The sequence below is a fragment of the Telopea speciosissima genome, unplaced genomic scaffold (assembly GCF_018873765.1).
Source record: "Telopea speciosissima isolate NSW1024214 ecotype Mountain lineage unplaced genomic scaffold, Tspe_v1 Tspe_v1.0033, whole genome shotgun sequence".
Taxonomy (NCBI): domain Eukaryota; kingdom Viridiplantae; phylum Streptophyta; class Magnoliopsida; order Proteales; family Proteaceae; genus Telopea; species Telopea speciosissima.
The window spans coordinates 1-72,089 of NW_025317369.1; the positions used below are offsets into that span (position 1 = coordinate 1).

At 40.4% G+C, this 72,089-nt stretch overlaps 3 protein-coding genes and 1 long non-coding RNA gene across 4 annotated transcripts; 3 read left to right on the forward strand and 1 right to left on the reverse strand.

Annotated features, from left to right (window-relative positions):
- Positions 1–2,557: 2,557 nt before the first annotated feature.
- Positions 2,558–4,797, forward strand: LOC122647360 (protein DMR6-LIKE OXYGENASE 2-like). The gene is made up of 4 exons (XM_043840783.1): positions 2,558–2,776; positions 2,903–3,150; positions 4,076–4,397; positions 4,486–4,797. Exons 1-4 carry the CDS (start codon positions 2,558–2,560, stop codon positions 4,735–4,737), a joined length of 1,041 nt encoding a protein of 346 aa, XP_043696718.1. The 3' UTR covers positions 4,738–4,797.
- Positions 4,798–8,230: 3,433 nt separating this feature from the next.
- Positions 8,231–8,839, forward strand: LOC122647356. Its single transcript, XM_043840781.1, has one exon. The coding sequence runs from the start codon at positions 8,246–8,248 to the stop codon at positions 8,837–8,839; it is 594 nt and encodes a 197-aa protein (XP_043696716.1). The 5' UTR covers positions 8,231–8,245.
- A 13,146-nt stretch (positions 8,840–21,985) lies between these two features.
- On the reverse strand, positions 21,986–39,215 carry LOC122647357. Its single transcript, XM_043840782.1, has 2 exons — positions 39,211–39,215; positions 21,986–22,516 (listed from the first exon to the last, which is right to left on the reverse strand). The coding sequence occupies exon 2, from the start codon at positions 22,489–22,491 to the stop codon at positions 22,216–22,218; it is 276 nt and encodes a 91-aa protein (XP_043696717.1). The 5' UTR covers positions 22,492–22,516; positions 39,211–39,215; the 3' UTR covers positions 21,986–22,215.
- Positions 26,630–34,428, forward strand: LOC122647359. The gene is made up of 3 exons (XR_006330857.1): positions 26,630–26,640; positions 33,709–33,718; positions 34,293–34,428. It is a non-coding gene; the product is annotated as an uncharacterized LOC122647359 (long non-coding RNA).
- Positions 39,216–72,089: the final 32,874 nt, after the last annotated feature.

A 72,089-nucleotide genomic window follows, 5' to 3' on the forward strand; every position in this document is an offset into this window, starting at 1 on the left:
GATATCATCCCTTGTAACGTCATTCTAAAGATAAGATTTTTTTTTTTTTTTAATTTGATCCAGTTGTCCTACACCCACGGGGAAATTCTTTTCTGCTAGGATTTGACAAATTATACAATATTGCCATTAACTATGATGTGAAAAGAACCCCACAATGGAGACATTACATAATCCAATTTACCTAGACTGCTTCACCGTATATTTTTTATGGGAAGCAGTTTTTTGTCTTAGGTTGTGGCGGCGTATGGCAACACTCTCATATGTCTATCTCTCTCCTCCTCAAAACAAAGGGATAGAGGTGTCTTTTCATATAGTGGGGAGAGAAATAGACTAATGGGAATGTTGGTGTAGGCCACACTCCCGGACACAGTTTTTTTTCCCCAGGTTTTTATACAAAGCTATGGTAATTAATCACTATAGGAACTCTTTTCTACACCACCTTCAACACACTTGTCTAAACTTTCCATTTTCAGTCAAACTATTAATATCCATTACCAATTATCATAGTTTATTATATTTCAAGGTTAAGATTGTTGTTCGGACATGGAAATGTAAAACAAGTGATGTTCGTCACACAACAACACGTATGTGATTATGTTCATGTTTTATCATCTGGTCAATGGGTAATTGTCAAATTCAAAACTCATTCCTTGAATATTAATTATTGGCCCTGTCCCATTATACTCCTAAAAATCTGGTACTAAGGTCAAATATCATCATCTCTAGCCTACTTTGCACTTGGCTAAGTTGCACCAATTGCCTAAGACCCTAACGTTGGGCCCTAAATTCTAAAACCCTAAACCTCTAAACTCCCAGGCCCCTTACTTGTAAAGGCACAAGGAGGATCTCAAAAACATCTAAAAGTTAGGTGAAGTTGGACTTTGGAGAAAAAAATGGCATTTTGAAAGGTCTTAAAAGCTAACAAAGAGGTAGAAAGAGATTTTGGGGTAAAAAAAAAAGTCAATTAAATGGTCTTCATGACATTATATTGGTGGGAAAACAAATGAAAGAAGTAACAAGCAAAGGTACTGTTTGAAATTGTAATGAGAATTCAAGCAATTAAGGAATCTTAAATATCAAATGAATGACCTGACATTATAAGAATAAACTTTTTTTAATGCAGTGAAACACTTATTTTTCTTTGAGATTTTGTGTGATTTGCAAATTAGAACGATTCATTTAACAACCTGAAAAAATGAAATTACTTATTTAAAGAAAATTTAATAGTTTGTTAAGTCACTATCACCACTAACTTAGCGTTAGGGTTCAAACTTCCAATTTAATAGGGAGGGGATAATTAAGTATAAGGAGAAAGATCCACATGTCATTTGGGTGCGGGTTCTTTCACACGCCCTCTCAAAAACAATGAGGGCCCCATATACTCTTTCTTTCTCCTTCAAAACCCCTTATTTACAATTTGTTATGGGGTTTCCCATATGCCTGAATTAGTACTTGGACGTCGTGGGAAACTCTCTCACTTAAGCATATGCATAAATTTAAAGGTGGAGTTTTTTTTTTTTTAACCCGAATAATTTAAAGTTGGCGTTTACAGTTACTATTTATCATGAAGGATATATACAAACTTAAGGTTGATGGTCAAAATTCAAGTCTACCAAGAACGGAATAATTAGAGGGTGCAACTTGTCAACAAAGTGGTGAACTAAGAAAATGTAACATTCCTTTAATTGCCCCTTATTTTATTCCCAAAATATATATAATGCAAAGTTTAAAAAAAAAGGTTTTCCAAAAATTGAAAGTTATTTAATTCAATATTTAATTATGTGAAATAACCGAATTTACCCTCATTAAAAAAAAAATAGTATTATCTTAAAAGACAAAAAGGTAAGATTACAATTTCTTTAGTCCATCATTTTCTGTTATAATAAGATTTTCACATAAATAAATATGAACCACAATTAAAGGTGAAGCTTTCAAGTTTGAATCAGTCGTTTCATATTTTATTCCCCTAATAATGAAGGTTGCATTGGTGAGATAATTCAAGCATTAATGGTTCATCCAAAAACCATTCTAACCAACTCCAAATGCTTTTCTTTGATTTTAAAGTTCAGACTTAGTCAAAGATATATCCCTCAAATTAATGGACTGAGATACCTAGTGATGGTCCAACCATCTAAACCGGTCAAAGTTTCAAACCAAATTTTGTTGACCCTAGTCGTTAGAGAAAGCAAAACTTAAGCAGCAATAACAGTAACACATCATGCTTCATTTTGGAAGTCAACATGGAAATATGGCATGCAAGGACATAGCTACCTACCTGCCTACCAACCTACTTATAAGCCTGATCACTCTTAGTGACAATGTGATATCATCCCTTGTTATGTCATTTTAAAGATAATAAGGCATGTTACACGAGCAGAGATGCTAAATATAAGAATGAATTCACACATTAGTCAGAAGCAATATAAAGACACTATATAGCTAAGAGTACTTCAATTCATTCTATCTTCATCATTGTGATCTCCTTCATTTCATACACACGAAGCAAACACAATAGTTTGAGATCCAATTTAGACTCTTCTTCAAACCCATACCCTAAATGGTTACCACAAAGGTATTATTAACTGATCTTTCGTCGGGCATAAGCCATGTCCCCTTGAATTATGTCCGACCCATTTCTGATCGTCCGAATCTTCTCAATGTTCAATCATCAGAACAATCGATTCCTGTCATTGATCTCCACGGCCTTAATGGTCCTAACCACTCTAACATTGTTAAAGAGATTGGTCAAGCATGTCAACATGATGGTTTCTTTCAGGTATATATACATCATTTTAAGTTTATTGGGTCATTACAAGCTAGTTTTTTATATTAGTGGGTGCGGGTCTATGGGTCGAACCATATGTATCCATCCAATATGACCCGATGCATAAAATGTTTGTAGGTGAAGAACCATGGGATACCGGAGAGGATGATTGATAACATGTTAAGGGTATCAAAGGAGTTCTTCCAATTGCCAGAAAGAGAGAGGATGAAAATCTACTCCACAGATCCTTCCAAGACTGTGAGGCTCTCAACAAGTTTCAATGTGAAGACAGAAAAAGTTGCAAATTGGAGAGATTTTTTGAGACTTCATTGTTACCCTCTTGAAGATTATGTGCATGAATGGCCATCTAATCCTCCTTCTTTTAGGTAAAATTCCATTTTTGTCCTTACACCTAAATTTACCTTTAATATTCCTCTGTCACTGTTTTTTGTCACATTTTGTTGCTATGTTTTTTGTCACATAGCATGCATTATCAGTTAACCTTCTATATTTTTTTATTTTTTATTTTTTAAAAATAGAAAACTTTGACCAAAAAAAATCAAAGAATCTCATACAAAATGGGATATATGATTGAGATAGACTCCCAAATTTGACATGTGACATATTTAAGCACTAACGGAGCTAAGGGACAAAAAGTATACGGGGCAGACTGGTGATTGGAGTTGTCTCACTGGAATTACCCTTGTTAACCTAATATTGTGTAAATATTACTTTTCTTATATTGAGTTTCCACGTTTGTACATTTCCAAACATAATATTACGCTAAAAACCCTTAATTATTTCCCTATAATTTTCTTTATTAAGGAATACATACAAAGGTCAATGAAAGGGATCAATAGGTTTCACTATCTACAGTCTACCATGTGAAAGGTAGTAAATGAGTAGGTGTTTTACGTATATTTTTCTTTTATAAGTTGATTTTTTTTTAAATTATTCATTATTATTTGATATTATTATAATAAAAATAATTTAAGAGTATATAGCTAATTTAAAATTTTAAGTGGGTATTGTTGTCCATGTAATAGATTCTTTCTAAAAGCATTTGCATTGTCTATCTCTTTCAAATTAAAATTAAAAACAAAAAAAAAGCAATAAAACTGTTTTTATTTTTAGGTACTTTCTATTTTTTATTTAGTTTTTAAAAGTTATTTTTCACTGGAATTGTGAATTAAACTATAAGATATAATTTTAATTTCAAAAACATAAAAAAATAAAAAAACATGAATAAAAACACTTTCTTAATAAATAAAATCCTTATTTTGTCAATCTAATCATTTTTTCATTCAACAGGGAAGATGTGGCTCAATACTGCACAAATGTGAGAGGCCTTGCATTAAGATTGCTGGAAGCAATTTCAGAGAGCTTAGGCTTACAAAGTGATTACATAGACAAGGCATTACATAAACATTCACAACACATGGCCATCAATTATTATCCACCATGTCCTCAACCGGAGCTTACTTACGGATTACCCATCCATACCGACCCGAATGTAATTACCATTCTTTTGCAAGACGATATTCCCGGTTTGCAAGTCCTTAGAAACAGCAAGTGGGTACCCATCAAGCCAACTCCGAATACCTTCATTATCAACATTGGTGATCAAATTGAGGTGACAAACAAAATATATTCTAATTTCCATTAGCTTCAATTCCTTTTACCGTAGAAGAATTCTAAATTTATTTATTTTTCATGTTTAGGTGCTCAGTAATGGAAGGTATAAAAGTGTGCTCCATAGAGCTGTGGTGAACTGCAACAATGATAGAATCTCTATCCCAACTTTCTATTGCCCATCACCTGATGCTGTGATCAAACCTGCAGAGGAGCTAGTGGACAAAGAGCACCCTTCCCTCTATAGAAGCTTTACTTATGGAGAGTATTACAACAAGTTTTGGAATCGAGGACTTGCCACAGGGAAGTGCTTAGATATGTTTAGAGCTTCTACAACTTAGATGTTTGATAATCCTTACAGGATTTTGTGTGAATTACAATACTACTTAGCATACTTATTTTAAAAATATGTAAGGGGAAAAAGTTTCCCATAAATCTAATGTATTGTACACCCAATGATATGGGTTTTCTTTATCATTATTTTTCTTTCTAGCCATGTGGGCCCTATGTGAATGATACCATTTTTCGCACCGTCGCCATTGCTGTGGTGTCGGAGATACCCTTAGTGGTAGCACAGGGTGTTGAATAATGTGTATCCACCAAATCCAATTTAAAGTATGTTTAGCAAAATTAATTTGCATTATCATTTTATGTGCGATGTCTTCTTTTAAAATTATATCTGAAGTGTTCACAACTAGGGATAGTATTGGGGGGATATTGTTCATATGATTATGGAAATTTATCATCGCAGTGCACTGCACTTAAGTATCCAATCATCCACCCAACACTTGAAAGGATAAAAGATACCCCTGCCCATGTTTTTACGATAAGATTCTTAAGTGTTGTGCACTGGTAATGCACTGCACTTGAGAGGATGAAAATCCTATGATTATCATAATGCATATTTTCAGAATACGACTCCAAAATATTGTTAGGATCAAGACAACCCAAGAGGGGTGAATTGGAATATAAAAATCTCTTTCAAATTAATCACTGAAATACCCAAAATAAAATGTGACCCAAGAAGATGAGTTGTGCAAAGATGCAATCCAAAAGAAATAGTAAGGAGAGGAGAGACAATTTACATACAAAAGATTTTTATTGGTTCAATAACCTGCCTATGTCCACTCCCAATATAACACTTGGCTTTTCACTAAACTCAAATTCTCTTAAAATTTATTCAGGGATCAACATTAACCCAAGTGATTAAGATACACTCACACCTAGTAGTTTTATTAAGGATCACCACTAGGAATAGAACACAACATTCAAGAGTAGTATCCAAAGATAATTGATCAATAGCATCAGATTGAAAAATTTTATTGAAATGAGATAATACTTTATTATAGATAACAAAATCTGATTCGGTCCAACCACCAGTTGGTAATTTAAGACGAAGGATCCAATTATAACTTCGGCGCTGCAATGTAGATGCATGGAAGAAACGATTATTTTTATCTCCTTCAGTTAGCCATGTAATATGTGACTTTTGTCTCCATAATTCCTCCTCACTAGATAATTCGTCATCGAGAGCACTCTTTAGAGTAAGATTTTGAGAATTAATATCATCTGTTAGAGGTAATTGCTGCAATTGGTTAATAGATTGAACGAGGGACTTAATTTTATTCTGAACATTCCCAAATACCTCTTTATTCCACCTTATATAATAATCTTTGCAGAATTGCAACTTCTGATGAAGAATAGACGGAGGATCACCCAAACATATAGAAGATCGACCATGCTAAAGAAGCAATAGTTTGACATCTTTGGTGTTTAAACCAAATTGATTCAAACCAGAAAGGTCTACGCCCTCTAAATCGTCCACCATCCATATCAATTATCAATGGTGAATGATCAGAGCCAATACCAGGTTTGCAAAAAAATTGAAGCATCTAGAAAAGTAGTATGCCACATGTTATTACGTAGGGTTCTATCAAGGCGGATTTTAATATTTGCATCACCCGAACACCTATTGGTCCAAGTATATGTAGGTCCATGACACCTTAGATCCATAAGAGTACATGCATCCATCATATTTTTAAAGTCTTGCATAGCTTTACTGTTTGATCTTGATGAAGGCGATTAACATAGATCCACAGAAGCGTGGTAGGATTGATTCTATCAATGGAGAATGCTATTAAATTATCTAAAATAATAGGGGGATCGCTGGTTACCTAGAGTCTCACAGATGCAAGATCTACAACCGATGATAGCCCTTTCTTTGTCATTCTACGTACTACGCAAAGCATGGCATTCCCACACAATCAAGCCAATTCCTCCACACACAAGGGTTTTCAAAAAAACCCAAGCTTTCTCCAAGATCAAACACCAAGAGAGGGAGAGGAAGAGAGAACGGTTCTAGGAAGGGAAGTGCTCCACCGATTTTCCAAGGATGAGAGAGTGCTTCTTGAATTTTGACAATCTCATAAATATATGTGATTTTCCCTCTCACTCCCAAATTGGTAGCACACATGGGCAAGGAATATTGAGTTTCTTATTGAAACTCAATCACCAACCCATCCAATCTTTTCCACCAAAGAAAGATCCCTATTGCTAGAGGAATCCAATATTTAGACCCACCTTGTTTTTCCTGCCAAGTAAGATGGGAATTAAAATCATCAAATAAAAGCCAAGTAGAATTCCTAGAAGTGCCCATAGAGACCAATCAATCCAGACTTTATACCGAAGAAATTTGTTTGGATCCCCATAGACACAACTAGGGCTGCAACAGGGTCGGGTTAGGCCGGGCTTTGCAGAACCCTAGCCCAACCCTAAGTCCCCTTAGCTAGGCCCAGACCCGACCCTACCCTAACTCAGGGCCAAAAAAATCCAACCCTGACCCGCCCTCAGGGTCGGGCCGGGCTGACCCTGATTGGCCCTGATCATGGGGTAGGGGAAAGAAATGCATGGGTTGGAATGGTCCGGAGAGAACCTTATCAATTTTACATAAAATAACACTATAATAAAAAGAATTATATCAGTTATTGTCTTCATATATAATATATTATATAAAAAAAATGTAGGTGACATTTAAAGTTTATAATGTATATATTATATCAATATATATTTTATAATATAACTTAAATCAGGGTCGGGCCGGGTCGGGCCAAGCTTAGCTTGAGGCCTCAACCCTAATCCGACCTGACCTTGACTCAGGGTCAGAAATTTTCAGCTCTGACCCGCCCTCAGGGCCAGATATCTCAACCCAGGCCCTGTTCGGGCTCAGGACGGGTCAGGGCGGATTTGGGCCGACAGGGCCAAACTTGCACCCCTAGACACAACTTAAGAAAAAGGAATTTGCCAGACCATCAGGATCAAAAAATCCAAGATGCAATCAAAGGAAGATAATATTTGAAAATTAATAGAATCCCGCCAAAGCAGTAATAAACCACCAGAAAAACCAATTGGATCAACATTAAATAAATGATCCAAATAAAGACGTCTTCTTATAGTATCCAAGCAACTCCGGCTGCATTTCGTTTCTACTAAGAAAACAACATCAGGCCTATCCATTCGGGAGAGCTGATATTGAAAACAATTTATCAAGGGCCTCCCTAAACCTTGACAATTCCAACTTATAAATCTCATTGATGCTTTTGTTGCTGAGAAAAATCAGCAACCTCTCTCTACCCAAAACTTGTGTTCTTTCTTCTTATTCGTCTTCGTTTGGCTACCCCAAGTTCAGGCCAGAGGTCAACGAAACCCCCTTGCGCACGTACGATTTTGGAATTCGAACTTCGAATCGTTAAAACGATTCCTTCTCCAACTAACTTCTCCACCTCCGTAGCCTTCCTAGTAAGCTTCTCTTCCTGTGTCCTAATCTCAAGCCCAAAGCTTTGCTTCTTGGAGATGACCGGACACCTTGAAGTTAAGGTACAGGGCATCAAAGTTAAGCCCAGAGTGGAAGACACAGAAATCGCTTTAAGGGCTGGCATTGAAGAGCTCTGGTCATACGTTGGCAAAGGCACAGATTCAAAGTACGTGGTGGGTTTAGACGTCGAATGCAAACCAATTGAATCTGTAAACAAGGTTTCAGTTTTGAAATTGGCTTATGGGTCTTTCTGTCTCATAATAAGGCTTTTAAAATTTGGTACAATCCCTGATTTCCTTTTCAATTTCCTTCATTTACCTGATGTTTCCCTAGTGGGTGTTGGAATCAAAGAGAATGTTGCTTTGCTTGAGAGGGATTATGGGCTTCAATGTCGAAACATAGTTGATCTGCCAACATTAGCTACTTCGGTTCTTGATGATCGACGGCTTGTGAGTTATGGTTTGGTCGATTTGGCTAATCATGGTATCCTACTTCAGGTTATGAAGAAACTTGCATGTGTGTTTTTGAGGGATTGGAGCGGAGAGAATCTTTCTACGGTGGAGATTGAGTTTGCAACAGTTGATGCTTACGTTTCGAATAAGATTGGCAACAAATTGCTTGGAGGGATGTGAATTTTGGTCTATCATCTTTTATGGATTTAAATCTATATTTTTTATAGGTTTGTTGTTGTTTTATTCCCTCACGGTTATCTCTGTAATCTGTGTATGGGAATGGTCTATTTGTTATTTGAGTTCTCAGTATATTAGAATTCCATACTCTTTCATTCGATACATTCAGAAACAATTTGTATGTTTTTAGAAATGGAAATCTATTTCTTAATGGTACAAAAAAATAAAAAATAAAAAAAAAAATTCCCCTAAGGAAAGCAGAAATTAAACCTTGTCATTTTAAAGGTATCCTGTTCAAGCGGCTTTGATTTCTTAGGACTTCTTTATCGACTCTGTTTTTTGGAAGCTGCTATCTCAGGGGAAAAATTCAGCAGCAAACAGCTTAGAAGAAAGCTCTTATTGAAAAGAGAAGCTCGTGAGGGGGGGGGGGAATGGGGCGATGTTTTTCCGACCTGAACACCTTATGAAATTGTATATGAAACATAAAAATGAATGCACACGATCAACGGGCACAGGAAAGTAAATCAAGCATACATACAAGAGACGAGACTTATCTGGTTCAAATATCGTCTACGTCCGAAAATTGATTCAATCTTCTACTAAGAATAAGAGAAGATATACCGTAACAACCTTGGTGCAACCGTTAGGTTGCTCCATTGTGACCAAGTGGTCACGAGTTTGAGTCTCTAAAAACAACCTCTCTGCTAAGTAGTCGTAAGATTGCATACATTATGACCCTCTCCATACCCCATAGTGGCCGGAGCTTCGTGCACTGGGTGCGCCCTTTTTATACAGTACAAACCTTGCAATTTGATTCCCAATCCAAGTCCTTTAATTCCACGGCGCCATGGATGACGTCACCATGCTGACGTTTACTTTTTCACGATGCCATGTTTATTTTTCTGCCTCATTTTGGTGACTCCCATTTTCCCTCTTTGAAGCCAAGTTGGAGTGATTTTGAGGGAGGACTCTCCTAAGCCTCGGGTAGATCTTTCGATTACCCAAAAGCAAGGAAGAAATGGTCATTTTCCCTAATTTGTCTTTTGTGAGAGTAGGGAATCATTCTGGCGATAGCAATGGGTAGATCCATCGATTACCCTGCCTAAGAAGTGATCCTACTAACTATTTTTCCCTGCCGTTATTCTGTTTGCATACAGATAACGAAGAAGCCTTTATTTCAACCGTTATTCTGTCTGTATACAGATAACGAGAATCCCATGTACAACCGTTATTCTGCCAAAAGTCTGAGTAACGAAATCTATCTCATATAGCCCTTACTTTTTCTGACAAGAGAGAGGTAAGCCGATCATCCGTGTCCACCTGAGCCGTTAGACATCGCATATTTCGCATTTGGTACATTTTCATTCATTTCTTTTATTGCTTGACAGTTATTTGTCTCTTTCCTTATTACCATTTTTGACACAATGTAGATCATTAAAGTAGTTCACTTTAGTGTACATAATAAATGACTTTTTCCTTTCTTTGTCATGTTTGATGCATCATAATCTAGCCTTACATATTGGTATAGAACACATTATTAAGCGAGAATTTTTGAAATATTGTATCTAGTAGAAAGATCGGTTTAACCGGGGGAGTGGGGTGCTAATACTTTCCCACACTCGTAACCCGACAACTTACCCATAATCTCTGACCAGACCATACAGAATCACGGAGCCCATTTTCACTCACCCCGGATAAGGCTACACCCATTGGGTCCTAGGCCCTAATCCTAGGTGGTGACTCCATTTTTATGAAGCATGATCCCAATCTCTCATGATGTTGTATCAAAATGATACTCCATAATCCATCAAAGACAATTTTGTCGCCATAAGACCGAGGAAACCCCTCCGAGGACTGCAGTAGTTACAGTAGGGTGATATTCTACTTCAACCAAAACGAAAGAGTTACTTGATTCTCAAACTATTGAATCCAAATTACTTTTCTTAACTATATGCATTTTCTTGATGAGTGTCGTCAATCCTCGAGAAATAGCAATTGAGGAATTCAAAGTTCTGTAATCAACCTCTTAGATAGGAATTCATATGCCGATGTAATAAGTAGCTCATGTCACTACAATGTCACCTGTAATAATATTCAAATTCATACAAAAGGAGTACATGTAATACCATGATTTTGGACTAAGGGTAATTTGATCTTTTTATCTGATGCAAGATTAGGGCAAGCTGAAGTGTAGGAACTTGGACTAGTTGGAAGTTCACACATGCATGTATGGTAAGTAGTGTGCCCTAGTGTAACACCCTCATTTTGAGTTTATTCCTTGCCCAAGTGTGGAATTAGGGTTTTATTTATAACATATATAATTTGATTTGGAAAATAATTCATAGTTAGTGATCTAGCCTGGTGCTTAGACATTTAATTCAATTTGTTAGAGGTCTAAGGTTCTATTTTTTATAGGTGCAATTAAATATATTTTTTTTTATAATTTTATAGGACTTAGAAGGGCTTCCATGATTCTAACTTGGGAGGCTTAGATTTTAGCTAGGGAAGTATTATGGATTGATAAGGAAAGGTGAGGTGGCAATCTCCAACTGGTTGGAAACTCAAACTTGAAAAAAGAAAGTCTTCATAAAATAAAATCTCAACAAAAAAAGAAATTCTAGCTAAAATTAAATTACCTAATCTAAAATTTTAATTTAAAAATCTTAAGTCAAGATTCCTTTTAAAATATTTTCATTGGAGGGCAAATAAATAGATGCAGTTAGAAACAAAATTAGATTCTTCCCACCTTCTTTCTTGTTAGGATTAAATTCCCATAACTAAATCCCAATTCTCATTCCTTTTATCATAAATTTGAGAGAGAGAGAGAGAGAGAGAGAGGAAAATTCGTGGACTATAGAGAGGAAGAGAAGAAGGAGAAGAGAGAAGAAATAGAAGGAAGGAGAAGAAGGAGATTCGGACTGTGTAGAATCAGCAAGTTGACATTCAATTTTGACCAATTTCAGAGTTGAATTGGAAAAATCTTATTTCCCAATAAAATGTATCCCCATCTCTTATCTTTGCAACCTAACTTGAATCAACCCAAACGAAGATCGGAGCAAAGAGATATCGCTGATTTATTGAAGGTAGATCATTCTGTCAAAAATTTGTGTTTCCTAAATCCGAGTTTATGCAATATAATGATGTTGATTTCATCATTACCTTAATCATAGGACTCCATTAAAGTGGTTCTGAATTAGGAAGACTATATCAACATTATTAAAACATTGATTTGAGGTCAATTATAGAAACCCTAATTGCTTCACATAAGGTGAGTAGAACTTCAACCATTATACTTGATATTTTCTTACATATAAAATTTGTTTTGAAACATTGTTTTGAATCTGAAATTTAGTTTTAGATTGAGATTTATCATGCCAAAAACATATTTCATTCGTGCTTTTACTCAATTAAATTGTTCACACATGATTGCTTGCAAGGAATGGTGATTTCTTTATAATTTAATTCACATATGTGTGTGTAGAATTTTTAATAATGTCATGTTTATAGACTAATGAATCCAATGCTTATTTGTTGATAGTATGATGAAGGTCTATGAATGATTCTTCATGATTATAACCTAATGCATGATGTTTTTGGATGAGGCAAAAGAATCTGATTTTGTTTAGGGTTTACCTTTTACTTTTCATTGATATTATTGTTGGATAAGTGATTGCGAAGATTTTACCCAATCTTCTCTATTATTGTTCTTCACTTTATGCATTGATATGTTGATGAAAGTTACTATTTTCAAACTTTATTTTCATTCTTTTCAATAGCCCGCGTTAGAGTGGAATTGGGAAGTCATGACCCCTAAGTTCCAAACTTGGATGTATAGCTTTAAATTATAAGTAAACCCTTGATTGTTATTTTGTTGTTTACCTTACCGACATTGGTGAATATGTTGGGGTAAGGATAAGTTGGCGAGCTTTTGAGCTACAGGCTTACCCTTATTGGAGTTATATGGACTACTAGAAAGAGAGAGATGATAAAAAACTCTCTAGGAGGGCATTGTTGGTAAAACCTTGGGGGACTTTGACTCGATCTGGGGCAAGTTTGGTCACTAGTTTCTCCATTAGTTTCTTGATGTTGAGAGGGGGCAGTGGTGTTGTAGTTGATCATAGCTGGAGTTCATACACCGCTATCATGAGGGCTTTGACCAGTATATGGTAACTAGTTCACACTAGTCCATTAGGGAATGATGTGTTTGTTTCTTTACGTTCTTTCGATATATCTTTCGTTGATTGTTGTCATATAAACTTTTCATTACAGTAATGGTGATAAGCAAATATGGTTATGATCATTTTGTTTTGTTTTTTTTTTTTGGATTTATATATACATATTATTGTATGTCTTTACATTTTGTATTACTTGTGCATGTTTTCACACCTGTATAGTTGTTGTGGATTTACTTGCTAAGCTTTTTCCGAAGCTTACACTCACCACTTTTTAGATGAACAACTTTATGAATGCGAACCGGGATGTGAGGATGTACTAGAGGAGGAGGTCCAAGAGGTCGAAGCATTTGGAGTAGAAGATGACAACTACTATTAAAAACTTTACACTTTCTTTCAATTTTAGAAGAACTTATAATTTGTTTGAGTTTAATTTAATTTTGGAGATTGTAACCTTTATCTCAGAATTTTAAGTTTAACTTGGAGGTTGTAATAACTTAGTTTAACTACCCTACTTTATTTGAAGTCTTAATCTATACATTTTAGACATGTGTTTGTGTTTTGATTCTACTATGGTCCGTATCTCCTTGACATAAATGATCTTGTGGACCGTCAATGTCCTTAAACCGCTAGAGTGGTTTTAGGGGCGTTAAGAAGACATTCTTAAGGGGATTTTTAGATATGTTTTAAAACTCTAAGTTAGGTTTCTTAGAAATTTGGTTTCATCAGATCTGAAATCTCAGAAGTATTATTTTCCTAATTTCTACTATGAAATGACAGAATTGGAGGAAATAAATTTTTTTTTAATGAGTTACAATTTTGGAGTATGAGTTGTTGATCTTTTGTACTTGGCCAAAACAGGACCAAACCATGCAACCACCAAATGATGGAAATCCTCCATCATGATCAGCTGCGAATGAACATTGATTATGAAACCACATGAGAATTATTGGAGATGACATTTACTTAATCTTGAACTTAGAAACTGGTGGCATAGGATTTTGAGCATAGAGACATTAAACATAGGTTGAGACTCTCTAGTATTTTGCAGTGGACTTGAACTGTGGAGTGGGAGTGATATATTTTCTTTACCATTTGAAGAGACTTTTTTGGAAGACACTGTATATTTGGCTTATCAAGTATAGATAGAATGTAATACCCTGATTTTAGACTAGGGATAATTTGGTCTTTTTACATAATGCAGGATTAGGGTAAGCTGAAGTGTAGGAACTTGGACTAGCTGTAGGTGCACACATGCATGCATGGTAATTAGTGTGCCCTAGTGTAACACCCTTAATTTGAATTATTCCTTGCTTAAGTGTAGAATTAGGGTTTTGTTTATAACATATATAATTTGATTTGGAAAGTAATTTATAGTTAGTAACTTAGCCTAGTGCTTAGACATTTAATTCAATTTGTTAGAGGTCTAAGGTTCTATTTTTTAGAGGAGCAATTAAATATTTTATTTTTATAATTTTATAGGGCTTAGAATGGACTTCCATGATTCTAACTTAGGAGGTCTTATATTTTAGCTAGGAAAGTATTATGGATTGATAAGGAAAGGCGAGGTGGAAATCTCCAATTGGCACGAAACCCAAACTTGGAGAAAGAAAGTCTTCATAAAATAAAATCCCAACAAAAAAGGAATTTTAACTAAAATTAAATTACCTAATCTAAAATTTTAATTTAAAAATCTTAAGTCAAGATTCCTTTTAAAATATTTTCATTGGAGGGCAAGTAAATAAATGTAGTTAGAGACAAAATTGGCTTCTTCCCTCCTTCTTTTTTGTTAGGATTAAATCCCCATAACTAAATCTCAACCCTCATTCCCTTTATCATAAATTTTAGAAAGAGATACAGAGGAAGAGAGGAAAATTCATGTACTATAGAGAGCAAGAGAAGAAAAAGAAGAGAGAAGAAGAAAAAGAAGGAAGGAGAAGAAGGAGATTTGAACTATACAGAACCAGCAACTTGGCATCCAATTTTGACCCTTTTTTAAGTCGAATTGAAAAAATCTTATTTCACGATAAAAAGTACCCTCATCTCTTATCTTTGCATCCCAAATTGAATCAGCCCAAACGAAGACCGGAACAGAGAGAGATCACTGATTTACTGAAGGTAGGTCATTCTGTCAAAAATCTGTGTTTCCTAAATTCGAGTTTATGCAATATATTAATGTTGATTTCATCATTACCTTAATCATAGGACTCCATTAAAGTGGTTCTGAATTAGGAAGACATATATCAACATTATTGAAGTATTGATTTGAGGTAGCTAATGAAAACCCTAGTTGCTTCGCACAAGGTGAGTAGATCTTCAACCATTATACTTGATATTTTCTTACATATAAAATTTGTTTTGAAACATTGTTTTAAATCTAGAATTTAGTTTTAGATTGAGATTTATCATGCCAAAACATATTTCATTCATGCTTTTACTCAATTAAATTGTTCACACATGTTTGTTTGCAAGGAATTGTGATTTTGTTATGATTTAATTCACATATGTGTGTGCAGAATTTTTAATAATGTCATGTTTATAGACTGATGAATCCAATGTTTATTTGTTGATAGTATGATGAAGGTCTATGAATGATTCTTCATGATTATAACCTAATGCATGATGTTTTTGGATGATGCATAAAAATCTGATTTTGTTTAGGGTTTACTTTTTACTTTTCTTTGATGTTATTGTTGGATAATTGATTGCAAAGATTTTGCCCAATCTTCTGTATTATTGTTTTTCACTTTATGCATTGCTATGTTGATGAAAGTTATTAATTTTAAACTTTATTTTCATTCTTTTCGATAGCATGTGTTAGGGTGGAATTGGAGAGTCATGACCCCCAAGTTCTGAACTTGGATGTATAGTTTTAAATTATAAACAAACCCTTGATTGTTATTTTGTTGTTTATCCTACCAACATTGGTGAATATGTTGGGGTAAGGATAAGTTGGCAAGTTTTTGAGCTACGGGCTTACCCTTATTGGAGCTATATAGACTACTAGAAAGAGTGGTGCTGATAAAAAACTCTCTAGGAGGGCATTGCTGGTAAAACCTTCGAGGGCTTTGACTCGGTCTGGGGCAAGTTTGGTCACTAATTTCTCCATTAGTTTCTTGATGTTGAGAGGGGATAATGGTATTGTAGTTGATCATAACTGGAGTTCATACGCCGCTAGCATGAGGGCCTTGACCATAGGGAGTGATGTGTTTGTTATTTTACGTTATTTCGATATATCTTTTGTTGATTGTTCCCATATATACTTTTTATTACGGTAGTGGTGATAAGAAAATATGGTTATGATCATTTTATTTTTTTTTTTATTTTTTTTTTATCTATATATACATATTATTGTATGTCTTTGCATTTTGTATTACTTATGCATGTTTTCACACCTATATATTGTTGTGGATTTACTTGCTAAGCTTTTCCCGAAGCTTACCCTCACCACTTTTCAGATGAACAACTTTATGAATGCAAACCTGGATGTGAGGATGTACTAGAGGAGGAGGTCCAAGAGGATGAAGTATTTGGAGTAGAAGATGACAACTACTATTAGAAACTTTACACTTTCTTTGAATTTTAGAAGAACTTATTATTTGTTTGAGTTTAATTTTATTTTGGAGATTGTAACATTTATTTCAGAATTTTAAGTTTAATTTGAAAGTTGTAATAGCTTAGTTTAACTATCCTACTTTATTTGAAGTCTTAATCTATACATTTTAGACATGTGTTTGTGTTTTGGTTCTACCCCGGTTCATATCTCCTTGACATAAACGATCTTGTGGACCGTCAATGTCCCTAAACCGCTAAGGTGATTTTGGTGGCGTGACAAAGTGGTATCAGAGCATACTAGGTTTGACTTAGGATAGGATATGAACTAGAAACATGAACCTAGGATACTAAACTCAAACGCATAAGAACTTAGAAACACTGAAACTTTGGATTTGAACACTAGCAGAAAAATTCCAAAATTCACTATATAGGAATCCAAAATTGCACAATATTTTAGACACACTTAGAAATTAAAATTACACATGAAATGTTTACTGTAAGTACCTAGATATGCCTAGGGAAACTCCATAAAATCTTAGCTAATTTGTGGTTGTTTTTCTTGGTCAAATAAATTTTGTATTTCAGATCGTACAGTTGCTGTCAAAACCTGGAAGCTGAAAAAGATGGTGATAGCAGAGAAACTTAGAAGTGAAATTTTAATTTAAAAATATTATAGTAGTTTTCTTAATAAATATAGTTTCTACTATAAAAAGGTTGGAATCTATTGGATTCAGGGAGAGTACTTTACACATTGTTTATCAGGGTTTGGTCAGAATCTGCCAGATTTGGAAACCTGATTTTGGACAGGCTAGAAACCTAGGTTAGGAAAACATTTTTAAGGAGATTTTTAGATATGTTTTAAAACTCTAAGTTAAGTTTCGTAGAAATTTAGTTTCATCAGATTTGAAATCTCAAAAGTATTATTTTTCTAATTTCTACTATGAACGGATAAAATTGGAGGAGACAGAAATTTTAATGAGTTAAAATTTTGGGTGTGAGTTGTTAATCTTTTATATTTAGCCATAATGCTTTCGTAAAGAGCAAGACAGAGCGATGAAAATCCCCCATCACTACCAACTGAGGATGAACATTGATTATGAAACCACATGAGAATTATTGGAGATGACTTTTAGTGAATCCTGAACTTAGAAACTGGTGGCATAGGATTTTGAGCATCGAGACATTAAACATAGGCTGAAACTCTCTGGTATTTTGCAGCGGACTTGAACTGTGTGGGAGTGATATATTTTCTTTACCATTTGAGAAAACTTTTGTGGAAGACACTGTATATTTGTCTTGTCAAGTATAGATAGAAGGTGGAGTTATGCCGGCAGATTTGAATTTTTTTTTTAAGTGACTAATTTTGATGTCTTACTTGACATGAATTGATTATCCTCCTACTATGCTAGTGTTTATTATTTTTTAGGGAACAATTTTATCTGGTACGGAGGACAAGTTAAGACCTAGACTTTTGGGATCCTCCAAGATTGAGGAACACATAATTTTGAGGACGAAATATTTTTAAAGGAGGAGAGGATGTGATACCCTGAAAATTTTTGAAAACTTATTAGTGCAACGTGCTAAGGTAAAAACAATTTAACTTATATTGTGAGGTGCATGTATGCGAGATTAGGTGATTTATGATTTTGGTTGGTTCACACAAAAGAACTTGAATGGTTTGAGCTTGAGTGATTCTATATGGATAAATTTTGAATGGTTGAAGACCAACTCAATTATGGGTCAATTTATTGGTTAGTCCAACTCAAGTGTGAGTGGTTCAGTTATAACGAAGTTTACTTTGGACCTCTGATATAGTCTATGATTGAATAAATAAAGATATAGAGATAATGTCCAGAAACGTAATGATTTATTTACTCAAGTTTGCATATTACATTAGTGGTTCAAGACTAGTAGGATTGATTTTGGTTCAGCTCAGTAACTCAACGTTTTAACCAAGAACCAAGTTATCATGTTGGATATTATTGGTCAATCGATTTAGTCTGATCAAAATCGAATTTTGGGAGTCTGATTTAGTAAATTAGTTAAATTTCTAAATATAATGTCTTGACCAATAATTAATGGGCAGTCAGAGAGAATGACTCAAATTTCAAGAAAACACCTATTTGTGTTGGATCACAAAAGGTAAGTCCTATATAACCATACTATTTTAATTATGATGATTCTCTAGAGGAATCATGATATTCAAAGAGGCTTCGTGGGAGAAAGAAGATGAAATTCGACGCAAGTATCCGTAACTGTTTAGAGATGTATATATTTAAATTTTGAGGGTGAAATTTCTTTAAGGAGGGTGGATTGTAATATCCCGACATAATGGGGAGATCCAAATATGTAAATTTTGAGGACGAAATTTTGTTAAGGGGTGGAGAATTGTAATACCCTGATTTTGGACTAGGGGTAAGTTAGTCTTTTTACATAACACAGGATTAGGACAAACTGAAGTGTAGGAACTTGGACTAGCTGGAGGTGCACACATGCATGCATGGTAAGTAGTGTGCCCTAGTGTAACACCCTTAATTTGAATTATTCCTTGCCTAAGTGTAGAATTAAGGTTTTGTTTATAACATATAAAATTTGATTTGGAAAGTAATTTATAGTTAGTAACCTGGCCTAATGCTTAGCCATTTAATTCAATTTGTTAGAGGTCTAAGGTTCTACTTTTTAGAGGAGCAATTAAATATTTTATTTTTATAATTTTATAGGGCTTAGAATGGGCTTCCACGATTCTAACTTGAGAGGTATTATATTTTAGCTAGGAAAGTATTATGGATTGATAAGGAAAGGGGAGGTGGCAATCTCCAATTGACCAGAAACCCAAACTTGGAGAAAGAAAGTCTTTATAAAATAAAAGGAAGGAGAAAGGAAAATTCGTGGACTACAGAGAGGAAGAGAAGAAAAAGGAAGGAAAAGAACGAGATTCAGACTGTGTAGAACTAGCAACTTAACGTCTAATTTTGACCCTTTTTGAGCCAAATTGAAAAAATCTTATTTCACGATAAAACGTAGCCTCATCTCTTATATTCACAACCCAACTTGAATCAGACCAAACGAAGATTGAAGCAGAGAGATATTACTGATTTACTAAAAGTAGGTCATTCTATCAAAAATCTGTGTTTCCCAAATCTGAGTTTATGCAATATATTAATGTTGATTTCATCATTACCTTAATCATAGGACTCCATTAAAGTGGTTCGGAACTAGAAAGACATATATCAACATTATTGAAGTAGTGATTTGAGGTCACTTATAGAAACCCTAGTCGCTTCGCATAAGGTGAGTAGATCTTAAACCATTATACTTGATATTTTCTTACATATAAAATTTGTTTTGAAACATTATTTTAAATCTGAAATTTAGTTTTAGATTGATATTTATCATGCCAAAAATATATTTCATTCATGCTTTTACTCAATTAAATTATTCACACATGATTGTTTGCTAGGAATTGTGATTTCCTTACGATTTAATTCACATGTGTGCAAAATTTTTAATAATGTCATGTTTATAGACTGATGAATCCAATGCTTATTTGTTGATAGTATGATGAAGGTCTATAAATGATTCTTCATGATTATAATCTAATGCATGATGTTTTTGGATGATGCATAAAAATCTGATTTTGTTTAGGGTTTACCTTTTACTTTTCGTTGATGTTATTGTTGGATAAGTGATTGCGAAGATTTTGTCCAATCTTTCCTATTATTGTTCTTCACTTTATGCATTGATATGTTGATGAAAGTTATTGTTTTCAAACTTTATTTTCATTCTTTTCGATAGCATGTGTTAGGGTGGAATTGGGGAGTCATGACCCCTAAGTTTCGAACTTGGATGTATAACTTTAAATTATAAGCAAATCCTTGATTGTTATTTTATTGTTTATCTTACCGACATTGGTGAATATGTTGGGGTAAGGATAAGTTGGTGAGTTTTGAGCTACGGGCTTACCTTTATTGGAGCTATATGAACTACTAGAAAGAGAGGTGATGATAAAAAAACTCTCTAGGAGGGCATTGCTGGTAAAACCTTCGGAGGCTTTGACTCGGTCTGGGGCATGTTTGGTCACTAGTTTCTCTATTAGTTTCTTGATGTTGAGAGGGGACAATGGTGTTGTAGTTGATCATAGCTAGAGTACATACGCTGCTAGCATGAGGGCCTTAATCAGTGTATGGTAACTAGCTCAAACTAGTCCATTAGAGAATGATGTGTTTGTTATTTTACGTTCTTTCGATATATCTTTTGTTAATTGTTGTCATATATGCTTTTCATTACGGTAGTGGTGATAAACAAATATGGTTATGATCATTTGGTTTTGTTTTTTTTTTTTATACATATTATTGTATGTCTTTATATTTTGCATTACTTGTGTATGTTTTCACACTTGTATAGTTGTTGTGGATTTACTTGCTAAGTTTTTCCCGAAGCTTAGCCTCACCACTTTTCAGATAAACAACTTTATGAATGCGAGCCTGGATGTGAGGATGTACTAGAGGAGGAGGTCCAAGAGGACGAAGTATTTGGAGTAGAAGATGACAACTACTATTAGAAACTTTACACTTTTTTTCAATTTTAGAAGAACTTATTATTTGTTTGAGTTTAATTTAATTTTGGAGAGTATAACCTTTATTTCAGAATTTTAAGCTTAATTTGGAGGTTGTAATAGCTTAGTTTAATTATCCTACTTTATTTGAAGTCTTAATCTATACATTTTAAACATGTGTTTGTGTTTTGGTTCTACTTCGGTTCATATCTTCTTGACATAAACGATCTTGTTGACCGTCAATGTCCCTAAACCGCTAGGGTGGTTTTGGGGGCATTACATAGAAGGTGGGGTTATGTCGACAGATTTGATCTTTTTTTTTTTAAGTGACTAATTTTGATGTCTTACTTGACATGAACTGATTATCCTCTTACTATGCTGGTGTTTATTATTTTTTAGGGAACAATTATGTTTGGTACGAAGGATAAATTAAGTCCTAGACTTTTGGGACCCTCCAAGATTGAGGAACACATAATTTCGAGGACGAAATATTTTTAAAGGAGGGAAGGATGTGATACCCTATAAATTTTTGAAAACTTATTAGTGGAACATGCTAAGGTTAAAAAAATTAAAAAATAAAAAATTAACTTATATTGTGGGGTGCATGTATGCAAGATCAGGTGATTTATGATTTTGGTTGGTTCACACAAAAGAATTTGAATGGTTTGAGCTTGAATGATTCTATATGGATAAACATCGAATGATTGAGGACCAAGTCAATTATGGGTCAATTTATTGGTTAATCCAACTCAAGTGTGAGTGGATCAGTTATAGCAAAGTTTATTTTGGACCTTTTTTTTTTTTTTTGGGTGACTAAAGCCTATTATGCTTTTATTTGCTGCAGCATCCCATACACTGGTACAGTAATGACATTACCAAACACAGGCAAATATAGTGGTCTCACATTCTCTCAACATTTCATGCTGCCTTTATAGTATCTCAAGTCCTGTGAGCTTGAACCTCAGTCCAAAATCTCAACAACACTTAAACAAAATGAAAACAAAAGAAATCAAACCAGATTGTTAGTTTTCTCCCCTCTCTTCCATGGAGTCAGAAGTTACCAAATGAAGCATGGACGGAAGATAAATGAGTCATTTTCAAGAGTTATCGCTGAATCTGCTACCACTAATCTTCTCTGACTCATAAAGAATATGATTTATAAGTCCTCTTGCAGCATCATCCTTAAATTTCTGAATCTTTTCTGGATCTGTCTCTTGCATGTGCTTTTTGAACTGCTGCCTTACCATATCAACAACAAGCTCTATGTTATTTGACCGATGACCAATGAACCGAGCTCTTCTGAGGCATTCACAGTAGAGTCTTATCACGTTGTTAGCAAGCTCAGGAGGCAAAGCCGTTTGCAGGGAAGGCATGTTTTCTTTTCCTCTCAGATGTTCTCTGAATTCGTCTGTCGTCGGCTTATCCTTCGTTGCACACGAATCGTTGAGGAGTGAGGAATACGGCTTGCATCCACTATGGAAGATACAGAGTATAGAATAGGAAGGGACAGGGGTATCTCGCCGGCCACCGTGAACGGAGACGGAGACTAAGAAGGGGCAGGACCAGGGGTTATTTGGACCTTTGATATAGACTATGATTGAATAAATAAAGATATACAGCTAATGTCCATGAAGTTTAAAGACTTATTTGGCCAGATTTGCATGTTACATCAGTGGTTTAAGAATAATAAAATTGATTTTGGTTCAGTTTAGTGATACAACGTTTTAACCAAGAACCAAGTTACCATGTTGGATATTATTTACATTGGTCAATAGATTTAGTCTGATCAAAGTCAAATTTTTGGAGTCTGATTTAATAAATTGGTTAAATTTCTAAATAGAATGTCTTGACCAATAATTGATGGGCAGTCAGAGAGAGTGACTCAGATTTCGAGGAAGCACCTATTTGCTTTGAATCGCAAAAGGCAAATCCTATCTATACACTATTTCAATTGTGACGATTCTCTAGAGGAATCATGATATTCAAAGGGTTGTGGGAGAAGGAAAATGAAATGCGATGTGTTATAAAAACATGCATCCTATTCCATATACAAAGAGGTGCTGGGATTACTTGAATTGAATGGAATCGCAGCAGAAGGGATGATCGAATGCGGCTTGCAGTTATGAGCAGATCACGATCTCTATAGGCTTCTCCACAAGAGAAATCCACATCACAAAACCCTAGGCAACTGAATGGAAACCCTAGGATAACACAGAACTTGAAAGAGAGGGAGAGAGATTGCTTCTCAAAAGATATAAAAAATTAATGTGCTAGGGTTTAAGCCTAATACTTATTTATAGACAAAACCCTGGGTGCCCCTCTCACTTGGTCGACTTCCACTAGAGGTCTAGACAAAATAGAAAAGGGAGGGGTTGGTCACTTAAATGACCGACCCCTCCAGAGCTCGGGTATCGCGTGACTAGCCCCTTGTGGGCGCACTAATTGGGCCCATCCCATTAACGTTTTACATCTCCCACTCGCCCACACAGGGCCCATAAATTTAATTATGCATTCAAGTTTCTCTCATTCCCCATTATCCTCCATACAGGTAATGGAGCGTGCGACCTGTCGAGATGATATAAGGTAGGAGTACTACATCAAACTTCCATCTAGCCAACATTGTACATCACTCTCAAAAGTCTCGAAATACCCCAAACGATCCACTTACACCTGATCTAACACTCTCGACCCCTCATGATGAGCAGTGTAAATCCTTAGTATGTAATGTACTCATGACTGCGACGACCAAAAATACGACACGTCGCCCAGGCAATGAGTCACATAACAAAGGTGTAACGTCCAATGGCTTTCCCTGAGCCCCTCATATCAAACCAATTGCCCCCAATAGTTTTCCCAATCGCTTCCCGCTGGACCGCATCATCCATGGTCCTAAGGAGAACGTCAAAGTAGCATCATTGGGTGTCTTGTTCATGACATTGTCTCAGGTAATAAGGGTATTATGGGATTAACATAATCCATGTGGCTCACATAGTGACGAAGCAGGGATCCATTCAGTCACTCATAATCGATCGATATAAGCACATGCAGTATGATGTGCATGCTAAGGCGTAACTCCCACTAGGGTGGGCATGTCACTCGTAGTAAATAAACGCATTACAGATCTTAGTCTAGTCGCTACTCTAAGCGCCTAACTTGAGTCTCTAGCGCAGTCACCCTCATGGTTTCTGCCTAGAACCTCACATCTGGCTTCTAACAAGCTACTTGAAAGTGTGGTGTCTTCCAAGTTGGACCAAGTAAAGGTCTCATCTTAGTTCATACTAAGGCGCCATAGAGCATACATGCTCATGGGCTCATCTCGCTCGCTATACCCTAACGCCGAGGTGAATCACCCATGTGAGTGGGTCGATTCCATGCCTGGTGACATCTTTACAAACAATAAATGTATACACACAAGATTACTCAAACAAATATATGCTCATTAATAAATGTAAGAGAAATACAGATAAATGTCCATCACAAACAAAGTATTCCCAAAGCAAATACATATCAGATCCACCTAAGTCCCAAGTTCCTAACGTGAACTAGGAAAACATCTCTGGCAATGGGCTTAGTCAATGGATCAACCAACATATTGCCAGTGGAGATATGCTACAGAACCACTTCACCTCGCGCTACCATGTCTCGAATGTAGTGATACCGTATGTCAATGTGCTTGGTTCTACCATGGAACTTGGGGTCCTTCGCAAATGCAAGTGCTACCGTACTGTCACAGTGTATAAGCACAACGTCATCTGAGTGAGCAGAAACCCTAAGTCTCTGCAAGAACCTCCTGAGCCAAACGGCCTTTTATACTGCTGTCAAACCTGCCCCTGACATGGCATCCAAGTACACTATGGAGTATCACTCCAGTGATTGAATTTGATGAAGAAACCCTATGGATGTCCTCCTACATACCTGTCAGAAGATGGACCACTGATCCTTGCAGTTGCACAATTCACAGCATAATGTATTGCCTGGACTCCAGGTATTCTCTCTCCTCTCCATGAATGTGGGTCCCACACCTGAAAGTAGGTGCAAAAGGCCTTGAGTAGCATGTGGATGCAAGGCCCTAACCCTAGGTCAAACCCCTGTGCAAGCCCATGAAGAATCAGCCTTGTTGAAATCTCTGGGTGATGCAGACATCACCCAGAGTGGAAAAAGTCAATATTTTAATGATTTGATGTGTGGGGACAACCCATATTGGACATGGGCACCCTCTATAGGTCGAGGGGAGTCTGAGGGACCACCTCATACCCTTAGATCCCTGTGGACCCCACCTGAGTGCCCAGAATGGTAGAGAATTAGGTTAAAAACACATTTTCAAAAGGGGCTTAAGTAGGCAAACAGGCCTCAGTGAGAGGCTGACCTATAAATAGGGGTGCCTTAGCTCATCTTAGAGCTTTGGTTACTGTTAAAACCATAGAGGGAAGGAGAAGAAAGAAAAGAAGATAAAGGAAGGAGAAGAAGAAGGAAAGGAGAAGGAGGAGGAGCAGCCCTGCCTCCAAGGCCCAGTTCGAGCAGCCCTCAGACTAGTTCAAGTATAAAAACCCCTGCCCCTACCTGCTGCCTTACTGTTTACCATCCTTCTCCATTGATCTCTGCTGTTTAGATAGGTTTCTGGCCATTGGCAGCCCAGAACAGCTGGGGGCTGCCATGGACCATCTCAGATCCAACATGCAAACATGATGCATAAAGGATCTGAGCATTTTATGATGTTTACATGGCTGTTCTTCACCTGAGACCGAAACCCAGCTGATGCCAGACTGCACTACCCTGTTACACCAAGAACAGGCAGTCTGGGGCTCAGATCTGTGTGCCCTGGTTACATGCAACCTAGCCATGAGTTGTAGCAGCCCTAGAATCCTGTAACACATGTGAATCAACCCCTGCATGCAGCCAAATCCTTAGTTTACAGCTAAAGCTATGCAGGGTTACTATTCACTGGGCTGTCTGGGCAACTCCTGGCAGACAAGTGATGGGCCCAGGTTATAATCCATGGCGCTTAGTGTAAAGAACACCCCTGGGGTCCATGCTGACCTAACATGCATGGGGGAATGATGTGGCCACTGCCCATGGCCAAAACCAAGGAATCTCAGCCTATTCACGTTTATACAGGCTCTGGGCGATGCAAACATCACCCAGAGACATTGCCTAGAGAATGAAAGTTGGCAATTTTACTGATCTGACTTGGGGATCTTCACCCATGGACCAAAAATCAATGTAGGGAGATTATAAATGACCAAAATACCCCTCCCCACATTTGTCCACATGTATGGATACCTTGGGTGCCCAAGTGGGCCCCATAGGGCTTGATAACCCTGTCTGTGATGGTCTTGCAGCACTGCCAAGTTAGGGACAGTACTGTGAAGCTAATATGACCTAGTAACATGAACTACGATGGAAAATGACTGTTCTGCCCCTAGGCCAAAATCTCTTGATGATGCACCGGGATATAGGCCTAAAGCCCAGTACAAGGCCCGGAGAATTCCAAGTGATGACCAACTGTACACCAAGTCAACCCAGTGAGCTTAGATCAACCCTAGGACATCCAAAAATAGTTTGGAATATTAAATGACATATTTCTGATTTATACTTAGGGTTTGATCCCGCACTCGAGGCCTACAGCCAGACTGCAGCCGGAACTGAAACTGCAATTGAGTTCATAGAACCAGACCCAGGTGAGTGAAATATTATCGTGTATCGTGTAACAATATTATTATGCCGACAATTAAATTCTTTAATTATAATGCTGTGTTATTTAATTCAGCTCAATTTCACAAAACTATTACACATCGTATGACTATTGATCAACTCTGTGGAAATATCATGATGAATGTGATTGTTAGAATAGATGCCATAGCCGGCTTGTAAATGAGGCCTGTGGTAGCCCGTATTATGGGATTCGGTTGACACCGCCTGACTCATATGATGCCAGTTAGACATGGGGCTAAATATTCATCACCCGTGCTATGCACCCCTGCCAATAGGGGTTAAGGTGTTGGATGACTGTGAAGACTACCGTAAAACCTCGGGCGTTTACACTGGGAAGCCTCAACACAGCTAGGATGCCCCAGGGCAATTATGCCGGGAAGCCTCGAGCTACAAGCTTAGGAAGCACCGATAGGTGAATCATGGCTATATGCCCAATAAAGTTTATCCTCGAATTACATGTCGGGAAGCACTGAAAGGTGAAATTATATTGAGTCGATTACCTCACAAGTTCAATCTAGAGGGTTGGTCGGGCTGACTTGGGTAGGGAGATGCTAGAGCCGGCTGGTTCTCTCTGACAACTCAATGGGTGTATCTCGGGAAGGGGTAACCAAACCCACACCAAGGATACATGTATTGGGGATTGTAGTAGCACTAACCTACCTTAGCTGTATTGTTAGGTGGCTAATTAAATAATCTAGACTTGCATATCATGTAGGATCATGTGGATTATGGTTACATATGCATGCATGATGATATGTTTTACTCATGGGCTTAGTGGGGCTCACACTCTTGTTATATATGTTTTTCTTTCTAGATGATTGTGTAGATCGATGCCACTGTGACATGGAGGCTCATTACGAGGAGGAGAGCCCTTGTGATTATGATGCTATTGGTATGGACCCCGACGGAGGTTGTGCCGATGATGCGAGCGTTCTTAGTGGTTATTGATGAAGACCAGTGACGGGCGCTCTTGATGCTTTTTGTCTTGGGGACTCATTTTTGCTTTTGATAGGAGTTTATCCCATTCCTGTTTCTGGTTTAGCTTTTTCTTTTCTTTTTGGTATTGAGTTATCTCGCTCTGTATATATATGTACTTTCTTTTCGCTTATGTATATGCCAGCTTCTCTTTTCAGTTTGTGGGTTGAACTGGGGAATGTATCAAACTTACATATGTATATATATCACAACCATTCTCGTATCGCTACGCTTTCTCTTTTTTTATTTAAATCGTAGATTATCTGCAGCATTCTGATCTTGCTTATAGTAATGTTATAAATGTGGGACCGTAAATGTATTAACTGGTTCTAGATCCGTGGGATTTGGCAGATTGCCGTTATGTAATTTGGGTCACCTACCTAATCCCCCCAGGGGGTGGTTTGGGGTGTGACAACTGTTGTTGAACATGAGATGTACTCCGACTCCATCGTGGATAGGGCGATGCAAGTTTGTTGCTTACTACTCCAAGTGACAGCCCCGCCTCCCAGGATAAACGCATACCTCAAAGTGGGCTTACGCTCGTCTTTATCACTAGCCCAATCAGCATCACTGTAGCCTCTCAGTCTCAAGTCTGAACCACTGAAGGTGAGCGAGAGGTCTGCAGTGCCACGTAGGTATCAAAGTATCCTCTTTATTGCCTGCCAATGAGCTGGCCCTAGGTTGCTCTGGTAACGGCTCACCATGCCAACAACAAAGAAAATATCTGGACCCGTACAAATCATCGCATACATCAGACTGCCTACTGCCGCTGCACACGGTATTTTGGACATTTGGTTTCTCTCTTCATCACTCTTAGGGCATTGGTCTGGGCTCAAAGTGCATGCCTTGTCCATTGGAGTGTCAATGGGTTTCGAGTTGCTCATATGGAACCGCTCTAGGACTTTCTTTATGTAAGTATCTTGAGACAAACTAAGAAGTCTCCTAGTGCGATCCCTCACAATCTTCATGTCTAACACAAAGTTGACCTCACTCATGTCCTTCATCTCAAAAGTAGAGGACAACCACTCTTTAGTGATGATAATCATTCCAATGTCATTCCCAGCCAATAAGATGTCGTCAACATACAATGATAGGATAAGGAACCTCGCCTTGGACCGTTTAACATACACTTAGTGGTCCTCTTCAATCATGTCAAAACCTGCAGTGGTAATGGCATGGTGAAATCTAATGTACCATTGCTTGGACGATTGCTTAAGGCAATAGATGGAACGTTTGAGATTGCATACTTTGTGCTCATGTCCCTTCTTCTTAAAGCCCACAGGCTGAGCCATAAAGATCTCCTCATCCAGTTCTCCATTGAGAAAAGCAGTTTTAACGTCCATTTGATAGAATTCTAAATCCAACTTTGCGACAATGGCTAGAATGAGGTGAATTGAGGCCATTCTCACCACAAGGGAGAACGTCTCATTGTAGTCTATACCCTCCTTTTGGGTATATCCCTTCGCCACAAGATGTGCCTTATACTTGTCAATTGATCCATCGACCTTTCACTTGACCTTCAGGACCCACTTGTTCCCGATGGCCTTGCGCCCAGGTGGAAGATCAGCTAACTCCAGGACATGGTTCTTGCTCATAGAACCCAACTCATTTTTCATAGCAGCTTGCCACATTTCCTTAGCTGGAGAAGAGAGCGCTTCACTCACTGAGGCTGGCTCATCCTCATCCCTCGGGGCACAGATGAGGGCAACGTCCCCTTCGATCTCAAAATGACATTAGGGAACGTGTCCACGTGGGCTCTTATGCGTAGAGGGGTCTTGACCCACGGGTTGTGCACTTTCATTAGGTAACGCACTCCCATTGGGCTGATGATCACTCTCACCCTCTTTGGCGATCTCTTGATGAGTGTTTAATTCCTCACCCTCACCAAGAGTAGGTGAGATGCTTTCTTCAGTCTCTATCTAAAAAAGATCAAAGTCTCTGCCAGAGTCACTGATGCTAGGGAAATCGGTCTCAAGAAAATCCACATCACAGGACTCAGTCTCTGTCATTCCTCCATCTTGATGTTCATCGTACACTACATAGCCTTTCGAGGTATCAAAATATCTTATAAAGATACACTTTTTAGCTCTAGGGTAAAGTTTCCCAAACTTATGGGAGGTATTATGAACATATCCTGCACATCCCCATGGTCGCATATGCCCCAAAGTGGGCTTTCTACCTCTCCACAATTCATAGGGAGTGGAGGAAACTGACTGTGATGGCACACGGTTAAGGACGTAAGCAACGATCAACATAGCATCCCCCTAGAAAGATATTGGGAGGTTGGCCTGCGCCATCATCGATCTAACCATATCTAAAAGCGTCTTATTCCTCCGCTCTGCTATACCATTTTGTTGCAGAGTGTGGGGAATAGTCAGCTACCTAGCGATTCCTTTTTCCTCACACATCTCTTTAAATTGATCGGACAAATATTAGCATCCTCGATTTTAATCTCTTGCCTTGCTGATTGTCAACCTCTGCTACAAAGCATTTGAAGCAACCTATCACTTCATTGGGTGAGCGATCAGATACACATAACCATATCGAGAATAATCATCGATAAAAGTGAGAAAATAGCAAGCACCATGACGTACCTTCACATTCATTGGTCCGTAGATGTCCGAATGGACAAGCTCTAGGATCTGGGTTGTCCGTTTAGCCTTTTCCAAAAGGCTTTCGGTGAGCCTTACCTGCTAAACAGGCCTCACATGTCAGTAGGTTGACTTTAGCGAGTGAGCCAAGAAGGCCTTCTCGAGCTAGCTGTCCCATCATATCTCGATCTATGTGTCCTAGTCTAGCATGCCAAGTAATTGAATCAGGACTAGTATTAGAATCAACTACAAAAGATGAAGAGAAACTAATAGGAATTATCAAATCTAATTTAATAAAACCATTCTCAAGCCTATAGGGTCTAAAACTACTATCATCCAATCGTATCTCAAAAGAGTCACCATAAAAAAATAAATGAATATCCTAAAGTCAATAATGTAATAACTGAAAGTAGATTATGTTGGATTTCTAATGCGTATAGCACATCATGAAGTAACAAGATGCGCCCAGTGCGCAAGGTGAGCTGGTAGGTACCAACCACTAAAAGAAAACTCATTTTTGGCAACGGTTTTTTTCCGTTGCCAAAAATCCAAATCCATTGCTAAATATGTTGGCGACGGTTTTCTGAGCCGTTGCAATCACCGTTGGCATAAATGGCGCAGCCAAAATTAGGCGACGGAATAAGGGGTTCCGTTGGGAAAAATGTAATTGGCGACGGTTAAAATAATACCGTTGCCCTAAACCATTCTTTAGCAACGGTTAATAATAAACCGTGGCCGAAGATAATAGTATGGCGACAAAATAAAACATACCGTTGCAGAAAACCATATTTTTAACAACGATATTAACCGTTGTAAAAAAAAAAAAAAACCGTCGCTAAGGGCGATATGGTAAGGCTTTTTGGCAACGGTATAAAAAAAACCGTTGCCAAAACTGAGATAACAAAAAAAAAAAAATTTAAAATCAATATATTTCCTGTAATTACATTAATATACTAGTCCATATGAAAAAAAAAAAATTAACCATACATCCAAATAAGAATACATTTCTTAGACTTCACTTTAAAAAACTAATACAATCATAATTAAAAGAACTCATGACTCTAATTACACTGTATTACCTTCATAGACTTTGCACTGCTCATCAAACATCAACTGGGTTTATTTTGCAAAACTCATTCAATGGATCAAAATGGTGCGCCGTACAGTAGTTTCAAGACAGCATCACCAGCTTGGGAATCAACTCTAAGAGATCTCCTAGATCGGCCATCCAAGAAAGGTTTGTTCATAGCAATCTCTGGTGTGGAAACCCATCAATATGAGAAATCCATCTTCAGTTCTAAGCCAATCTGATTGTATCATTGTACCAATAAGAGTCAGTGTACCATTAAAACTAAATTTCAGAATAAAATGACAAAGCTTCATCTATCTATCTGCACTGAAAATTGAAAGCTTTGTATGACTAGCTTTAATCTCTTATAGCTTAGACTAGTCTTGATACTACAAATTCATTACAACTCAACAAGCAGCCTCCTTGTCATTGACTTGTGTGCAAAAAATCTAATAGGTAATATGATTCAAAATCATATCAAAAGATGAAAACAGTAAAGATCCAATGATACCTTATCCAATGTAACTACCATAGGACAGCAAGGATGAATCAAAAGATGAAAAACAGTAAAGATCCAATGATAGCTTATTCAATGTAACTACATACGACAGCTAGGATGAATCAAAATATGAAAACAGTAAAATCCAATATATGATAGCTTATCCAATTGAACTTGGAAGATGACAAAATTTTGAATGTAAGCTCTTAGCAAGACAATGTCTTGCAATTCCACTTTTCCACTCTATATCACAGGTTAACTCATAATTACTAATGTTTCCTCACAAGTCAACCCAATTCTTTTCCAGCTCTTCCCTTGTACATCTACCATTACCAACTTTAGCTATATCAATTATTTAAAGTTACCATAAGTTGTCTTTGTTCACTAACAAAAGCATCCAATTGACCTTCTGGCTTCCATCATCTTTTGACTTGCTGGTGCTGCTCCCAAGTGCACTCAGATTCATCTGTCTCTTATTCTGTCATGCTAGCCTTCATTACTTCATATATTTCTACCGAACAACTTATATTTGCAAACAAGAAAACAGAGAGTAGCACATTAGGATTTGAATATCCAGAATCAAATCCGTATACTTGACGTAAATATACATCAGATACAAGACAAATTCAAATATTGGATATGCTAATTCCAGATATTAGCATATCCACTTCAAAATCGATCCATTTCCATCCAAGACAAGTTTGGCTGCCAACATTCCAACTAACTCTGCACCAATGACAAAAACCACTCCCAAGTATCCGACTACTTACAAATGTAAGGATCAAGGATTAACTTTGCTTTCATAAGCAAGCTGAATATCCCACCTCAACCATTCCAACTAAAAAAAAAGAAAAGAGAAGAAAAAGGAAAGAAGAAACACAGAAGAAGCCAGTTTTGAACAAACATTTGATGTAATCAAAGCCATTAACTACCCATCTTGAGGGCATCATAGCCCAACTGCTTTATGTATTCAACTAATTTCTACAACTACTACTGTGGATATTGCTAAGCTCTTTTCCAAATGCACCTGTAATATACTGGACTCTTAAACTTCGTAAAATTAAGCATTCTGTTCACTTTCACATCTATTTGGAAATGACCAGTTAACCACAAGTAACAGAAGAATCAAGTCCTCAGCAAGGCATTTCCTTCAACAGTGACTCTATTTAGAAATCAAAAGCAATTAAAGATGGTACTGAAGACGCAATAATCGCAAAAGGAACAACAACAACAACATCCAAGCATTATCCCAACTTAATAGGGTCGGCTACATGGATCCTATAAGAGAAAAAAAGGTAAAAAGAAGTAAAAATGGAGAGGGGGGGGCAAACAACATCAACACAAATCTCTAAGGTATCGACCCTTCTTAACTACGTACCACTTCTTAACTGCCCAACACTCTGCACTAGGTCTCTAAGAGGGGTGGATACAAACAACGGCAACACACAACAAAGACTGACTGACCGCATGGATCTTTGATCTCCAATCAGCTCTATTAGAGGTCATACTCGGGGCAAGGCCTAAGCTAAGCGTGTCTTTCTTCACTACTTCTCCTAAGGTTATCTTAGGCCTGCCTCTAGTTCTTTTGGTTCCCTCAATCAGGATCATGTCGCTCCCCTCCAGACTGGAGCCCCGGAAGGCCTCCGTTGGACATGGCCATACCATCTCAAACGATTCTCTCTAAGTTTATCATGGATAAAATTGCTAGATGAAGTTATAGAACCATGCGGCATATAGTGACAAGCACAAATATAGTAAGTTCAAGCATAATTTCCAATACAAACAACAAGGAGATTTTACACAGTGACCATTTAAAAATACAAATAAGGTAGATGATTAGAGCAGCAATAGAAGAATTATCTTGTAGCATTCAGGGATTAAACACATAATCATAGGAAACTTACTTAAAAGGTGTATCTCCAGGATTTCTTTGATGAGTAATGTGCTCAAACTGCCTTCCATTTTTGGCTACAAAACTTGCTAATTTGTCTGCAACTTTCTTCACTCCAGGATCGCTTGGGGAAGGTGGTGATGCATGTCACTTAAAGAACTGATTAATACCAAGAGCATGAATAGGGAATGCAAATTACTCTTGTAGCAGGGTGTGCCACATTTTCCAATTCTTTCATTCAACATCTCTTTCCACCAAGGTCAATAGAGACTTAAGACATAAGCTGCATTCATGAGACAAGAAATGTTCAAGAATGTTCTGTTTTCACCATTCATCACTTTAAGTCTTCATAAATTTCTTAGGAAACCCTTCAAAGCCTCTCTTGATCCCATCTTGGAGGTGCTTCCTGGAAAAGTTTTAACCATTAGAAAGACAAGCTTTGCTTCTTACTTGATTTCCCATGCAGCCAATAACTATGAATCAAACATGGGTTGTTGTTTAATAAGTTGACAAGCATTGACAACATTAAAATTTTCTTAAAATAAATCACAGTTTCATGAACATTTTGTAACTGAGACAAACATAACGCAGAGATTAAAAACCGATTTGTAACACACACGAGCAAACACAGTGCATGCAAATAATGAGAGATAAGCAAAGATCACTCACCAAGGGAAAACGAAAAACATTAATAGAATTATCAGAAAACTGTATACTAGAATGAACTCCTAAGATCTTCAATGCAAGTTTGCAAGAAGATAAAATTGAACTTCAGACGGACTTGCAAGTAGGTCATGTGAATGCAAAATATATTACATATAAAATCTATTATCCAGAGCTGAATAGCACAACAGCCCCATTACTATAGAAGAAGCTTCGAGAAATACAAACATATAGGGCTGACTTGCCCATGCATTTCATTATATTCAGTGGATACATACCTAGTACAGAAGCAACATCAATCATTATGCACAAAAAGAAGGATGTCTATTGGATAACGAAAGCCAACCTAGTTAGACGCTCAGAGGAATGGAATTTTTTATCCAACAGTAAATAAGGTTGCTCCATTGCAACCTTGTGGTCGCGGGTTCAAGTCCAGAAACAGCCTATCTGCAAAGCGGGTGTAAGGTTGTGTACATTATGACCATCCCCAAACCCAGCAATGGCGAGAGCCTCATGCACTAGGTACGCCCTTTAGTAAATTTGGAATCTAAACAATTCTTTACTTTTGCAATAGAGAGAAAGCATAATAGGGAGAGCACAATGGAGAAAGAACCAAAATGCACTCAAAGAAGATAAAGGTATGTATTCAAGCAGTTATTACCAACATCCCCTTTACATGGCAATGGAACAGATGCATCCCTTGAACTTCCAATCCAACTCCTAGACATAGTTTCCACGTGTAACTGCTAAAAAGAAAAAATCCTTAATATTAAATGTCATTTTGCATATCTCCTTGTCATCCACTAACATGAAGAAATAATATGGTCAAGACAAAAGTTCAGCGATGAGATCACAAATAGAAAGCTAGACACAAGTGCATTGATCAAAGAATTGAGGAGCTATACTTACTCAGCCCTAGAGCTCTTCTCTCTTGCTTCGTGGTAATCTGCAAGCCCTAAAAGGGAGAAAAAAGAAAAAGTGTTTACAAGTTATAGTTTTGAATTTTGAATTTTTTTTTTGGCAGTACTATAAAATTCCACTTTTCTTCATTACCACCCTATCACATATTTTGATTCTTCTTTGCCACTTCAATTTGGAATCTACAAGGAACCCATCCTTCTGCATTCTTGAACTTGCTTAGGACTACCTCTAGCATGTTTGGAACCTCAACAAATAATCATGGTCCATGTTGTCAAGTCATCAACCAAGTTTGTTCAATTGCAGAAAATTCCTTTCCCTCAAAGGTTGTCTTTTGTCAAATATAAATGTTTAGGAGAATTGTTATGACTCTTTAAGAGTCCTTATAAAGTAAATCATTGTCAAAGAAAAGGCACAAACTTGTCAACCATATATTGGTGTTCAATCACTTCAAAAATTTCACGTACTTTTGACTTCCATGCTCAATATTACTGTAGAAGGAGAAAGAGAAGAAGAGTTAATTAAAACAATGGGACAAGTGCAAGGGTTGAATGCTGTGTACCCTAGCCAGACAAATTTGATATTCTCTTCTAGTCTATACCTTACCTCATTCACTGTCCTTCTTAACTCTTTCTGGTGCTAGAGCAGGCTTATTAAAGGTTAAGTCAGGAACTCAGGCCTCTCTCTCTCTCTCTCTCCAACTTCATTGGTCCCTTTGAAAGAGCAGGTTCAGTAAATGCATTGGCTGTGTGACTTGTGTCCTCTTGTGAAGGCTATAGTATGAAACTGTACAAAAATAACTGTAGCCTTTGTGATGACTGTTCAAACATTGCTGCAGGTAATATGGGCCTTTGTTTTCTTCTTTGAAAATTTAAGAGGGCAAGCTGCAGTGACTCAGTGAGAGAGGGGGAAATACAAGTTGAACTAGATGGGTCCTTTGGAAATAAAATCATACACAAGAGATTAATATGGAGGTGTCCACCTTCAATAGCAAGGGTGTGGGCGATAAAGCATGCTAACCCATGAAATGGATTTGACTTGCAAAATCAATTAACTTGGACCAGGCTCCCAGTCTAATATATAGCTTCTTGGATCTTGTAACTGAGTTACAAATTAAATAACCTAGAAACTCTGCGAAGAAGAGAGGAGGACAGAATTGCTTTTATTTCCTTTCTAAAGTCTCTGACCCCATCTATGATCTATTTCCCAGGTCCCAAACCCACCCCCTATTCACTCACCTTTACTTCCTAATCTCAAGCACAAGTACATATAATGCAGCCCCCTTGCTGATCAAGCACACATTGTGCTCTCTGCTAATCAAGTACACATTGTGTACCGAGTCTGTTAATCATCTTTAGGAGGGGTATTTATGAACCCACACACTCACCCCTAGCCCTTGCTGCCCCTACATACAGTCACACACTCACACACTCACCCCCACCCCTTGCTGCCCCTATACACACTCACACACTCACCCCAGCCCTTGCTGCCCCTACACAGTCACACACTCACCCCCACCCCTTGCTGCCCCTATACACACTCACCCCAACCCCTTGCTGCCCCTACAGACACACCCACACACTCACCTCCACCCCTTGCTGCCCCTATACACACTCACCCCAGCCCTTGCTGCCCCTACACACTCACACACTCACCATACCCACATGTTCCCATCACCATGAAATTCTCCACCATCCAATCCAATCCAACTCAACCCCAACCATTTCCCTGCTTGTTCCATGACATCTAATTACTAGAGCCGTTGAAGAATAAATTGTTGGTTGGGGTGCCGCAACTGATTTGCAGTAGAAACCCTTCATTTAATAACCAACTATGAATTTGGCACCTTCTTCCTCAATTTACTGTTCTTTAAAAATGAATTACTCAAAGCATTTGATCACTAAAATTAATGGTTGGATCATAAAACAGAGCTGGACTCACATGCAACTAAGAACGAAGAAGAGAATATCTCCTCTGCTGTTCCTCCTATAAAAATCCATTTTTTACAGCTTTGGGTGGCCAGTGGATTGGATTGCAAGTGACCTTCAGGCTCTCCCAATCTTTCCCAAACATGGCTTTTTCCACCCCATAAAAAACAAGAATTCATAAGCCCACTTCTGCAACTTGCACCTCATCTCCCCAGTTGGGGAGAAAAGGCATTATCAAAAAGAAGAAAGGTGATGAACAAAGTAAAAGTAAAGTAGTGAGTTGCAGATTAAATTTTACACACATTAAATAAAGGATAAAGGGAAAACGTAAAAGTGAAGCAGATTTCTTCAATTATATTTCCATCTTTCTAAAGGAGATCCTAACTGTAACAAGAACTGGTAGGAGAAATCAAAAGACAATAATGAGTGAATCAAGAATCATTAATCATCTTTATTTCTAATCACAGTTATTTATTTATAAGAAAAATAAAAACGACATTACCAGAAAATAAACACAGAGCTAACCTTCAAGAATGGGAGAAGAGTAGTAGAGGAGACAAGTGAGATACACAAGTGGAGGCCGTTAATTTCAATTTCACCATTTCTTCATTCCTATCAAGAGGTAAGAACATAGAAATAGAAGAAGAAGACAAATGATACTAAGAGAAGCAACTAGAAAATCAAACACAGAAATAGAAGAAGATCATCAAGAGGATGAGAATACCTAACCCGGCTTCCTTCCTCAACTGACTGATTAATTCCCTGGATAACAGCCAAAAGAGAAAATCGATAGAGAGATAGAGAGAAATCTATACTGATTAAAAGAAAAAGGATAAAGAGAGAGATAGAGAGAGAAATCAAGTGTCGAAGAATGCCGAGAGGACTGCATAAGATAGGAGTCAACCAACCTCCCCGACGGGCTTGCGATGATTCCACAAAGAATGGGGCGCGTGGGTAGCTCAGAGAGGCGAGATGTAGATCCTTGGAGGATAGGGTTAAGGTTGAACAGAGTAAGATAGAGGGTTTCCAAAAGTGAGAGGGAGAGTAAGAGAAGAAAAGCCAGATAGATCGAGAGGGACAGATAGAGAAGAGAAACCGCGAGCGGGAATGTTTTGTTTTTTTTGGTAGAAGAGCGGGAATGTTGAAAGACCAAAAAAATAAATACAATCTCTTACAGTAAAAAATAATCCGTTGCCCTAAGTGATATAAGGCGACGGCTCTTGTACAACCGTTGGCCAAAATTGATATAAGGCGACGGTTCTTGTAAAACCGTTGGCCAAAATAATTATAATCTCTTACACCTTAAGTGATATAAGGCGACGGTTCTTATAAAACCGTTGGTCAAAATAATATAACACAACGGTTTGTCTTATGTTGTTGCTACAAATCGTATTTTTCGTCACGGTTATAGAATAACCGTTGTATTAAATATTTGTTTACAACGCCAATATATTTTTCGTCGCCCTAAATGAAATTTGGCGACTCTATATTGGTGCATGTTGCTATAAATCATATTGGGTGACGGATTATATATTACCGTTGCTATAAATTAAATAAGGCAACGAATGGTAAACTGCCATTGCTATAAATATATATTTGGCTACGGTAAAATTTTTAACCGTCGCCAAAAATGCTTTTTCTTGTAGTGAACTCCTCGCACTGCTTCACTAGTGCCATTCCTATGCAGATACTTTGGGCGCCATCCAGAATTTTTCTATAATCTATGAACCCTCCTCGATCTCGCGCTATATGTCTTGTTGCACCTGTATCCACAATCCAATCAGATTGGGTTTGGGCAACCAAAACGTATGACAAAAGTATAAGGAGAGAGAGGCAGAAATAATACCTGCTTCGCTTCAGTGCAGTCATGAGCGAAGTGCCCCATCTTCTGGAAGTTATAGCACTTGACCTTGGTGATATCTTTCTTTCTACCTCCCTTGCCACGTCGGCGCTTGGTGGTCTTACGCCCAATTGACGCAATTTTCTGAGCTTGATCCTGATTCCCAGTGGTCATTTGTCTCTTGTGCTGCCCCGCTTGGGCGACAAAGGCATGTGATTGGATCGCCTATAGGCGCTTCGCCTCTAGTTCCACATGAGCGGCAATGTCATTAAATGTCTTGACAGTATCTTTATGTGTGAGAACTATCTTCATCTGCCCTTAGGAATCAGGAAATGTCCTAATGACGGCCTGTACTTACTGCTCATCGGTAAGGTGTACCCTAGCATCATCCAATTCTTTCACGACCCTAAGGTGTTCAACCATAGTGTGCTTGGGGTCCTTACGGTACATTTCAAACTTCAAGGTCATGGACCTAAGTCTGGTCATGGATGTACCTCCACAGTCGAGCCTTACCTGGTCCCACATGGACTTAGTAGTCTCGCACTCCTCATACTGGCCAATAAGATCATCGTGCATCGTGCTTAACATAAGAAAGCTCGCACTATGATCTCTCTTAAACCAATTGTCTTAACCCTCTTTTTCTTGAAGGTGACGGGCGGTAGTACCCACTTCAAGGTCATGGGCCTTGAAGTCTGGTCATGGATGTACTGCCACAGTCGAGCTGTACCTAGTCCCACATGGGCTTGGCAGTCTCGCACTTCTCATACTGGCCGATACGATCATCGTGCATCGTGCTTAACATAAGAAAGCACGCACTATGATCTCTCTTAAACCAATTGTCTTAACCCTCTTTTTCTTGATGGTGACGGATGGTAGTACCCACTTCGGGTGGAGCCATCTCAGTGGTCAAGAGGTCTAGGTAATCTTGCTCATTAAGCAAGAACTTGACCTTTTGGTATCACATGTCATAGTTGGTGCCATCCAACTTGTTGCCTTGGTTAAGGTCAGCAACAACACTTTTCGAGGCCATCACTACAATGTGCAACGGATGACATTTAGTATACATCCATAAATTTATAAATTTGTTCAAGAAACCCTAATTAAAATTAATGGTACCCTTCCCCACAGGGTGAGACCAAAAACTTCGCTAAGCCGGTAATCAAATCTCACAATGTGTGGGTCTGGAGATGTATAACTTTAACTGATTTCGAACAAATGTAGGAGAAAAAACAAGAATCTCCTAACCACAGTTTAATGCGCTATACACACGGGTGCGCAAGGGACTCACACAAGAGACCCAAATTTGGTACTTGAAGTGATATGCCGAGTCAATAAAGGGTTGTGATACGCAGTGCAGTAGCTCCCATTACATGGCTTCTCAAAAAATATTAAAAGTACAATTGACTCTTTACATTTAAGATCCTTACTACAAACTACCGGTGAGCACTGCATTTTATATCACTTCCAGGTACCAACTCTAACGCACATCTATCCAAAAAACACATCACTTGACAAGTATCAAATCCATCCCATGAGAAATAAATAATAAAACACATAGTTGCATGGGATGAGGTATTTGACAGCGATACTCTAATGGCAGCATCAAACTGGTCCATACCGCAATGGGGGGAATCACATGTTTCTTTATTAACAAAGTGGCCTTGGGCGATCTCCATTACACATGAGAAAAATATGAGACAATTTGGGGCAACACTCTATCTCCCATTTTTCTCTCATGGATCTCACAAAATTATTTCTTGCTAATGGGGGGTGCATATGACATAAATAAAATACTCCAAAAACGAGAAACCCTATAGAGGAGATTTCATGGACAAACCCCAATGCATGCATAACAAAAATAAAATATATGCATATAATAAAAAACATACCACATGCATGTAGTTAAAACCATATCATATGCATTTTGTTAGAACTAAGACCCCCATGTTATGCATATATTTTCATCAAGGAAAAAACAAAAAAAGGTAAAGGGTGGGTGAAGTAGGAATTCCCACTTCACCCATCTCCTCCTCCCAAAAAATCCTAAAAATATAATTAACAATTAAAATTAGGGTTATTAGTTTGCCTCTTTTTTTTCTTTAATGATAGTTATGGATCTGCCGGTGCAACATGCACGGCGCTGCCTTAGCTTGTGCCAACCCATATACCCGGTTACCCTTCTATTGGTTAACCACACACAAACTACGGTGGGTGATGGGGCTTATGCCCCCAAAACAAAAAACCAATATGCAGATCAACTTCAATCAAAAAGCAATGATTGAGAAAGAACTTTTTTTTTAATTAAAAAAGTACAACAACCTACATACTCAAACTGTAATGAATGCAAAGTCCCATACTTATTTAATGCTTTGCCTCTTTTTTGTTTACAGGAGTAGCTCCTCAAACGACATGCGTGCTAAAGAAAAAATGCAGGCCGCAATTGTGCAGCCGCGCGAGTGCAGCGACAAAGCGCACAGGGACTGCTCGGTCGGCAAGGACTGCAAGAATGCGCAAAGCCCATCATGCAAGGCAGCGCTCATGGCAGCCGGTTATAGTGCACGCGCACTGCTATAGCAGCGTGCTCCATCACTGGGTGCAGATCTCAAGAAACCTCCAAAAAAAAAATCTCAAATTGAAAGTGAACCGTAAATTCTAATGGTTCTGATGTCACTATTATGAAAACATGCATCCTATTCCATATATAAAAAAATTTAGGGATTACCTTAATTGAATGGAATCGCAGTGAAAGGGATGATCGAATGCGGCTTGTAGTTACGAGCAGATCACGATCTCTACAGGCTTCTCTACAAGGAAAATCCACATCATAAAATCCTAGGCAACTGAATGGAAACCTTAAGATAACACAGAACTTAAAAGAGAGGGAGAGACGACTTCTCAAAAGATATATACTAAATAATTGATAAAAAAAAAATTAATTGTAGTATAGCGTTATGACATAAGGTTTGGAAAATCAATAACCATCGCAAGTGCAACCTCTATCAGTGGGTTCCAATGATGGCCCAATAAGTCAATTCACTCAGCTTATAATAAATAGAGCATGCTGATATATAGGATAAAAAATGAAACTGGTAAAATTGAAAAAAGGAAGATGAATAAGGTTAATTACGCTCCAAACCGAAGGTTCTTGAGTGGGTTTACATTGTAGCAGACAGTCCTGAAAGGCATTCCTACAGTTCAACTACTCTCTTTGATGTTTTTTCTAGATCCTTACTCTTGGAGGGATTGAACAGTGCTTTCTATTCCATATTTAGTATCCAAAAGCATTTAATTTGACTGAATTTTGCACAAGTATGCTTGGTGGATATGCGGCTGTTGAAAATTTGTGCATTTCTAGGGACTGACTATGTCAGATCATCATGTGAAAGAAATCAGCACAATGATCATGATCCATGGATGTCGTTTGTGGTTATCATCATCATCATCATCATCATCATCATCATCATCATCATCATAATAATAATAATAATACTATTAATGATCAATTATTAGTGACAATGACATAAAAAATAACTAAAGAGAAATTTGGATCAGTGAACTAAAGCATATTCTGTTTGAATAAGAAAAAGAATCTCAGGATTCAAAGCCTTTTAAAAAGCCCAAAAAGTAAAAGTTCTAGCACAAAATAACATTAAAGAATCCAGCTAAATATAGGGCCGACAATGGCATCTGTTACCTGCCACAGCCTCCCTACATTGGAGGGAAGGGTAGGATTCTCTACCCTATAAGCTAAACGGGGAACGTAAGGATATAAGGAGTGCACCCATCTAGTGAAATGGGGAGCGTAAGGGTGACGAGTCTTACCCTCCACGTTTACTGACGTACCTGTCTAGGTCAGGCAATTAAGAATTTTTCATGCATATCAGTATAATGTCAAATACATACACAAACATATTCCGAAGCCCAACCTAATAGCCAAGTAGGCATTTAACCGGTAAGCCAATAATCCATCCTATCAAAGCCTATAGGCAGTGGCCCGTTTCCCATCTAAATATATTCGATAGTGCTTACCATTATAGCTAAAGGTTGAAGTACAATTAACGACACTTTACCCACCTTAATGCCCTGCCGGGTAATTGGAATTTTTATCCAAACTCTATAGATTGAAGTACAATTAACCACACTTTACCCACCTTACTGCCCTGCCAAGTAATTGGAATTTTTACCCATACCCTGTACGTTAGGGGTAAGGTAAACCTTTACCCTACCTTATTGGGCAACACTAGAGGGTCCTACATCCGTTGGAGGGGAAAGGGGCAAAGCCATTACCCTAGCAGTTGTCACCGCTAGCTACGTACTACTTATTAAATCCACATAATTATATGAGGATAAGTCTTCAGATGGGAAATCATGAGAAATTTTGAAAAGCATAAAGGGGTTTTTTTCCTATTTTTTGTCTGGGGCGTATCTCTGGTGATGGAGGTGGGATGAAGTGTGTTGTTTGGAGCGGGTGGAAGAACGGGTTCTTTTGCAGATCAAGTCCGAGATATTTTTAGTCAGTTGTTCTACCCTGCTGTTTTCTTTCTTATTGGATCCTATATTCTCTTTTCTTGGGTTTTCACTGAGGTTTTAATCAAGTTTATTGTTTATAGAAAAAAAGTGTAAGTTCACTTTACAGATCCAAGAATTAGGTATATACCAGACGTATCTCATTTACAAGATTTGAATTATAGCAAAATATCAAATAAAAGACGATCAGGATATACCTCCTCATTCTCAGATTGGTCAGTACTTTTCTGAACTCGTTTTTCAAGTTCAAATAGCTCATGCTTTAAGAGCTCAAATCGTTGAAACTCATTTGAACCTGAGTCCACATCCCCCATATTTTCTGTAGTAGACATCTCACAATGTTCATCTTCCTGCAAAATGTGAACTCTTAACTCAAATTTTTTTAGCTTTTTGAAAGGTTTACAAGTTTCTACAACACAGGATAGATGCTAAAGTTTCAGTATTCATGTACAGTAAACTACTGGGATAATGATTGTCACGACGTCTAGGTGACCCATGGCGTTCGAAGGAGCCTGGATGCAAGGTGACACCAACAAGGAGACCAAAGAGTCTGGATGCTTAAGCACAGCCTCAACAACCATGGCTGGGATTACCATGAGAATAAGATTAACTAGCATTTCTGAACTTCGAAAGCACATTCTCCAAGATCTTAAGATTTTGAGTATGACATGCATAACTTATTTTATCAAAAGTAGACACCCCTAACTTATCCACCTAAGCATAGTGTAAGTTTTCAACTTAACTGTAAAGAAAATATGATTAAAACCCTCCAGTTAGTCAACTGACTGAATTCAGAGATGATTGAGTACCTACACTAGTAGCCAATCTGTATACATGTCTGATCAATCTAATCTAACAAAACATAGTTAAAAGTCATAATGGACCATGGATAATGGAGACGAACAAAATGCACGAATATGATATTTTTGCAAATGAATCAAATGAATATGGATTTTCAGATAAGTGATCCTATGTTGATATCCCTTCTGCCATGTCACTCCCCAGCCATAAATACAAAGTTTTCAAGCCATATCATTAAATAATTCTCTTGTTATTTTTGTCTAGGGAATAACAATGCCTAACCAAGCTCATCTGCGTACATTAAAGCAGAAAGAGGTCAAGCACAACAGACTACCAGAGCCATTCACAAGAGAATTAAAAGTTTCTTCTGGTTATCAGTTTTTGTGAATGGTAAAATCAACAAGCAGAACAAATGATAAAATAAAAGATCAGAATAATCCGACAGAGGCGGCATATTGAAAGAGCTCCAGCATTGGGCACATTCTCCTTCGATGTTTCCTTGGGATAGATATGATTTAGAACAGGAGTAAGTTAGATTCTGAGAAGACATCTAGTGGGAAGACAAGGCATTGATGGATTCCTAGACTCTATATGATTTAGTTCCAAGAATTATCCTGTGCATCATCATGGAGAAAAGTCTCTTTATCCCATGCATCATTGTGGAGAAATGTCTCCCGTAGGCATCAATTGGAAGCTTGCATAAGAAGAAGTTTTATGGACTCAGAACTTCAAAACATAGGAAGTCTCTTAGAAGCCCCCATGATGACTTCCGGTATGGATCTTAAATGCTAACAACAATTTCAGTCACAGAGCCTTACTTCTGGTTCTATTTAAATTGACCATTCCTAATAATGAAAATATCCTACATCCTTTCCCCTATAAGGCTCTACGTGAAGGCGCAAGCTCTACCAAATTGCAGAGCTTTGGTTGGTGGATTGTGTACAAAAAGTCATGACTACACTATGTAAGGAGTTGGGTGGGATGGTGCCTCCTCCTTCCCCATGTCTGTCACATGTGCAAAGAGTATGGGAAATCATTCAACCATCTATTTCTCTTCTTTCCTTTGTCTTCTAGAGTTTCATCACATTTCCCGAAGGAGGCTCATATGGACTCAGCTCCATCCGAGGATTTTTTGAGCGATATTGTTTTACACTTGGCGGATAACGGTTCTAACTTTAAAAAGGCTAGAGAGAAGTTGACGAACAAGAAGAGTATGAGGATCCACCTCTTTTGGACTCCATGTGCAACACATTCTATTGATTTAATTTTGAAAGACATAGGGAAGAAAACTTTGATGGCAGGTGTGGTCAATAGGGCAAGACAAGTGACCATTTTTGTATATAACCATGGTTATGCTTTAGCCATGTTGAGGAAAAAATGCAATGGCAATTTAGTAAGGCCTGGTGTCACTTGATTTGCCACCAATTACGTTGCATTGAAGAGCTTTCAGACGAAGGTGATAGGTTTGAGGTCTATGTTTGCAAGTGAACAGTGATTTGGTTGACATGGGTTTAATTTAGAAGAAGGGAAGGCAGCACAACATATCATTGCAAGTAACCAATTCTGGAAGGACTTGCATAAAGTTGTTACCATATTAGAGCCAGTGGTGGCAGTACTAAGGATGGTTGATACAGAGAAGAAGCCTATCTTGCCCCACATTTATGCTGCCCTTCAGAAGAAAGAAAATGGTCAGAGCTGCGATACCCCATAGTGCAAGGTCATACACTAACATCATTGATGTGTGGTGGGAGAAGCACTTAAGTCATCCATTGCATAAAGCTGGTGAGTTCAACACTTTAACATACTTTACACTTTATATGAGTTTTTACATTTACATAATCAAACTCAAAAGCATTAAGTCACTAACAAGTTATATTCTTGGTTTCCACTTTTTCAGCATACTATCTGAATCCAAAGTATCAGTACTCATATAATCTTAGGTTAGACACAAAGTTGTTAGTGGCAGTTCAAAATGTTATTGAGAAGTTGGAGCCCAAGGCCAAAACACAGGCTGAATGCAATGATGAGGTGAGAGTATGGGACTTGGTACTTTGGTAGTAAGTAAAGGAATGTAATTACTAAGTAGTAAATACTAATGCCTCTAACAATGTTTGAAATTTGAAATGAAAACAGATCCAAAACTTCAGAGAGGCCTCAGCAAGTTTTAGTCAAAAAGCTGCTGTGGAGGGTAGACAAAAGTCAAACCCTGGAAGGTGGCATGACATTACATTTATGAATTATAATTTTATCCCTTTAGAATGTACATATTCTTAATATTCTATATTTGTAATCCAGCCAACTGGTGGGTGCTTTATGGTACAAGTTCACCCAGCCTGAGGAAGATAGCAGTGAGAGTGCTCTCACAAACTTGTTCATCCTCCAGATGCAAGCACAACTGGAGTACATTTTCATTGATACACTCAAATAGGCGGAATAGATTGGGTAGCAAATGACTGGAGCAGCTAGTGTATGTGCATTACAATATGAGACTAAGAACGAGACACATACGTGAAGGAATGGACACCAATGATAAAGAACCCATCGAACTAGCCAATATTTTCCAGGAGGACTTTGATGATGATGAGGATCCTCTATTCCAGTGGGTGAGGGATCGTGGTACACCAGATATGGATCAACCTGGGGTAGGCCCGACCCCACCATTGCGTCCGTAACTAGTACAAATGTTGAAGAGACTATATGTCACAAGAGAGGCGTGCACATTCAGAGTCACTGAGACCTTTTGAGGCTATAATAGGAAGTGATGCTGATGATGTTGATGGTAGTAATGGTGATGGTGGTGATGGTGGTGATAGTGATGGTGATGGTGATGGTGATGGTGGTGATGGTGATGAACCTGCTGGTGGTGGTTATTATGATGATCGTCATAAGGGGATGCACGAGCAATACCAGTATGATGTGGGAACGTAGGCGGACCCTGTGTGTTACACAGATGAGTCTTAGTTTACGCATGCCACATAGGATCGAGACCATAGTGACCACGCTACGTATAAGAGAAAGAAGGATCGCAAACAATCACAGTCTCAGGATGATGACATGAGTATGAACACCATGCTAGTAAGTTTCAAAAGTATGAGTATAGATACTACTAGTGAGTGACGATCGTGGCATTCATCTCAGCCTCATCATGACTATGATTATGGCCAAGAGAGCACCGGTTCCGAATATAGTGGTTATGGTCAGTTTGGGAAGTCAACACATGAGTTTGATAATCAAAGCATTGGGTCTGATTTTGGGACCATATTCCCAGGCCCAAACTAGCAATACCCATGCATGCCTCAATATGACAGTAGCAGTGGATCTCACGCCTCAAATCAACCGCCTCCACCTCTTCTTTACTGTAGGATAGGGGAGTTGGAATAAGGTGATGACAACACTTTATGAGTGCTATGGCAAACTATGTGCAAAACTACAACAACACTATGACATGGGAATTCTATGTGGATATGGTTGGGACTGAATACATTAATATATCACATTTTATGTAACATTTGTTTAAAGATTGATATATTGTACATTTTAACATTTCTAATGCTTATTTAAGTTGTTTTACATTAATTGAATATTTTGATTGTTTTCTATTACTAAACTAAGAGTAGAGTAGGGTATTTTAGTACGTCGTCGCCTACCAACCTATGGTTCAAAGTGAAACTCATATTTGGACTTTGTTTTTGTAAAATCTAATAGTGCCATTGTGTTTAAATGACCTAAAATAGGCTGAATACCAAGTTTCAGACCCAAACTAAGTCTAAAACCCACCGAGTTGAGGCTTTAAGTAGGGGAAAAAAATTGCACCAACTTGGCGAGATCTCGACTTGACTCGGTTTTTCCAAGGGTCGAGTTGGTACTGAGTTTCAAGTTCTCAAAAAAAATTTTGAACCTGAAGGAGCAGAGGAATTGGCAGGAATTGATGTAGTAGAAGTAGCAACAGTAGAAGACCGTAGCACACATAGGAATGCCTGTAGATCATCCTGGGATAGACCAAGGTTAGTAGCAGGGGCTGTGGTAACAGTCTCAGTGTGATGAGCCTTGTTCTTTGTTTTTTTCTTAACAGTCCGTTTGGCCTCAAAATCAGCTGGTTTCCCATGAAGGTTCCAACAGTTCTTTTTAGTGTGGTAAGGCTTGTGATAGTGCTCACAAGTAACAGTCCACATAGTAGAATCACCAAGAGAAACATATCCAACAGGTGCAGAAGTAGCCTGGGCAGCAGTCTGGGGGGTTGATCTGTCAGTAACAGGAGGGTGGAGCATAGCAGCCCGACGATTCTCTTCAGAGGAGACCAAAGCATAGGACTGTTCAAGTGTGGGAAAAGGAGAACAAGGTCATACTCCATATTCAAACCAGCCGAAAACTCATAAACTCGGGTTTTGTCTAGATGCTTCTTATATGTAGTAATATCGATAGGTGTAGTGGGGTGGAAATCAGCAAAATGGTCCAATAGCTGCCAGAGACTACGCAAGGTAGCATAATACTTGGATACAAACAAATCCCCTTGAGTAGTATGATTGGCCTTCTTTCGGAGTTCATACACTTGTGCATCATTACCAAGCTGTCCATATGTTTCCTTGCAAGCAGACCAGATTTGATGGGTTGTATCAAGGAGAAGGAAACCACTTGTAAGGTCTAATTGCTTGCAGCCAATCAAATAAGACATGAGCATACCATTAAGGAGATCCATCTGGTCAGAATAAGACCAGGAGCAGTTGGCATAGTAGTAGTACCATCAATATGTCCAGTAAGTCCATGGCCAGTAATGGCAAAGTATGCCGAGCGAGACCAGATCAGATAATTACTCCTATCCAGTTTGATAGGATTAGGGAGAAGGTCACGGTCGTCATTCCTACCAAATCCATCAGTAGTAGAAGTGCCAGTAGAGAATTCAGAGTCACCCATAATGCAGCAAAGAAACCCAAATTGCAGAGAAGGCCTGGTGTGATGAGAAACCCAGTAAGCACTTCAATAAAAGAGCCAAAAATTGGTGGAGAGACCTGTGTAATGGTGATAATAAATGTCCCCAAAAATCAGTCGCAGCGGAGAAGCCAAACCCCTAGATCGATTTTATCAGGGTTTTGAAAAAAACCTATTTTTGGTGAGATCGATATAGGGGGGAATGGTGCCAAAACCTTGATGGATGGAGCTGAAACTGAGATCGAGTGTGCCTGTAGGAATGGAGAATCAGCTTCCAAAAACCAGCTTCAATAGAGACCAGCAACACAAGAATCGATATTTTTCGGGTTTTGGAAAAAACCAGAATGTTGAAAAAATCGATTAAGGAGAATTGATAGAAGCTTGCGCAATAATCTTTTGCAGTTCTTGTACTTCAAAAAGGTGAATCGAGTCCTTGTTCTGTAGAGAGGATTAATCCAAAAAAAAACTTGAAGGCTACACATATCGCAGATAGGGCGCAATCTTCTATCGAGCAGAATTTTTTTATATCATGAATGAGGTAATGGAGGGCAGCATCTGGATCTTTAGATCACCTCATCAGTGCTATAGTACTAAATCTCGTTTCGTTTCGGTGTTTCGGTCTGACCGAACTTTCTGAGATACCGAAATTTTGATGAAATTTCATCGAAATATGGTATTTTTCTATGGGTGTAAAATGCCAAAAATGACCGAGATTTCCGAAATTTTCGAAACGAGATGACCGAAATTTCACCGAAATATTCGAAATATTGCATTTTTCATATCGAACTTGCGTTTCCTTTCGGACAGGTCGAGATACTCGAAATATTCGATATCTCGACCGAAATTTTACGAGTTTTAGTACTATGATCAGTGCTGCCCTTGTGGGAGAATGAAGAATAAAAGGAGAGAGAGGAGAGAAGAAGAAATTGAGAATGAAAAAGAGAGGAAGGAGAAATCAAGAATGAAAGAGAAGTGAGGGCCTTAGTTTGAAACCTGCTCTGATACCATGTTAGCAGATCTGAATTAGAGAACGTTGCTTGTATGATCAATGTGATCAAACAAGCCTTGTATTTATATTAAAAGAGATTACAGCCTAATGTCTAAAATACCCCTAGCTTAGCCGACTTAACTAGGAGATACATAAACATAATATTACAACTGTAAAAAGACCAGAATACCCCCACGGTATTCTAGTGTACATTATTCAACATAATCACTTTAAAAACTAAAAACTATTCGATGTATAATGAAATATTAATGTATGCAGGTCTCAGTTACTGGAAACTTAGGTGTCCCAGTGATGGGTCATCATAACATGCAAGTGTAAATGGTAAATGGTATAGTCCTCCCTCAGCTTGTTAGAAATGCAATGGAGTCTTCAAGCTAAATCGCAGTTCTGTTTGGATGTATTACATTCTTACCCAGTGTTTCATGCAACTGAAACACATGGAGCAAATAACGAAGGACCCACAACATATTACACAACGTGCCCCAAATTCTATAGTGGAAAAGGCAAAGAATTTCCTCAAACTCCAACCCAGTCTTTCAACTCCCTGCCTATAAGTTATTCTCTTTAATTTTCTTCTTCATATAATGAGTCCTAGATGGTCATTCATGCATACAATAAAATATCCCTAAGGTTTTCTAGGAAATTCATAGTTTTCCCCAGGATTTGTATTTCTAGGTAAAACTTATAGATATGTTTGATTTCCAAAATCATAGTCCAAATTAACTTTGATTTTGGTTTCAGAAATTTCGGTGAAACCAATAGACAACAAGAGCCTTGGAATACTTTGTTTAGGGGTTTGACAATTTTGGTCCATTAGAATTATTTCGGCTGAAATGGGCCTTCTGATGAATAAGGGGAGTAGGGGACTCGAGCATAAGAACATTCCTACAACATACCTAGGCTTCAATCACCAGGTAAACTGCATCTCTTATGACTAAACACCAATCTTTATCTATATAATTCAAATATTTAAACATTTCATCATAATTCATAATACATAGTACCAATCTTTATACCCTTCTAATAAGAAAAGTTGAACTGAAATATCCTATTTTGTCACCAAAGCAAAATGGCTACTAAAATTACAACTAAAATAAAATAATCAAGGCATTTCCAAAACCAGCCTTTGTCTAAGCATGCATGTACATGTGAGGTAATCCGCAGGTAGAGGAGTTGTTTCCACCATTTTATGGGCCATACCTAGTACTCTAAGATAAATAGAAAAAGGTTCAAAGTAAGATAATCCTTTTTTTTTTTTTTTTTTCTTTTCTTTCCATTTTCTTTTTGTGAAATATATCTAATCAAATGGCCTTCCTCATCCATTTAATTGATTCATTCATATGTTTCTTAAACAACCAGAACAATATGATTGATCAGACGGATAGGATCACTCAATTGAGTAGGATTTTGGTTCAAGGGATATCCTAGATGTGCACCTTCATTAATATGTGTTCAACAAAAGGATATCTGCAAAATTGGTGGACATGAAGAAACCCAATTAACATGTTCCCTTTTGGCAATACCAAGACCTTAAAATTGAATGTAAAGATCTAAACCATAAAAAGGACAAGAATATGACTCAAAACCTATATTGTAACAGATTTGTCCAATTACAACAAAACAATCATTATAATAACAGAAGCAATATAAGGGAACAGACAAGCCTGTAATAAATTTCAATAATATTGCTTGTAATAAACTTCAATAATATCGTAGTAAAGATAGGGAGGGACATACACCCTGATTTAAAAGCAATGATTCAGGTTCCATTTTCTTGGTAGAACAACGTACCAAAAAGCACCACAGACCATGAGGTTTGTTAACCACCCTGAACACACACAAAAAATGAAAAAGAATCTCTGTAAATGAGAACCAAATACTAAAACAGTAGAACTAACCCCTGAGAAATTCAGATCATGGTTTAAAGAATAAAGTCTCAACACATACTGTCAGTTTGACAGTCACGAAAGTGATGTTTTACATGTAATAATAATAAAGATAAGCATATAATTATGGGCAAGATATTGAAGTATATCATAATATTCCAATTGATGACAGCATATATACTTTATGTGAATTTCATCAACCTTCAAGATCTGTGAACCAAAGGCTTGTGTTCAGAAAGGTTTTAAAAATCCTGTATTCTGTTCTCCAATCGAAAATGAATAAATAAATAAATAAAGACATAAACACCTTAATCTAGGAGTTTTACACCAAAAGGAGGGGCACATTTGTTTTTGGTCACATCAAACCCACATTTTGGCCAAGGAAAGATTGAAAAAAAAAAAATCCATCACCTCTCTTTTCAAGACAAGCTATTTAAGTCTGAAATATCTTCACATTCCGAACTTCTTTCATATAATTTGAAGCTCAAATACAGACAATAAATGCAAATGTATCAACATTATTAGTACCATGCTGCACTCGATCACAATCAGTCACAGATATCTAGATGTTTTTATTTGATGAAATTTGGGAAATTTTTAAGAAAGCATCGTTCATAGTGCCATATCATACAAGCCAAATCCAGTAATCCACAGATTGTTAAAGATCTTTTCCTTCCAAAAAAAAAATCTTGAATTTTACACAAATATAATAGAACCGTTACTATTAATCTAAACATCCCCCATCACACACACGCAACCAAATCCTACAAGATTTGGTCTCAATATTTTAAAAGAGGCATTCATCCTACTCTGGACATTGTTGGATTGGGACTTTCCTCACCAAAATGTTTTAAGATTTATTTCATTAATATAAACTATAGGAAAGGGTTCTCTGAACAAGCGGTATAAGGGAACACACCAATGAGGCGTGAGAAAAAGGTATCATGTATTAGAGAGAAGCAAGGTCATTTCATGTGAGGAGGAAAGAAATAGACACAGAGGTGCTAGCATACCTTGCCCTGGCGGCTCAGAGAACCTTTTCCCATAAACTATATAGGGGAAAGTTGGAAAGAATTCACAGCACAAAATTCTTTATGCTTTCACACCACTTATTGTTCCTCCTATATTTAATTATCTAATATTTTTGTTATGAAAAAAATTTATAACCAGTATGTAAGTTCTGGATTTATGATTTCGCTTTTTATATTTCATTGGTTGGCTTTTTGATCATTTGCTATGTTATTCTTATTTCTGTACTATCCTTGAGAAAAAAAAATTGTATCAGGGGTTCAACCATGCATGATAGCTATTGCATTTGGAGTTGGTCTTCTGAAACAGCTATAGATGGTTGTTTTGCTCATGTAATGAGTCCTAGGGAGTGCATGGGATTATGACGAAAAAGTTGGATTTTATTGGTGGATCGATCCAGACAACGGTAGGCCAAGTGCAAAGGACTGTAACCTAGGAAAACATGTGGAGAGGAGCGGAAATCGATCTTATGAGAATTGAAGGGTCGAAGAAGAGGAAAACACATGCAACCAAAAGTACGTAGAAAATTATAATCCGGTGAGCGGTGGAAAAGGAGCTGATAAGGAGAGACACCAGAGGAGACTCGAGAAGGGAGGCGATTAATTAAGAAGACTGCAGTCTCAAAGGCAAAATGCTAGTAGAGACGGAGAACGGAGCTATGTGCAAGAAGTAAAAGACCGGTTTCCACAATGTGACGATGGCGACGTTCAACGGTGCCCTGTTGCTCATGGGTGTGAGGAGCAGAGAGGCGATGGGAAATGCCAATCTCTAAGAAAAATTTGGGAAGAGTGCGAAATTCACCCCCCCAGTCGGTTTGAACAGATTTAATTTTACGGGTAAATAGCCGTTCAACCAATTTCTGAAAACGAAGAAATAAAGAGAACACTTCAGATTTCCGAGTCATTGGGAAAAACCATATAAATTTAGAAAAATCATCAACGAAAATTACAAAGTAACGGTGACCATCGGGGTAGGGAGTGGGGGATGGACCCCAAACATCACTGTGAATTAAATCCAACGGAAATAAACTATGAGAGAATGTCTCTTCTAAAGATTGATGACACGCCTTTCCAAGTTGACAGGCAGTACACAAAGAGGGAAGCCGAGTGGAAGTGCAAGGCAACTGATGATCATGAACAATGTGGCGAAGAAGCTGGGAATGGGGATGACCAAGCCGATTATGCCATCCATTGATGGTAGTGCGGGAGGTGATGTAGGCGGCAGGAGGCGGGCACAGAGAAGGAGAGACTGTATAGAGGCCATCGTCATTCGGTTCGGACAGGAGGGTAAGTCTGGTTCTCCGATCCTTCACAAAAAAATAGGAAGGATGAAATTCAAGAAAGACATCATTATCCTTGGCAAATTGATGAACAGAAATAAGAGGTTTAGAAATATTGGGAACATGCAGAACATTAGACAAAAGAAATTTACGATTGGAAGTAGGGGAAGAAATATTAGTAAACCTAACATGAGAAATAGGAACGCTCTTACCATTGCCAACCTGTAGCGAGTCAAAACCTGTATATGTGTCATAAGATGAAAGGGAATGAAGGTTAGGTGTCACACGGTGGGTCGCACCGGTGTCTGGGTACCAGGTAAGGGAAGGATTGGGTGGATAAGATGGGGTAGGAAGAAGTGGTGGGTTATGATGATAAGAGTAATGGTTGTAGTGCGCTGCAGGAGAGGAGGGGGGTTATAATGGAATTGATGTGGAGGTCGGTGGGGGGAAAGGGGGGGCTAGGTGGTTTGGGTTTAGAATAGCAGGTGCTGGTGTTGTGAGTGTCACGATGACACCAGTGGCACCACAACATATTTCCTTGTGAGCGAGCACCACGACCAGGCCTGCCACGATTGCCACGACTATGAGAAGAAGAGCCACTGCCACGACCAGCTTGGGAGGACTTTGAATCAGTACCTATAGAAGAGCGTTGCACGTAGTTGGCCTATGGAGAAGCAACCGAAGCATGTGATTCAGCAAGTGAAAGCTTGGAGAGCTTCGAACCATGGATGAACTCATGACTGAGCAGCATAGAGTGAAGTTCGTCGTACAAAATTGGAGTGGTTCGCTTAAGTAGCGAAGAGACCATATCTTTAAACTCAACCTTCAAACCACGATAAATATGGAGATTGAACTCTCCTGGATGAAGGGGATGGCCAACAACATTTAATTCCTCTGAAATCGATTTAGCCAGTTGGAGAAACTATGAAACAGATTCGTCAGATTTTTGGTCGAGCTCTTGGATAGCCAATGTCAAGGACATGATGCGACTCTTTGATGGGGATGAAAAGGCTGTCTGAAGTGTTTCCCAAATAGCATGGCTTGTGCATTTGCCAAGCACCAAAGGGAATACCTCATCGGAGAGAGAGAACAGTAGGAGGCTGCAAAGGAGAGAATCCTATCAACGCCATGTAAGAGCAGAAGCAGCGTCATCGGGGCAAGGCATGGTGCTGTCGAGATAGCCAAATAGCCCTTGTCCATCAATGAAGGGCTCAACTTGTGTCTGCCAGAAGAGGTAATTTTTGGAGGTGAGTTTCACCGATAGATAATGATGGGCATGGTATAAGGAAGGAGAACCAGCAGGGAGGAGGCCATGATCGGCTATTGGAGAAGAAGAAACCGTATCAGTAGTGATAAAGCACAAAATCACCTCACCAGTCAGAAGCTGCCACGTGGCCGAACCGAGGTCACCCCAAGAGCCGAACCGAGCTGAATTGGAAAACGGGCCGACCCGATCTCCGTCAGGTCGCATGGCTGGGCTGAGCACTTGGCCAAGCCCGTGACACATCATCCAAGTCAGCCTTAAAACTTCGGCCGAGCATACACAGGACGTCCTAGGCCGAGGTGACTGCCGAGGTTGACCTCCCATGTCGACCTCACTGGCCTTTACCTCCTAGGCCGAGCCCTCCACAAAAGTCCTCATAACGGCCCGCCGAGAATCGCGGAGCCACGTCAGCACATCCCAAGAATCACGGGATAAGGATCGAGACACAATCCCAACGCGATACGAAGTCACGCCAAGTATGGACTCTTACCTTAACGGGAGTCCGACCCCAAAAATGACTCTCCACTCCGCTCTATGCGAGAGAGCCTTCCAAAAGAAGAACTCCTACCATACTAGGACCCTCCCAACCGCCTCACCTCATCCACACTCTATAAATACCCAGGTATGGAGCACAATTCCAGATCTCACTTTTACTAAGCCGTTACGCTGTTGCACTGGAGACCTGACTGAAGCGTCGGAGATTCCTAGGCCAGAGCCACATCAGCTCTTTTGTGCTCATTTGTCTTTTTGCAGGCTCATCCGTGGGCGAACCGGACAATGGAGGTTTTCACACGCAACAGATTTGGCGCCGTCTGTGGGAACAACGTTAGCAAGCTATCGTCGTTTCTACCAACTTCAAGAGCAGGAACAATGGTGCAAACAAGATCAGGACAACACGGCTCCGCCTCCCACGGGGATGAGCCACAACCTGATAGGCAAGCGAGACGTTTGCCGCCCCCTGAGGGATCACGGCAAGGCACGATCGGAAGACCCCCTCGGGCAAGGGGTGTGCAGCCTAGCATGGGTACCGTGGCCAATCCAACTCCCCTACCGGAGGGTGGGAATGGTGGAAGTGTACTGGACACAGTATCGGCTAATCGGACACAGGTCGAGCCAAACTTGAACGGGCTGAGCCTACCACTGCCGCCACCCTTACCGGAGAATTTGGATCCGAAAGCCCCGACGAATAATCGACGAGTTATGGATTTACAGCTGCAGATGCTCCACACCAATGAGATGCCGCGTACTTTCATGATCCAAATGGCCTGGGGTGGGCTGATGGGTCAACCACTGATCGCACCCCCTCCAACCCCGGTCCACATAGAGGGAAACTTATCGCAGAATGGTAGTCGACATCGGGCCAAACCGAGTTGAGCTGCATCATCACATCCGCCTTGTTAGAAAACTCCTTCGCATCCCAACAGAAGCGCTTGACAAGGTGAGCAGGAGCATCGTCGGAGCCCGAAGATCGGGCAAGAGATCGAACCAGCGGCATCGGTAGCAAGGAGATCGATATTTTTGGGCCGGCTCGGAGAGGACGGACAGCTGAGGGCACACTGAAAATAGCAGGAGGTAGCCCCCCGGCGCCGAAGCCCACTGCCTCTCCGAGAAGAACAGCCAAGAAGCCCCCGTGGGTCCAATTCCTAGATGGAAAGAAGAATAAGGAGGGGTGACACTGATCGAGCCGACCAGAATGGCCGACCTCAACGGGACGATCGAGCAAACTGAGCCTGAGCTGAAGTACAAAATGGCCGACCTTGACCGGATGAACTGGGCAATTTACATCAGGTGGACGAACCAAACGGCCAAGCACATAAAACCGAGCTGGAAAAGCGGCTACGAGACTTGGCTGAGCAGGTTGAGGGATTGAAGAAACAGGTAACCCCGGATGCCTATTCATTGGTCAGACGACACCCTTATCCCCCCGAGATCATGACCGCGCCACTACCGGCTGGGTTCAAGCCTCCTCCCTTCGACAGGTATGACGGGACGACCGACCCGATGGATCATATCAACTACTTCAATGCGATGATAACCATGTACGGGGGATCCGAGATTATCTCTTGTCGGGCTTTCCCTGCATCCCTCAAAAGCGCGACGACCTCATAGTTCTCCTGGTTGCCACCGAACTCCATAATAGGCTTCGCTCAGCTCTGTCGAGCCTTCGTCACGTGCTTTTAGAGTAGTATGAAACACAAGAAGACGACGGTCAACCTCAGTGTGAAGCAACGATCTGATGAGTTGATTCGAGCATTCGTCTCACGTTTCAACAAAGAATCCTTAGACATCAAGGATTTGGATGAGGCCACGGCCCATACTGTGATGAGCAACGGGCTCGCTGACATGGACCTCATCAAGGACTTAGCCCGAAAGCCAACCAGACACCTGGCCGAGCTCTTGGAGAGGTGCAATGAATTTGTAAATATGGCCGAGGTGCTCCAAGCCAGAAAGGGAAACGAAGGCCGAGCCAAGAAGAAAAGGTCGACGATCGATGACCGCAAGGAGGACAAGTGGCCCAGGTCAGATCGCCAAGCCGAGAGATCAGACCGAGCTCGGAGTCCCAATTACACCCCACTGAATACCTCGCGCAAGGTAATTTTGATGTAAATACAGGACGATGGGTACATCCATCGACCCTGACCGATGTAAGCCGGGTCATCTCAAAATCCCAACAAGTATTGTCAATTCCACAAGGCCACCGGTCACGACACCGAGGATTGTTATTAGCTGACAAGAGAAATTGAAGAGCTGATAAAAGTGGGGCACCTGAAGCGATATATCAAGGGAGGCCGAGAAGAACGTTGGGGTTGGCGACCTGAAGATCGCGATCAAAGGAGAGCCAAGCCGAGGCCCAAAAATAGACGGGCCAAGCGTGATGAAGATAAAGCCTAAGCTGAGAAGAAAGATGACGGATCTGGGCCGAGCAGTGACAAGGGAGCTCCCATTTACACTAGCCTTGGAGGGCCTGGACAAGAGTCCACTCGGAAGGCCAAGGCAAATGCGTGGTTCGTCGGAGTCGCCGAGATGTCAGGCAAAAGGCCGAAGTCTGAGGTGACGATCTCCTTCACTGAGGCCGACCTGGAAGGTATAAGTTTACCTCACGATGATGCTTTGGTGGTGCCGGTGGAAATTGTAAAGAGACCCGTTCATAGTGTATTGGTCGACACGAGCGCATCTGTGGACCTTATGTCGCTAGACGCGTACCGATAATTTGGCTTCGGTGACGAAGCGCTCAAGCCGGAGGGCACCTCACTTTATGGGTTCTCAGGAGCCACCGCCACCATCAAGGGCTCAATCGACCTACTGGTCACGTTTGGACAAGCTCCACGTCAAGTGACGATCCAAGTTAAATTCATGGTAGTGCTGTCAGTGGTGGCCTTCAACGCCATACTCGATCGCCCATCATTGATCGCTCTCCAAGCCATCATCATTGACTGCTCTCCAAGCCATCATCTCCAATCTGAGGTGATCAAAAGAAAGCTCGGGAGTGTTACGCCACATTCGTCAAGCAAAATAAAGGCAACGTCTAAGGAATGGCGATGTGCCTCAAACACCTCCCAGAAGACCAGCGAGATGAGCTCATAGAAAGGCGCGGAAGACCTGTAGAAGACCTCACCCCGTTCTCCCTCAGCGATAAAGATCCGACAAAGATAGTACAACTCGGGTCATTGTTGAGTGAGGAATAAAGGAATCAGTTTAGAAACTTCTTGAAGACAAATGCCGACGTCTTTGCCTGGTCGGCCGCCGACATGCCCGGTATACCTCGGTATATAGCAGAGCATCGGCTACACATAGATCCGAGCCAAAAACCGGTTCAACAGAAGAGAAGGAACTATGCCCTTGATCGCCAAGCCAACATCAACGAAGAAGTAGAGAAGCTACGCCAATCAGGATTCATCCGAGAAGAAAAATTCCCGACTTGGCTAGCAAACGTCGTTATGGTTTCCAAGCCAAACGGGAAATGGAGGATGTGCATTGACTACACTGAGCTCAACAAGGCCTGCCCAAAGGACGAGTACCCGCTACCTCGAATTGATCTCTTGATTGATGCCACGGCGGGGCACAAAATGCTGAGCTTCATGGACACGTACTCTGGCTACAACCAAATCATTATGCATGAGGACGATGAATCGTACACGACATTCCAAACTGACCAAGAAAATTTTGCTACAAGGTCATGCCGTTCAGGTTGAAGAACGCCGGAGCAACATATCAACGACTGGTGAACTATATATTTCGTGGGTAGATCGAAAGAAACATGGAAGTCTACGTGGACGACATGTTAGTGAAGAGCTTGAAGGCTGAGCACCACTTGGTCGACCTGGAAGAAGCCTTCGGCATGCTAAGGAAGAACCAAATGAAACTGGACCCCGCCAAGTGTGCATTCGGCGTGACCTCAGAAAAGTTCCTCGGCTTCATGGTCTTCGTCACAGGCATCGAAGCCAATCCAGCAAAAATCAAGGCCATCCAAGAGATGAGCCCTCCAAGGACGATCCGAGAAGTACAAAGGCTAAACGGGTGAGTGGCGGCGTTGGCACGATTCATGTCGAGGTCGGGTGACAAGTGCCTGCCATTTCTTCAGGGCCCTCAAGAACATCCAAAATCCGAAGGACTTCATTTGGTCAGACGAATGTCAACAAGCTTTTAAAGAGCTGAAGAAATACTTGGAGAACTGGCCTCTTCTCAGCCGACCCGAGCCAAAAGAAGAGCTTCAAGTTTACTTAGCCGCTACCCTGGTGGCGATCAGCATGGTGTTGGTAAGGGAAGAAGGCCGAGCTCAGAAGCCCATATACTACATCAGCCATGTTCTTGTCGACACTGAGACGAGATACTCCAAGTTCGAGAAGGTAGCATTTGCACTTGTCATGGCCGTGAGAAAGCTAAGGCCATACTTTCAAGCTCATCCGATTATGGTGCTAACCGACCAGCCTCTCAAGAAAATATTACACAAGCCCGACCTATCAAGTCGACTGATCACCTGGGCGGTTGAGCTGAGTGAGTACGATATAAGCTATCGCCCGAGGACTGCGATAAAAGGATAAGCCCTTGCCGACTTCGTCGTTGAGGGCACAATGCCCGACCTCGGGATCGAGGAAGAGAAGACAATAGAAGAAGCCAATACAGAAGCTGAAATCGACCTGACCTGGACCATGAACGTTGATGGCTCTAGTAACCCCGAAGGCAGCGGGGCGGGCTGATCTTAGTCAGCCCCGAGGGCTTTTGTATACAATACGCCCTAAGATTCAAGTTTCCAACCTCGAACAATGAGGCCAAGTACGAAGCCCTCCTAGCCGGGCTCCGAGTGAGCTAGGCTGTAGGCGTGAAACAATTGAGGGTACGAGGAGACTCGTAACTTGTGGTCAACTAGGTCAATGGAGACTATGAGGCAAAAGATGAAAGAATGATAGCCTACCTGATCAGAGCACGGGAGATGATTTCTGAGCTCCAGCACTTTGAAATGACCCAAGTACCGAGGAAAGAGAACATCATGGCCGATACCCTGTCTAGGTTGTTGGCCGAGGCCGACCTCCCAAATCTGAGCCGATCAGTATACATTAAGATTCTAGAGAAGCCTTCCTTGTAAGAAGAAAGCGTCAAACACATTGAGGAGGACAGGCCGACCTGGATGGATCCCATTGTAAACTACTTGGAGAATGACCAGCTCCCGGAGAGTCGAGAAGAAGCAAGAATTGTCAAAATCTGAGCTATCAAGTACACCATGATTGACGGAGTGCTTTATAAGAAAGCCATCTCAGCACCCCTTCTCCGGTGCCTCGGGCCAAAGGGCGCGAGTATACCCTGGCCGAGGTGCACAAAGGAATATGTGGGAGCCACATGGGTGGCCGAGCCCTAGCATACAAGATATTGCGACAAGGTTTCTACTAGCCAAAAATGCAAGAAGAGGCCATGAAGTACGTGAAGACGTGCAAGAAGTGTCAACTCTTTGCACCAGTGCCGAGCCGACCTACAACCAAGCTGGCCTCTATGCTGAGTCCAATTCCTTTTGCCATGTGGGGGATGGATATACTTGGAGACTTCACCCCGGCTTCGGGAAATCAAAAATACGTGGTCGTCGCAATCGACTACTTTACTAAATGGGTTGAGGCCGAGCCCTTAGCCACCATCACCGAGAAGAGCATGGAGAAATTCTTTCGAGATATGGTCATCTGCCGATGCGGACTACCAAAAGTGCTCATCACAGATAATGGTGTATAATTCAACAACCCGGCCTTCTAAGAGTTCTGCAAGCACTTCTATATTGACTTCCAACCAGTCTCAGTAGCTCATCCACAAGCAAATGGACGAGTAGAAGTGTCCAACCGAACACTACTCGTCGGCATCAAGAGAATGTTGGATGAAGCCAAAGGAAGATGGGTGGAAGAGCTCCCAAGTGTCCTATGGGCATATAGGACGACTATAAGAACACCAACCGGGGAGAGCCCTTTTCGGCTAGCATATGGGACCGAGGCCCTCACTCCGGTCGAGGTCATGGCATTGTCATACTGAGTGCTCAATTTTGATGAGAAGACCTATGAAGATGGGCTGAGAGCCAACCTTGACTTCCTCGACGAAGTTTGAGAAAATGCCCTACTCCGAAACACAACATACCATTAGAGGATGGCAAAGTACTACGACTTAAGGGTGAAGGAGCGACACTTCTGCCAAGGGGGCCTCATCCCTAGAAAGCTCAGAGCATCCCAGCAAAGACAACAAGGAAAGTTAGCACCAAATTGGGAAGGCCCGTACATAGTCTCCAAGCAGATTCGCCCAGGGACGTATCGCTTGTAGACTCCGAGGGCAGGAAGGTACCGAGACCTTGGAACTCGGAAAATTTGAAGAAATTTTTTTAGTAATTTCCTTAAGTATTCTGCTCGACACGGTCTATGACGAGCATATTTGTATTTGGCTTCAGCCCCGACGTTTGATTCAATAAAACAAAGTCTTTCTCCACCACTTGGTGTATTTTCAAGCTCCAAAATCAAGTCGTAAGACCGGTCCTCATAGACCTGGCCGACCTCCAAGACCGACCCTCATAGCTCAGTAACCAAGTCATAAGACCGATCCTCAAAGACCTAGCCGGCCTCGAAGACTGACCCTCATAGCTCGGCAATCAAGTCGTAAGACTGGTCCTCATAGACCTGGCCGACCACCAAGACCGACCCTCATAGCTTGGCAACCAAGTCATAAGACCGATCCTCATAGACCTGGCCGACCTCGAAGACCGACCCTCATAGCTCTGCAATCAAGTCATAAGACCGGTCCTCATAGACCTGGCCGACCTCCAAGACCGACCCTCATAACTTGGCAACCAAGTCATAAGACCGGTCCTCGTAGACCTGGCCGACCTCGAATACTGACCCACATAGCTCGGCAATCAAGTCATAAGACCGATCCTCATAGACCTGGCTGACCTCTAAGATCGACCCTCATAGGTCCGCAACAAAGTCATAAGACCGGTCCTCATAGACCTGACCGACCTCGAAGATCGACCCTCATAGGCCGGCAACAAAATCATAAGACCGGTCCACATAGACTTGGCCGAGCTTAACGAATACCAAAGGTAAAGCAAAATTTCAAGGCATTGGGCTCGGCCATAGCGTTGGCTCAGCAGAGTAGCCACTCAAAGGGTATTCGACCCAGCAGTTCAATCTCAACATTCAAAACAAATTCATAAAGAAAGGAAAGCAAACAACTGCTAAGCTCAAACACTTAGGCAAATTTGGAAAAGAGCGTTCTATTCATTGATGGCTGACACCTCGACAAGGTTACAAAAATTGGGCAACTCGGCCCTGTACATTAAAAAAAAAAAAAAAAAAAAAAAAGGAGAGAAAAAGATAAAAATTTGTTCAAAACCCCGCGCAGGGGGACATATACATCAAAGAGGAAATAAGGGGGGCCTATAGTTCGGCCGTACGGAGGGGGTCCTTGGCAGCAGGGTCCTCGGTGGCAACCTCCTTGTCAGCGACATCCTCGACAGAAGGGGTGACCTCGTCCCGGGGAGCGGTCTCGGCCAAGCTGGCCTGGTCAACCTCCACCCCAACCTCGTCTCCCAACTCCTCGACCATAGTGGTTGCGTCGTCATCAAATCGAGAAAGGTTGAGAGTGGGGAGGGCACCCTTTATATCCTTCAGGAGGTCGGCTCGGCCCGTGTCATAGCCCTATCCGTACGGCGGCTTCCTTATCTCATGACACACCTCAGCGTATTCTGCTAACTTGAGGTAGTCGCTCACGGGTTTTGCTCCAGCCCGGGCCAGGTCATCCTTGGCCTTCTTCTTGGCTTGGCTGAGCTGAGCCCTCAAGGTCTCGACCTCCTCCTTCTGCTTCGCCACTGTCTCCTCCAGGCCCACGACTTTCTCCTCCACCTCGACAAGCTTCGTGATAGTCTCGTGACGCACCACAACGGCCTCGTGAGCCTCTTTATTGGCTTGCTCGACCTGCACCTCAAGAGAATCATTCGCAGTCAGAAGCCGCTCAAAACGGAGCATGGTCTCCACCGCCTTGGCGAAGCCCTGCCAGAAAGCATCCGACCAAATGTCAGATCAGACTCCACAGGTCGGATCCATTCATAAGAACCGAGTAGAAAGCTTACCATGTTGAAGTCCTGGAATAGGGAGGAGAGGAGCTCAAGATCGGACAACTTCTTGAGCATTGCCTTGTCCTTGGGGAGCCAACTTGTATCAAGCCACTCCTTGGGATGAGCGGCTGACGTCAGAGCCGAGTCCCTCGATCGAACTAACTGGAAGAGCCGCCAGCTCGATCGAACTAGAACATTACTGGCCGAGGCCCTCCCCAAGACGTATGGGGAGATGTCGGTCGGTGAGGCCACAGGCGGAGGACCACCACCTGTCAGGTTGATCGAGAGCTTCTGGGGTTTGATGTCCCTCGGAGGGCTCAACTCACCCTTTCGACTCTTCCCTCTTTGGGAGGGGCTCAGCGGGACCCTATCCTTCTCGGCCTCAAGGTCGACCACCGTGTCCGCTGGGCTCGACAGCGTCGCCTTGCCCTTCGGTGCCTTGGAAGACTAGCCCCAAGATTTTTTTGCGACGTTCTTCCTCCTTCTGTCCGCAATGGTCTCGGCCCTAAGCAGAGCTAAATCCATCGGGGGAATGTGGCCGACCATTGCAAGAAAGACAGAACGTTAGAAACATACCAAAAAGAAAAAAATAGACCAAGTAAATGGGTCAGCTCGGGGGACAAAAACCGGCTCATCTCGGATACCCTACCCAAAGTCAGGTTCCACCTCTGAAGAAACCCTTCTTCCTGAAGCTGGAGGACATCAAAAGCCAGGTACTGACGAATCAGATCGAGCGATGTCAGCTCGTTCTCATTCAGAGGTAGAGTCCTATTGACGTAGTTCAAATGGATGTCCTTCCACTCGGTTTGGAAAGGGCAGTTTGGGATGGAAGCGAAGAAAAATCGAGGCTTCCAGTGTTTGTTAAAACTCGGCGTCCCGATCAAAAATTTGTGGCCGCTCAGGGCCACACTCTTCCCAGTTTGGCAGGTGAAATAGTACCACCCCTTCTCCAACGACCTCTTCAGAAAGTAGAGCCGAGAGAAGAGGGCCACGCTAGCAGCTCGGCCTATTTCACAGAAGAGGACGTGGAAGCCGTACAAGACCAGCCATGAGTTCGACACTAGCTGACCTGGAGAGAGATGGAAGTGGTCCAAGATCTGATCCACCAAGCCGAGCACGGGAAGCCTAAAGGAATATTTGAACGGGATCTCGTACAAGGCCACCTCACCGGGCCGGATGAAGCAGGCCATCTCCCCAGGACAAGGAGCTCAGAGTTTGATGTCCTTGGAGATGGCATAGGCTGCCCTGAGGTGGTGGAGGTCGGCGTTAGTAATTGTACTCGGTACGGTGCCAACACTTCCCTCTTTAGGCTCCAGAGCGTCAGCAGACGAGCTGACTGAACCAACCCCACCTCGGGAAGAACCTTCCTCGTCTGACTCCTCGTCATCTGTCGAAGATGATCTCAAGCCATCAGCTCGGTCTTCAGGCATCGGCTGGGCCTCAAGGCCGAACTCCATGGGTAGGGGAAGCTCGGCGACGTCGGCTTGACGCGGCTCAGCTATGGCGGGCTGGTTCGAGGTTGAGCCCAACAGGTCTATCGTGGTAGAACAAGCGGGGAGCTCTCAGCTCAGACTCACGCCCTCTACCGCCTCGTCGAACACCTCGCCTACATGACTACTACCAACTGACATACTAGGCGGAGAAGACTTACTGGTTGAAGAAGAGCTGGAGAGGAGCTGAGCACGAACTAGAAAGCGCCGAGCACTGGAGAGCTGAGAAAGCCTAGCTAGCCGAGCGGTCAATAACTTGAAGCAGTGAAGAATGAACAGGGAGGAGTCGCCTATTTATAACTCTTGGGCTGAACTGATCCAGCGGCCGAGGAGAGTCCAACGAGAATCAACGGTCCAAATCAAGGGACAATTCGAATTCCCGAGCCTGCCATAATGACTCCTGCTGATGTGGCACTGACATGGCACTGACGCCCCAACTGTCAGACCGTATAATATCAAATCACTGATAAAGGGAGCTCGGTTCGGCTGCAAGGAGGTTTTAGACGAACAGACCAAGAAACTTCACTCACCAGTGCCGAGCCGACCCTAATGAGTGGGGGGCCTGTGATAAAGCACAAAATCACCTCACCAGTCAGAAGCTGCCACGTGGCCTAACCGAGGTCACCCCAAGAACAGAACCGAGTTGAATTGGAAAATGGAGCGACCCGATCTCCGTCAGGTCGCATGGCTGGGCCGAGCACTCGACCTAGCCCGCGACACATTATCCAAGTCAGCCTTAAAACTCTGGCCGAGCATACACAGGGCGGCCTAGGCCGACGTGACTGTCGAGGTCGACCTCCCATGCCGACCTCACTGGCCTTTACCTCCTAGGCTGAGCCCTCCACCAAAGTCCTCATAATGGCTAGTCGAGAATCGCAAAGCCACGTCAGCACATCCCAAGAATCATGGGATAAGGATCGAGCCACAATCCCAACGCGATACGAAGTCACGCCAAGTATGGACTCTTACCTTAACGAGAGTCCGACCCCGAAAATGACTCTCCACTCCACTCTACGCGAGAGAGCCTTCCAAAAGAAGAACTCCTACCATACTAGGACTCTCCCAACCGCCTCACCTCATCCATACTCTATAAATACCCAGGTATGGAGCACAATTCCAGATCTCACTTTTACTAAGCTGTTGCACTGGAGACCTGACTTGAGCATCGGAGATTCCTAGGCCGAAGCCACACCGGCTCTCTTGTGCTCATTTATCTTTTTGCAAGCTCATCTGTGGGTGAACCAGACGATAAAGGTTTTCACACGCAACAAGTAGGGTCCCCCATGAGAGAAGAAAACATAGCAGCGTAATGCCCAAAAAAAAAATTAATTAAAAAGAGGAGGGAGAAGGCTTGTTGGAGCTTAAACTGCTCGTGATACCATATTATAATAGGTGTTTGTATCCATTAATTCAAATAAAACCGATTACAGCAAGTATATTTATAATACAAATAGTTTTAGTTAGAGTAGGTCTCACATGCGATAATGGAAGAGTCCATTATCATATGGGAATGTATAACATGAAGAAGACGTGATAGAGTGTGATTAGAAGACCAATATAGTGATCCTAGAATAGGAACGACTATATTGGTCAATATGTACTAAGAGAGAGCGAGAGAGAATGGTGGGGAGTAGGTAGGATGAACCCTAGGTTCAGGCTAAACACCCCTGTTACAGGATCCCAAGTAACCCAAGCTAGAAAAATTAACAAACTCTAGCAATTACTCACAAATAAATGAGATACATGATCTTCAGAATACAGAGATGATCCAAGGGTCAGATTAAGAGTAATTAAAGAAGAGCCAAATCTGAAACAAAAATTCAGGAAATAAGACAATTCTAATTACTCAAAATCAAAGAAGCAAATCAGCCAAAAAGGCTGGTCCAGTTCCCTTCTTGGCTGGCTAATGCAAATCCCCAAATCTGATGCAAAACTAACGGCTGGATTTAAAGTAAATAAAGGAACTTTAGGTCTGAAACAAAAAACAGACAGAAACAGGAGATTTCTCATAGAATCAGATTGGTGGATCTGATCAACCAAATAACCTGGTTGAAGGCCCCTTTAGGTAAGGCCTTGAAGCCCCAAAAATATGAACAAGGTCTGATGGTCAGATCTTAGTCAGATAGAGATTCAAACCAGATAGAAAAAAGGTTCAAATCAGCATAGACGCAGGCCCGCAGATTACAAATCAGGCCACTTTGATATAGAACAAATCAACCAGGATATTAGAACAAACAATAGAAGATTGAAGGATGATTTAACTTAAATCAGGGTTCAATCATAGGTTGCAAAAATCGATAGACAAAAGCATTAAATCAGTAAATTACTTCGAGGAGAGAAAACAAAGAGAAGAAAGAGAAGGATAACTATCCCTTTTGGCTAAGGTCCCCTCCAACGCCTTGGGTCACCTAGAAGGTACCACGCAGCCTGGGCGCAGGCACCATGCAGCCTAACAGGGATCTTTTTCCCTTATGTTTATATGCAGCATAGAAGTCATATCAATGCAATATGATGTAATTATGCTAGTAATGGCCTAATATGAGAAAACTAACATATAATAAACAAAGCAGAGTGTTGTAATATGGAGTACAAGGGTATAATGGTCCAGTAGGGTTTAGTCTGTGTTGCTTTAAGGGTATTATTGTAATTTGCACTTCATTCAATTTATTATAAATAGAGTGGGCCTGTGTCTCATTGACACAAGTTCAATTCCCCAAATATTCCATCATGGTATCAGAGCAAGGAGAAGAATCGTTCTTGGGAATTGCATCCCTTTCATGTAACCCTAAAAATTTCGCCGCCCCCGCCACTTCTCCCTCTTTCCTTCTCTTTCTCGCCTAACACCACCACCGCCGCCACTCTTCCGCCTCCTCTCTCTCGCGTGGTAGCACCCAAACCACCACCGCGTCTCTTCCGCCTTCTCTCTCTCGCGCACGGAAGCACCACCACACCGCCATCTCACCTTCGCCTCCCTCTCACGATAGCCCTATATCACCGCCACCCTCTACCGCCTCCTCTTCTCAGCTCCCTTTACCACCGCCTTGCTCTTCCTTCCCCTTCTCCCTTGGTGGTGAGGTGTTTCTCCCACCAAGGGTTCTTCTTTACTTTACCTATGATCTGAAGATTCTTCATGTTTTTTGAAGAATATATGTGGTGATTTTTTTCCCTTTTTTGAGCAATCAACAATTATGTCGGACGAGTCTACCGCATCTACCAAACAGGGAGGAGTAGTCCAGCAGCATGAAGGTGACTATCCTTCATTCCATCCCAATACTGTTAAACTTAATGGTAGTAATTATCTGATGTGGTCAAGGGCCTGCTCTTTAGCTGTAGGTTCTCGTGGTCTTAAGGGCCATCTTACTGGAACTACTGTGAACCCACTACTGATGGTCCTGCTCTCACTAACTAGGAAACCGATGAGTGCTTGGTAATGTCTTACCTTCTTCAATCCATTGATCCCAATATTGCCAAGGCTTATCTCCTTCTTGGTTCTGCTGTTGCTATATGGAAAGTTGCCAAAACTATATATTCTCAAGTGGGCAATGATGCTCAATGTTATGACATTCAGCGCAAAATCCATAACCTGCAATAGAAAGATCTCTCCCTTTCCAAGTATTACAAACATAGTTCAAAATCTCGCCGAGATCTCAAAAATCTCGGTAAACTTGAGCTAGTCGAGACGAGATATGATACGAAACAACAAAATGTCAAATCTCAGAAAACTCGACCGAGATTTCGAATATTTCAAGAATCTCGGTGAAATCTTGAATATTTCGAGAATCTTCAATATTTCGATCCTCAGTACTCATAGAGTCATAGTATTGTATTGTTGGAAATTGGGAGTTAAGACGTTGAAGACTAGGGTAGTAAGGAGTCCATGACTTATGTATTATTCATTGTGCGTAGGTTGGGTGCCTATGCAATATGCATTGTGAACACTTCATTGTATCTTGTGGTTTTGTAGTAGAAACTTTAAGTCTTTAACTATTTCTTAAATAATTATTCAATATTATGTGCATAATTTACTTGTTTTACTTGCCAATTATGTCTCATATCATTCAAACAATGTGTAGAATAAGTAATATTATATTAAGGGTTCGGCCTTTACTGCCAGCCAAGGGTGCAAATCCAAAACACCAAATTGGGTTTTTTTTTCTTCAATTTGAACCTTTAAATATGTTTATTAAGCCTAAAACAAGCTTACCTTAAAGTTTCGGAGCCAACTATGTCCATATGCCCACCGACACATAATTCCGAAACATTAAAAAAAAAAGCACTATCTTGCCGAGATCTCGAGATCCCGGTAAACTCGACCTGGTCGAGACCGAGTTTTAGAACCTTGATTACAACACCAAGTGTGGTTATTGGCAGACCTTGGAATTTTTATGGGAAATTTACTGCAACATGTGAGATTGATACTGTTGCATTTCACAAATGGGAAGATAAGCTACGGCTCTATGATCTTTTGGTTGGGCTGAATATGGAGTTTGATTAGATTCGGGCACATGTGCTCAATTGTGATCCCTTCCCTTCTCTTAAGCAGGCTTATGCTATCGTTGCTTTTGAAGATAAACGTCGTAAAGCCATGGTTCACACAGTCCCTACGGACAAATCTGCCCTCTACACATCAAATAATTCTTCTCGTGGCCCGTGGGAGTTCTACCCAGGGATCTTTTGCTTGTGGGACTGATGGGTCATCCTCTGAAAAGGCCTCCTTGAAGTGTGACTATTGTGGGAAGGAGCGCCGTACTCATGGTCATTGCTTGAAGTTGCATGGTAAACCTCCTCCCACTCGTGGTTGTGGTCGTGGTCAAGCTTCAGCTGGCTGCCCATCATACGGCTTTTGATGAGCCATCTGGTGATGCACCTCTTTCTTCTTATGAGCTTCTTCACCTCTATCGTTTGATGACCAGGTTGGAGACTAATTCTTCTGGAGCTTCTCCCAGTGCCAATGCTGCCTCTGCTATTGTTCTTCCATCAGATAATCCTTCCCGTGGCCCGTGGCCCGTGGGAATTCTACCCAGGGATCTTTTGCTTATGGGATTAATGGGTCATCCTCTGAAAAGGGCTCCTTGAAGTGTGACTACTGTGGGAAGGAGCGCCATACCCATGGTCGTTGCTTGAAGTTGCATGGTAAACCTCCTCCCACTCGTGGTTGTGATCGTGGTCAAGCTTCAGTTGCTACCCATCATACGGCTTCTGATGAGCCATCCGATGATGCACCTCTTTCTTCTAATGAGCTTCTTCACCTCCGTCGTTTGATGACCAGGTTGGAGACTAATTCTTCTGGAGCTTCTCCCAGTGCCAGTGCTGCCTCTGCTATTGTTCTTCCAGAGTCTCAATCCCATGACTCCTTAGGTATTTCTTTTGGTGGCCAGTGTTCCTCGGATGGTTTTCCTACCTCTTGGATAATCGATTCTGGGGCTACTGAACACATGATCGGATCACCTTTCCATTTTTTCTATTATTCTCCATTGTCAGGTGCAAATCAGGTTCATGCGGCTAATAGGTCCTTACCCTTTATTTTAGGAAAAGGATCCATTAAATTCTCTCCTAGTACTTCCCTATCTTCAGTTCTCCATGTCCCTAAATTTTGTACTAATCCCTTATCTATTAGTAGCCTTACTAGGGATTTAAATTGTAAAGTGACTTTCTATCCTTCTCATTGTGTTTTTCAGGACCTGAACATAGGAAGTACGATTGGCAATGGTAAGATGTTTGGTGGTCTTTATCTGCTTGATAGTCCTTCTGCATTATCTATTGTGGCTTCTCTCCCTGAGGCATCTTCCTGTGTACTCTCTGAACTTCATATGTGGCATCGCCGTTTAGGCCATCCACCCATAGGAGTTTTATCTAAGTTATTTCCCTTTTTATTGAAATAGTGTAATCCAGATGGTAAAATGGTACAAACCCAGTTTGATGTCAAGATTAAAATTCTAAGGACTGATAATGGACGGGAATCATAGTTATCAAGGCATGAAGGCGACCATGGCTTTTTATAGAAAAAGCAAGGCGACACCGCCACGGTGGCAAGGCGCCCATCGTCTAAAGCTACCAAGGAGCCTAGACGCCTTGATAACTATGGAGAGAATACATGGT

What these genes read in the sequence shown, in the direction of transcription:
- LOC122647360 (XM_043840783.1), top strand. Translation starts at nt 2,558, where the DNA reads ATGGTTACCACAAAGGTATTATTAACTGATCTTTCGTCGGGCATAAGC. An exon ending in AACATGATGGTTTCTTTCAG is followed by an intron (nt 2,777 to 2,902) that starts GTATATATACAT and finishes AAATGTTTGTAG; the next exon opens with GTGAAGAACCATGGGATACC. An exon ending in ACATTGGTGATCAAATTGAG is followed by an intron (nt 4,398 to 4,485) that starts GTGACAAACAAA and finishes TTTCATGTTTAG; the next exon opens with GTGCTCAGTAATGGAAGGTA.
- LOC122647356 (XM_043840781.1), top strand. Translation starts at nt 8,246, where the DNA reads ATGACCGGACACCTTGAAGTTAAGGTACAGGGCATCAAAGTTAAGCCC.
- LOC122647357 (XM_043840782.1), bottom strand. Translation starts at nt 22,491, where the DNA reads ATGCCTTCCCTGCAAACGGCTTTGCCTCCTGAGCTTGCTAACAACGTG.